Source organism: Lissotriton helveticus, chromosome 5_1, assembly GCF_964261635.1.
Source record: "Lissotriton helveticus chromosome 5_1, aLisHel1.1, whole genome shotgun sequence".
In the NCBI taxonomy this organism is placed as follows: Eukaryota; Metazoa; Chordata; class Amphibia; order Caudata; family Salamandridae; genus Lissotriton; species Lissotriton helveticus.
In genome coordinates, this window is record NC_136065.1 from 2,027,329,008 (window position 1) to 2,027,401,096 (window position 72,089).

A 72,089-nucleotide genomic window follows, 5' to 3' on the forward strand; every position below is an offset into this window, starting at 1 on the left:
GATTCGTCGCCATCACGCTCTTCACCTTCGTTGTTTCTCTGGTCAGCTCTTGCACGACGCAGGCTTTTCAAAAAATCTTCTACTTGTTGTGGATTTGTAAAGAAGCGTTGCTTTGCTTGGTGGGTTACTCTTAGCTTAGCAGGGTATAATAACGCATAGTCACTCTGTAGGGCGCCTAGTTTTTTCTTTACATCCAGGAATTTCCGCCACTGCTCCTGCACCACAGGTGTAAAGTCAGGGTAAATGGAGAAATTGACTCCATCACAGGAGAGATTGTGGTTTGTGCGCGCTGCTCTCAGTGCAGTGTCGCGGTCACTGTAGTTTAGAAGACGTGCAATTATGGGCCTTGGTGGGGCACCTGGTTTTGGCTGCGGTCCTAGCGACCGGTGTGCCCGCTCAATGATGAATTGCTTGGAAAATGCCTCTGTTCCAACCGCAGTTAACAGTATCTTTTCCACGTAGTCTTCCATGCGTCCCGTGTTGGTGGATTCCGGCACACCTATCACCCGAACATTGTTTCTGCGGCTGCGGGCCTCCAACTCCTCATTCTTAGCCGCAATAACCCTGAGGACATTGTCCGTTCTCGAGAGGCGCGTGGAATGAGAGGCCGTCGTATCCTCGTCCTCAGATATGCGCCGTTCGGCTTCCGAGATGCGTTCCTCATGCACATCCATTTTCTGAGCTATGGCGTCCATTCTGGATGAGATACGATCCACTTTGTCCACTATCGTAGCAAATCCTTGCCTCATTTCTTGCATCAATTGTTGCACCGCGGACTCAGAGGAGGCGAGGTTCGCCTCAGCTGCCGAGGGGCTCTGGGAACAGGCCGCATCAGGAGGATGACGTAATCCTTTCTTGCTGCTTGTACTTTCAAATGTCAGCTTAGGTTGCTTATTATCTGGTTTCCCCATCGTAGGCTGTTGGTATGGGCTGATGAAGACAGGCGATGGTTGCGGGTCTCGTAGTAAACGGCCAGGGCAAGCGCTCGATCGCAGACGCCCGGATCAGTGCAATCTGCCTTCCCTATCCCCAGTGTTCAAGGCAGGCTGGAAAAACCACAGAAGGATACCACTGGAGGAGGACAATGGGGAACCAGTCCACCCTTACCAGGGCAGCGTTCACAGTATAGCGGAGGTTGAGGGTAAATGAGCAATAAGAGGGCCGCAAGATATGATGAAGTGGCAGATAGGTCTCTCGGTCTGGAATCGCAGAGGGAGCAGTGGTCGCGTCTCAGGCCGGGCAAGCAAAAAGTCCCCACCTCGTGTTGTCGCCGCACTCAAAAGCGGTACCTCAGAGGTTGAGTCTACCCAAGTAGGCTCACAGCCTTCACACCACAGTACCTGAAGCGTTGCAGGGTAATATGTACGAGCCGAGTCTCTTGTGCACGTTTGCCGAGTCTGTTGACAGTGCGTCGCCCTGGAGTGCCGATGGTCCCCCACGGTGTCAATGCACTACAAAGACGTTCCGCAACACCACAGCGCAGGGACAGAAGGGAGATCCCAATGGCGCATTACAGAGCACCGAGGCGTCCCAGGGTCGGGCTCCGCAGTCGTGGAAGCCACCCGAGGCCCGCAGCGGCCGTGGTTCTGCCTTGTTTGCGTGTATGGGCGCCAGCTAACCTCAGCACCAGCTCAGCCCCCACTTCGGTCTGGGTGGTAAGGTCCTTTTTCACCTGGCACTCGGGCCTGGGTAGCCACCTGGACGAATTACAGCAAGCAGAGTACGTCCCGGACCCCACCTCTGCAGGGGACGCACTGCTTCCAAAGTGCCCTCAGTCACTTTCTCAGCAAGGGGCAGCAAGAAGATATAAGCCTTCATATCTAGAGCGCCTCAAAGGTATTTCAGTCCGCCGCGAGCCCCCGCCGGTCGACGTGTCTAGTGAATGGCTGCTTTAGCGTCCCGTGCCCCAGCTCCTTACCGCAGTTCTGTGGTGTTTCTTGCTTTTCCCTACACCGGCAAACAGTTCTTTCAGAGGCGGTGCAATGGCCTCATTATGTGCCAAGCCGATGTCGCAATCTCCGAAAGGCACTGCAGTTCTCGGGAGGCAGCCACTCCGAAGGCGGGTGCCTCTTCCGCCGTCACTCCGTGTTAGGCCTGGTCGCCTCGTGTAGCGCCGCGGGCTGGCGTAGGTCACCGGTCCCCGCAGTCAGCTCCACCGCCCTCAAGTGCAGATCTCGGTAGTTAGATCGGCGATCCTAGTTTCGCCGTGCCAGGTCGTAGAGCCTCCAAAATTTCACCGCCGCTGCAAATACTGGTGTTCCACACTCGATCGTAATTTAGACAGATAAGGAGTTAGTTTCAGCGGATAAATAAAGGATTAATGATCCAGGCAGCAGGAGCCTCACGCAAGTGCGGCCATTCTGCTCGTGCGCCCTCTAGCGCCCAATACAGGTCAGTCTTGCACGAAGCGGAGATCGAGTCCGTTCTAATAGTTGAACTAACAATCAAGGTAGCAGGTTGGGAGTGGGAGGCGAAAAGCCTCTGGCAGTCCGCTGTGAGAGAGATGTATTGTCCTGAGTTATCAGTTTGCTTATCAGTTTCCTGTGGTCTGGAAGAAACCTGATGCAGTCTGCTCGGCATCCTGTTGGTGTCTAGGATGTTTCCATGTGGCACTGATGGTACTACTCCGTAAACAATAAAAAGTAACTAAGATTAAACAACACCAAGCACACAACAAATGTACATCAATATATCCATTGACCACCAGACAGCACACTAGCTATAGTCAAAATGGTCCGTCTATACATCTATCAGAAACAATGATGGATTATCTGCCATACAATGCAAGGCACTGTGATGAGGGCCACAAATGCACCCACAACTGCTATTCTTTTCTTGGACAAAGTGGAAAGGAGCTGGCACTGGGATGAAGAATATGCCACCTATGCCCCTAATGTCATATACTATGATTGCTGAGATTGATATATCAAAGATATTCTTCAAATCTAAGAGGCCGGCGCCTTTACCGTATGTGGTCCCACTCAAGTGTGATGCTGACACTAGGTTTCCTTTCCAGGCAGCTGCTGCAATGATGGATTACCTCATCCTTTGGGGCTGCTACCACAGTAGGTGGACTGGCGTCAGCATTTTTCCTAGAAGACTGTAAACAGCATGATACCTGTTGACTTCCATGGTGGTGGGGCAGATGTATGGTTGTCATTGGTGGGTTATTTTGCCAACACATGACTCTATTGCAGTTTAGACCAACACAGCAGAGACCACTCCATACATCCTTCCCATGATCCCAGGAAGTACAGAAAAGGTACCAGAAAATTCCCTTTCCAACACAGACCTGAATATAGACACTACACAGACCAGAGAGAAGGTTCTTAATGAAAGATTTTGAGTCCTTGGCGGGACCACACCATAAATCTTTCACACAAGCAAGCCAATCCAAGGGCAGAGGATGTCCACAATTTCATCCCAAGAGCAGGGCAGAGAAAGTCACAGCTTTTCCTATGTAATGTGGACAATAGAAGAAAGCCTGGGGGAGTTCTTGTGGACCAAGGAAGATCCTAACATCTGCATTCTGTTTTCACTAGAGAAGTGGCGGCTGCATTGGTAGGAAAGGGAATATATGTGGTATGAAACAATGATGGGACAAATTTCCAGCAGCCCCATCAAGTTTCTGACATCTTGCTTCTCTTTGGCCTTTTTGTATGTGGAGATATGAAGGACTCCAGGGATTGTGAGCAATAGCATTGGACATGTAGATGTGACTATAAAATATGAATATAACATAGCTATTGCATTACCCTTAAAACATACCTGTTCCGCCTAGCACTACCCTAGTTCCACCCCCTCACTCTTCTCATTTTTAGCAATTCAGCGCAGGGACATGCCGGTGAGCGTAACTAGCGCTTTATAAAATTCCTAAATACAAAATACACCCATGTAAGTGCCCTAAGAAGAGAATCATTGACAACCCTTTACATGGACAAAGCACACTTTATGTTTTTTCACAAAATCTCATGTGTAAATAAATGTTTTGGCGTAACAGGTAGAGAACAGAGCACTTCAGATAGTGATCAAGACAACAGGAACTATTGGAGTAATTTCCAAGTTTCTTAGCCATACGAATTTCTTGAGAGTAATTCTAGGGAAAGAAAATAGAAATTCCTCTGACCAGAGTATCAGTTAGAGAATTTTCCTTCACTCTCAGTCTGGAGACAAACTCAGATGATGAGTTGCTCTGCGTGATAAGGGGGTCTTTAGTAGGGAAGCCTGGATTCTATTTCCATGACTTTGAGCTTGAAATCCCATTCACGTAGTGCATTATAATGCCTTCTTAGAGCAGATAAGGCATGTGGAAGAAGGTACTCTAAGTCCAAAGCAACTGGAAGAATGTCGGAATGAAGGGGCAGTCCGAAAGATGGGTTATAAGCTTACGCAAATTATAAAGATGAACAGAACAATTTGTAATCGCCCCACGTTGCATTGTCTCCACACCTCGTAGAAGCTTTTGTTTGACCTGTCAGCTTTAGGGTGGTCTTCCCCAAAACATTTTGCCTACTTACCTCCATTTCGTGCTGGAATTTGTTTTTGTTGGCCTTAGGACTCTGTGTCCTTTACCACTGTTAGCCAGTGCTAAAGTGATTGTGCTCATTCCCTTAAACTTGGCTTGATTGGCTTACACCTGATTGGCATATTTAATTTACGTATAGGTCCCTTGTAGAGTGTTATACTATATACCCAGGGCCTGTAATTTTAATGCTACTTGTGGGCCTGAAACAGAAAAACAAATGTTAGAAGGAAGTCTTGACCCTGTTCCGCATGGGAACAGTCCAGCCTGAACTGGCAAGCCAGGTCCTCCCTGGATCAGAAGCAAGCATCCTGAGACCGATTTCAGGGTATCACCCCATATCAGCCAGCCTAGCTTGAATCCAGTGGTACAGTGAGCACAGGACCCACGTCTGGGCATACCCTTTCCTCTTACAGCGACAAAAGCAAAAAGAACAAATGATGGACTGAATGCTGAACAATGAAACCATTCATCCCCAGGCACAAATATCTGGGTTTAATCCATTGTTTTTTTGCTCACCATGTCACCCAAGTTTGGGCCCAGCCTTATGCAAATCAGTCTTGACCTTGCTCCTCATTGGAACAGCCCAACCCGAACTGCCAAGCCAGGTCCTCCCTGTACCGGAAACAAGCATCCTGGGACCGCTTTCGGGGTAACGTCCGTTATCAGCCAGGCTAGCTTGAATTCAGTGTCACAGTGAGCACGGAACACACGTTTGGTCATATCCTTCCCATTTAGGGCGATAAAAACAAAAAGAACCAATGATGGGCGGATGCTGGAGGATGTGGTTGTTGTTGCCATAGAGTTAGGTTTTGCTTAGATGTCAGTTGTGGTTTTTTTTGGCTGACATATTTTCATTGTAAATTGTTTTTTTCAGTTAACTCCAGTGGCATTTATTCAAAGTAAACCTGTATAAAAGTCAGTGGGGAGGTGGAACTTTATTGAGAAAAATAACGAAACAAAAAAATGTAATTGTTATAAAACGCTCAGTGGGGAGAGTAGGGGGTCTGCACAGCCACCATTGGACACATTTCTTGTCCCGTCTCACTGGGGAGTTAGGACTGTGTACAACCACTACAGGAATCATTACATGGACACTTTCACTGGGGGAGAGTAGAGAGTGTGCACATCCCCCATCAGACACATTACTTGTCCAGTGTCACTGCTCACCCACGGGACAGTTGGATCCGATTCGGATTCTACCTCCTGCACACCGTAGAGACTCCCTCACCCCTTCTCTACCTGGATTCAACTGTACGAGCCCCCTGAGGTGTTTCGCTCTCATGTTTAATATGTGTCTTAAAGCATTGTAGGTGCCTGTTGTATCCCTTTACGTCCCCTGTGTTCTGTATCCCAAATGCACTGCTCCTGATGTAATGCAATGCTGTGGCATCTGCGGTTTTGTTTTTATTTGATTTGTTGTTATTGGTACAGCTAGTCAAGGAATGTGGGCTGTGGAAATCAATTATCAAACATCATGGTGCTGCTGTGGTCTTTCCAGTACGTGGCCGCTGTAGTGCTTCTGCAGTATCCAGTCTCCATGATCAAAGTGGTTTGAAACGCCACATAGGCAAAATCATACAGGAACAGCATGTAGAAAGTATTAGAAGGTATAGAAATCGTATGCAAAATCTGCTACTTTTATGCAGGTCAGATGTACCTCTAACTGTGAATTACTTTTTTTAAAGTTTGTTCTCGCCAGAAAGTCTTCATTCAATGGAACTCTGATCCATTCTCCTCAAGGCCAGAGGTTCCTTTAATAGGCTCAGTCAGTAATTGGCTGGATACTAGAGTCAACTATGCCAACTATACTATTCTAGGTGACTTTCACTTTCACTTAGAAAATCAGCTTGATAAAGACTCTGAAACCCTTATAGACCTAATTAAGAGTGTATGGCTAGAGGAGGAGCTTAGCGGGCATCCGTGATGGCCGCGTGAGCACAGAGCTCTCCGGACCCCCGCCACTCCCGGCATAATATCCTGAAAATATCCTGGATTCTTAAATGGATTATTGAAGAGGAACCTGGGCTGAACTCGATACTGGTTTCGGATTTAGAATTGGACCAGGGGCACCGAAGATACGTCGAATCGAACTTCCGAGGCCCGCCTTGGGGCACACCCGGGACTTGGCGAGGCTCTGATGCCGTGTCTGAGTTGAACAACAACGGCAGTGGGATTCGATTCATGAGTCCCCCCCTTAACTTTCGGTTTCGATTCTGACTCTGACTACGTCTTTCCACGGATGTGTCTGGCTGGTGGCTGTCCCAGCAACGGAGAAGTGTAAGGGAGCCTTTCGCTCGATTTGGATCTGTCCGGGCCGTCTCCCACCTTGACTGGCCCCAGCTGGTGATTTTTGGATGGTGGCGCCCTGTTTTCCAGCGGCCATTTTCACCAGGTCGCAAGGGTCCCTCGGGGGCTCATTCTCCACTATGTCTGGCAGAGGGGACCAAGAGAGACGGAAGACCAAGACGCCCCTTCGTGGGGGCCCGGTCCAGTCTAACATCATGGACCGGTATACCCAGTCTAAATTGTCCCCGGGTGCCGTCATACCTACCCCGAGTGCAATGGGGGACCCGATGGCTGCATCGCCGGAGTTGTCCCTACAGGACGTCATGGGCGCCATCTCTAACATGAAGGAGACTATCGGCCAACAATATGAAGCTCTGGCTCACAAAATCGACACTGTGGCCATTGATGTGAACTTGATTCGAGCCGATCTGTCTAAGGCCAATGAGAAGGTGAAGTCATTGGACCTCAAGACCGCTAGTCTCACGACCGACGTCTCGGAGCTTCAGACGGAGATTGGCAATCTTAGAACGGCGAACGATTTTATGTCCCATCGTCTGGAGGATTTTGAGAACAGGGCACGACGCTGTAACGTGCGTGTAATTGGCGTTCCGGAAAATCCTAAAGCTCACTCCGTTGATCTCCTTGTTGAAGACCTGGTCCAGAACTACCTTGCTCCGTCTGGGTTGAGCAAATTCTTTGCGGTGGAACGTGCCCATCGTGTTCCGGGTGGAAAGGGCAAGCCTGGCGCCCCGCCGAGGCCCATCGTTGCTAAGCTTTTTCACTACAGGGACCGAGACGCTATCCTGCAGGCCTTGAGAGTGAAGGGCCCAGTGGGCTTTGAGAATGCCACTGTGAATTTCTACCCAGACTTTTCTCAGCTTGTACAGAGACAGCGAATGGGCTTCCGTGGAGTCAAGAAGCGTCTTCGAGACTTGGGACTGAAGTACGCCATGCTTTTTCCTACCAGGCTGCGAGTTGAGTACAATGATCGAACATTTTTCTTTGATCGACCTGAGACCGTAAGTGATTGGCTGGATTCCCTACCGGACCGGACTATCCTGACTGATCCCGCCGAACACCCGGGTGGAGCCGAGGGTGGTGTGGAGAGTTGACAGTAATATATCGGCCCCTGCCTCCGTAACAAGACACTTTCTGCTGGGGTTCCGTAATTGTGTGGCGTGTGTTTTCTGTGTATTCTCCCCCCCCCTTTTTTCCTCTTTCGGGGTGGTGGGTGGGACGGGGACCTTTCCTCCTCCGGGGTCTTTCTGTAGAATGGGGTTGTTTGGTCGACAGGCACACTGCATGTTGGGGTGGCTTTTTGGTCTACTGCAGGGGTGCAGGGCGGGGGGTGTTGCGTTGGGTGTTGGGGGGTGGGTAGATGGGGTGTTCGTGGTTGTGTTTTGTTCTTTTCAAGGCGATGTAATGTTTGCAATTTTGTTTTCAGTGTCTAGCTCATTATGGGGTGGCTCCTGCGTCACATGTTGGGATGGGGGGTAATGGGTTGAGGTTCGTTTCGTGGAATGTCAATGGTTTGGGGGATCGTATAAAACGGGGGGTGGTGTTGCGATATCTGCGACGACTGTCTCCTGATATTGTGTTTTTGCAAGAGACACACCTAGTGGGTAATACTTGTCATGCGATGAATAGGTGGGGCTATCGTCTTGTTGCACACTCTGGGTTTACTACGGGTTCCAGAGGTGTGGGCATCCTTGTCCGGTCTTCCCTTCCCCTTGAGATAGATGAGTTACTCCTGGATGATAGGGGGCGCTATGCCGCCCTCGTGGGAAGGTACGAGGGCAAGACCCTTTCCCTGTTTACCGTTTATGTACCCCCGGGCCTGCAGACCTCCACCTTTTCAGATGTTGGCCGAGTGCTGTTGGGACTTCCTGATGGTGCTCTTTTCATGGCTGGTGATTTCAACTCTGTTCTCTCGGGTTTGATTGATCGTCACCCCCCCCCAGGGATACTCCTTTGGCCCAAGCGTGGCTGGGTGGTTTCCTGGATACCTTTGGCTTGGTGCACTGCTGGAGACTTATGCATCCCACCCAGCTCCAATATACTTTCCACTCCGGGGCTCATGGGAGTTTGTCCCGACTTGATTACTTCCTTATGCCAGCTGCGCAGTCTTCCTCGGTCCGGGAGATTAGACACCTCGCCCGGGGCATCTCTGACCACTCTCCGCTCTGGCTTTGTTTTGAAATGGGTATAGAAGCAGTGGGGCGGGTGGCACCTATCAATCCTTGGTACTTGAGCTCTCCTGGGACACGTGATCAACTAATCAAGTCCTTAGACCACTACTTTCTGGACAATGAAGGGTCCGTCTCCTCTGCGGTGTCCCTATGGGAGGCCTTTAAGACTGTGATTCGTAGGCAGGCCCTATCTCTTATCGCTGAAACTAAGAAGGCAAGGACTAGGGAGGTGGTGGATCTGGAGACGGAGATACTTGGGTTGGAGGCTGACCTGGAGTCGGGTGTTACTCGTGACAAACTCCATGCCCTTGGTCTGAAGCAATTTGACTACAAGTCCCTGGTCACGGACGCTGCCAAGATGATGTACAGGGAGCAACAGGGCAGACTTTACGATGTTGGGGATAAGGCGAGTAAATTGCTTGCCTGGTTGGACAGGAAGGAAAGAGCGCTTCGTGTTGTACCTGTGATTCAGACTGCGGATGGTGTGAGAGTGACTGACCCGGTTGAGATAGTGGAATGTTTTGCGGATTATTTCCGTACGGTTTACTCCCCGGTGTCGGAAAGGGACGAGGAAGACTCCCACTTCTTGTTGCGTGACATAAATCTGCCCTGCCTTTCCTAAGTGGAGCGGGTATCTATGGAGGCCCCGTTCTCTACGGACGAAATAGCGGCGGCAATTCGATCTCTCCGTTCGGGCAAGGCTATGGGCCCGAACGGCCTGCCGATTGAGCTATACAAACTGCGGCCTGATAAGATTGCGCCCTATCTTCGAGCGATGTTTCAGGAATCCCGTGATCTAGGCACACTCCCTTATGACCAGCGCCTGGCCACGATAGTGGTTATTCCTAAAGAGGGTAAACCCTGAGACCTTTGTGCGTCATATAGGCCCATCTCCCTGTTAAACGCTGAGCCTAAGGTTCTGGCCAAGGTTCTTGCCACTCGTCTACTAGTGGTCATCGGTGACTTGATTAATCCGGACCAATCCGGATTTATCCCGCACCGGAACACGGCCCTTAACCTGCGGCGCCTTCATGGAGTCCTCGCGAGGGCGGGGTCTCTGACGGATCCGGCCATTCTGGCTTCATTGGACGCTTCGATGGCCTTCGACACGATTGAGTGGCCCTACCTTTGGGCCACTCAATCGTGAAGTTTGGTTTCGGCCCGGAGTTTATCGGGTGGGTGAAACTGTTGTATACCAACCCTCTGGCGCAGGTTGTTGTTAACGGTCGAGTGTCTGTACCCTTCTCCCTTGGTAGGGGGACCCGACAGGGATGTCCCTTGTCTCCGCTGCTTTTTGCTCTCGCATTGGAGCTGCTAGCTGCGTGGCTCCGATGGGAGCCGTCTATCAAAGGTATACGATGGTCCCCCGACTTTGAGGATCGTGTTTCGCTTTACGCCGATGACATTCTTCTCTATCTTACCTCCCCGCGTAAATCTCTAAATGTCCTCTTTGACGTCCTTACCTCGTTCGGCAGGAACTCTGGCTCGATTATAAACTGGGCTAAATCCTGTGTGTACGTTATTTCTGGCGGCTTGCCTCCGCTGCCACGTAGATTTCCCATCCAGGTTAAATATTTGGGGATTTTTGTTACACTGGACTCGTCGCTCCGCTTTGAACGTAATCTCCTTCCCCCACTTCGTAGATTGAGGCTGGACGTGGCCCGGTGGCGTAAATTACCTTTGTCGCCGCTGGGCAGGGCCGCTCTTTTCAAGATGATGTCCCTACCGCGATTTCTTTATGCACTCCAGAATTCTTTTGATGACATCCCTACTAGTTACTTCCGGGAGATAGAGGGTTTACAGAGACAGCTGATTTGGGACGGGCGTCCACGCATTGCCCTCGCGAAGCTCATCATCCCTTGGTATGATGGGGGCATGGCACTTCCTGACATCAGAAGATATTATTGGGCCTCCCAGTTGTCCGCCATCAACCATTCGGTATATTCGCCCGGCCCGAATCCGGCTTTTGAAATGGACAAATTCCAATTGCCCGGTGGAGACTTCAATAGAGTGCTTTATTCCAGGGCAGCTGGGCTTCACCTTACGGGACCGACTAGGATTGCTGTTAGTGTGTGGCGGGCTGCGAATGTGAGCATGGGCTGGGATGATCGCGTCACGCTGGCGACTCCGCTTTATGCTTCTGAACGTTTGGGATGTCTCTGGACGTCGAGGGGTTTGAACGCTGGGACATGATTGGTATCTGTAGAGTGGGTGACTTATGGGTGAAAGGAGCAGTGAAGTCCTTCGAGGCCCTTCGGAATGAATATGAATTGAGTGACAGAGAGTTTTTCAGATATTTGCAGGTCCGTCATGCTCTGACTTCGGTTCTGGTCTCCGGTGCCGCCATCCCTGAATCCTCCCCCCTTGAGGACCGTATACTTGACGGTCATCTCCCTGATAGCACTATCTCTTTGATCTATAAGAAGTTGATCAACGCTCGAGCTGATCTACTCATCCGGCTTAGAGAAGTGTGGACGGGCTGGAATTGGACGACAAAGACTGGCAGTCGGCTCTGTCTTCCCCGAAAGAGGTCGCCATTCCCGCCCGTCTCCGTCTCGTCCAGCTTAAGATATTACACCGGGTGTACGTTACTGGTCCTCGTTTGGTTGCAATGGGTTTCTCCCCGGATGGGCTGTGCAAGCGTGGGTGCGGGATGAGTGCTACGTTTCTCCATATTATTTGGGAATGTTCAGAGGTGGCTGCTTATTGGTCTGAAGTGCTTGCGGTGATGGCTGATGTTACTGGGGTTGCCCTGATGCCTGAGGCCCGGAGGTGTTTGCTGAACGTGTGGGAACCCAACGATTACACAGTTGCCCAGACGAGATGGGTGACCCTGGGGTATATGGTTACAAAACGAGATATAGCGCAGCTCTGGGGCTCGCACAGACCCCCCACCGTGTCTGTGTGGGAAGAAAATATGGACTGGTCCATGTTCAGGGAGAAGACGGTATACACAGCTAGGGGCAGACCAAGGGCATGGACGAAGATCTGGTGTCAGTGGAACGCCTATCGCGGGAACATCTGTACTCCTCCCCTGGTAGAGACCCCTGATGTCCCCTTGTCCCCCTGAATTGGCATTCCCGCAAGTTTGTTCGTTAATCATATGGCTGGCTTGACCTCCCCTTTGTCCCCACACCCTGACTCGTCCTATTGATTGCAATTTTGTTTTTCTCATTACTGAGCTTTCCCCCCTCAGGGGCTGACTCTGTCCGTTACGCTATTCGCCTTAGTTTTCGTGTTTGTTTCCTTTTGGTTTTTTCTAAAATAAGAAAAGTTTTCGATCCTGCTTAACACTGTGTGCGGCATTTTGTATTCTGTTCTTGCCTGACCACTGGGGTTTTGACCACTGATTTTCCTGTACTGCACCATGCCTTGACTATTAGCGGCCGGCCCGTGTGGTTGTAGGCCCTTGTTTGTAAATATATTTTTGCTGCGCAATAAAAGTTTTTAACCAAAAAAAAAAAAAAAAGTGTATGGCTAAAAGACCTGGTTAGCACTCACTCAGCTGCACATAGGTGGATTCGATTTTTTTCTGAAGACGCCTCGCTGTTGTTCAGACTCATTGACATTTAAGTGGTCGGACCATCATGTGGTGCTGTTTGAAATTGCGACCTCAGTCTCCCTTTCTAAGCCCACAGCCTAGTCATCATTTAGAAGATCTCGTCCCCAGCATAACTTAGATCCATTTAAATTAGCAGAATATTTGAAGGTCTCCATTCCTACCTCCGCCTCAAGTCTCGATCATGCTACCTCTAATTGTCACCAATAGCTAGACCCTACACTAAAACAGCAAGCTCCAGAAAAATCCTCACTAACAAGAGCTGCTTGCCATCACAGCCCTGGTTCTTGAACAAATTGCGAGAGTGCAAGTAAGCTTGTAGGCATCAGGAGTGTATATGAAGGCTTAAGTATGACAGCACCGAAAAGACCTTTATTAATTAAAAATCAATTAATACAAATCCCTGATAATGGTAGAAAAATCGGCATGCTATACAAATCAGATCAAAACATCACAAAACTCTACAAAGGAGCTTTTTAGTACTGTGAGTTAATTATCGAATTTGAATGAGACAAAAATCATGAGCGGCCAAGCATTGCACGATTCTATTGCATCATTCTTTGTATCTAAGGTCGAAGACATCTATGATGGCCTCACAGTAACAAGTACTTTGACCTCCTCTATCTCTGACCACACAAAAAAGGAGGAAGACTTAGCAGGCTCATCTGGCTCCCTCAGTAGGAACAATGAGACTGGCTTTGCTCCTACCCTTCTATCATGGTTCTCCTCCTTATCGTCTGATCAAGTCTGGGACCTCCTATCAAAAATCAGGTTCTCCACTGAACTCCTGCCCCCTAGGATTGTGCATTTCCTCCTAAGGTACTTGCTAATCGACTTTCAATCATATTTAATTAAAAGAACCACCAAAGATAGTTCTGTAAAGCCTGGAAAATAGTGTCCATTTTTCCTTTATTGAAGAAACCAAATCTGGCCCCTTCAAACCCTTGCAGCTTTCGGCCAATCTCTCACCTTCCTTTTTCATCTAAGATCATTGAAAAGGCTCTTAAGAAAGAATTGGTCAAAATTCTTGAGACCGACGGCCTGCTGGACCGTGCTCAGTTCGGCTTCAGGTCTGAACACAGCACTGAGTCGGCTTTAATAGTGGCTTCAGAAGAACTGAGAACCATCCTTGATGTGAGATCGAATACAGCCTTTATCCTTTCAGATCTCTCGGCTGAATTCGATACGGTCGACCATATGATTCTGGTAGACAGACTTCACTAATTGGGCATAGGGATGCTGCTCTGGCCCAATTAAAATCCTTTCTATCAGATCACGTGCAATTTTTGACTCTGGACGACTATTCATCTAACTCTTATGCACTACCATGTGGAGTCCCACAGGGTTCTTCTTTAGGCCCTATGCTGTTAAATCTTTGTATTACTCCTCTGATTATAACTATTAAACAGCTAGGTTTCCCTGTCGTCAAATATGCAGATGACTCCCAGACAATTGTCTCAGTGTCCAGTAACCCAGAAGTTTCAGCCAACAGAGTCTTTAGATGCATGCGGGTTAACAACAATAGGATTTCCAATAATTGCCTAAAGCTCAATTCAGGGAAAACAGAAGTGCTATTGCTGGGAACAATACTTCATTCTGGCCCTCCTCTTGGTGACCACAAGAATTAGGCACCTTACCCACCCCAGTGTCCAAAGCCAACAATCTTGGTGTTATCTTTGATGATAAACTGTTCTTCGAGAAAAACATCAATGCGTTGACCTCCTCTTCCTTTTCCATCCTACAGAGGCTGAGGAAGATTTTTCCTTCATTCCTCAGGATCTACAAAAACAGGTGGTTACCGCCCTTGTGCTCTCGAAGTTAGATTATTGCTATATATACTTGTTTTGCAAACTGCTGTTGCTCTCTTGGTTCTCACAATTCCCAAATATCATTCAGGCTTGAGTGCCCTAGCCCAGCTTCACTGGTTGCCGATATGCATGTGGATCAATTTTAAATCCCTTTGTATCCCTTTAAAGCTCTGAACGGTATTGACCCTGAATACCTGAAACAAAATTTACTAGGTACCATCCATCCAGAACCTCTTTTCAGCAGCATGCAATGCCATTGTTCCCAAAATCAAAAAAAGTTAACTAGGGTGGCAGAAGTTTTGTCAACTGTACAGCAAAAAGATGGAACTCTATGCCTCTTTTCCTTAAGGCCAGTTCAAACCTTTATGCTTTCAGAAAAAGGCCTGACAACATGGCTTTTTAATCAATTACCTCTTCATGACCGGACCTCTGCTTGGCACTGTTGGCTCTTTACTTTTCCACTACAGCAAGCAGTGCCTAGACGCCCTCAGGCAGTAGTTAATACATTAAATTTATTCAAGAAGTAAAACGAAATCTATGGGACGTCCCCAAGAAAACTGATCAAAGTAATGAAGGTTTAATCAGGGAACAACATTTATGTAGTGGGCACTGGGGGAGGTCCTTCACACCATGTCGCTCTCGTACAGGGTGCCTGAAAAAGGGAGATAGGTAAGTGCAAGAATCCAAAGAACGAAGATGGGTGCTGGCAGGGTCCCTACGTGTCCATGAGGACTCCCGTTGTTGCGGGTTCATGTCCATCTGTTTAACACCCATATCCCAAAAAAGTTGATCAAGTTCTCCAGGCTCAGTGAATGCACGGATCACTCCATCCATTGTGATGATCATAACAGCGGGTTCTAGGAGGCTGTATCAAATAATCATCTTTCATAGTTGAGGGAGAATGGGCCTAGACTTTTTCCCTGAGAATATTAGTATCATATGAGTAATCCTCAGCCAAGGAGATAATGCTACCCTTATACTTAAGTGGGCCAGAGCGCTTAGAGCCTGCAATAACACCCTTATGCATTGGTAGCGTAACAGAAAGGCTATGGCCGGCGCGGTGTGAGCCTGTGGGCTGGGATTTAGAAAATAGTCTATATACCAATTGAAATTCGAGTGATAGATAAAATGTCAGGCCCATTAATGCAGGCAGGAGCTCCAAAAGAAAGGTGATTGAATTCACTCCTCCATCTAATCCTAGCCCAAGGTGATTGAATTCACTCCTCCATCTAATCCTAGCCCAAGGAACCAGATGTTATTCCCTCTGCTCCTATCTTCCTAGTCAGGGTCCTATCACCTTCAGTTCCAAAGTTCATTGTCCCAGTCTGGTGTATTATACCTGGCCTCCAAGGCCATAAGGCGTTGCTCTGCACTGTATGTTTATGATTCGAAATGGGCAAGTTCCGCGTGTAAACTTTTAATTACATGATTCTTGGAGGAGGTGGAGGCTTCCACCGAGCTTACACTAACTTTTAAGCCTTTCAATTCTGCCAACAAAGGGTCCAATGAAACCTATTCACATCGTTTGTGTGACAGGTGTAGGCAAAGGTCCTTTATGACCTGTGGCGACTAGCTCTAAAAAGAGAAGTTGCTTATGTTATTTATTTTTCGACATTCAGTGACACTAGTAAGCTTATGGGACCGAGATCTCACTGATGTAATAACGTAATGAGACTGTCTGCCACCAGCTGTTGTATCAATAGGCCAAGAGGGTTTTGACAACCAAACTGCCCCAATATCATCAGGAATAGGAATCCAACAGGGATCTGAGGGGGGTAAAAACGGCCAGTGGCAGTAGGTAAAGAGAGAGCAGGGGAAGATGGCCTAGCACAATCCAAGATGTCGCTCATTTGGGCTAAGCATCTGCTCCCATTAGATGGGTGGGAAGGATCCCGAGCCCAGTGTCCGCCAACATGCTAGGTGACGGCTCACCCACTCCTGCCTTACTTATGGCCCAATGCCATTCGTGGCAATCGGTGAGTGTGGGTTACGGGTACCGGAGGTGGCTTACTGTGCCGGAGGAAATAAGTTAGGAGACAAGTCCATCCCTTAATTTCTCTATCCAGGTACTAAGCCACATTTTGTGCAGGAGAGACAGGGGTCAAAACGCTCTGCAGATGAGTAAGCCCTCTTCAACTCTGGAACTCTGGGATATCCCCTGGATGGCAATATTCACTTGATACCCTGAACATTATGGCAAAATAGGCAGCAAAGCATAGGAGCCATTTATAAGTCAGCCAACTCACTTGTGGCCAAGCTGGGCGTGCTGTTATTCTTTAGTAAATCAATATTGGGAATAGCTAGTTTGGAGAAGGAACTAGTTTTTATAGGGGGAAGATCCTGAAGCCAAGTTTTCTGCAATGGAATTTTTGACTTCTGATAGTAGTTTGGTCACCCAATATCCTTGACAGGTACCAGCCAATCCTAAATCGCCTGAACTTTGTAATACCTGCTCTAAATACTTGACTGATGACTGATCTAAAAGACACTTTTCAGATTTACCCAAAAGTTTTTGTTGCACATGCCAAAAGGCATAACTGTATTCAAAGAGGCCAAGGGGACTTTGGAACTCTGTGTTCCACTCATCGCCTTGCTTTATGTTCATTAAGAGATAAGCTTCCATTGTATCCAGCTTGGAAAAGACTTTTGCAAGGATATCAGAGATCAAGGGCACTGGTTACTGATCTTTAATTGCTATTTTATTTAGCCTACTGCAGCATATGCATGGGCATAGTTGAATTGAATTTCTCTTTGGAACCAAAACATGATGATGCTCCAGCAGGACGGTCAATCCATTCTTTGTGTTTGTGTCAAGATACTGCTTTTCTGTTTTTTTAGTTTTTTAAACAAATGTTATTGCAATTTCCACGCTGTATACATAAATTCTGCAAAATAATCACAGTAGGTTACACAGCAGAGCTAATTAATAACACCACGGTGGTGTCACAATTAAAGTAACTAACCCCTATGAGAATTACCCTCTACCTCCCACCCTGCAAAAAAAAGAATTCTACATTAGCTTAAGATTAAACAGTGCAATTTTAACACTTACCATAAATCAAAACTGTCCCCCCAACTATCCCCCTCCCATCCCTCCCACCAGGCATATCACAAATTAATTGACGTTTTGGGTGCAGTTTGGGTCTATTAGCAGTTTAGACGTGCAAATGTATCCAAGATCATGTTGTATGAGCTAAGCTACGGGGACGGCGGGTTGCACTAAGAATTGTATCTTGGGTCTCCACAGCATACTTAGCAGGGTGTTAAACTGACTAAGCTACTGCCTCAGGTGTTGCAGCCAGGGTAGTGTCGTCACCGACGTCTACTGGGGCCTTTAGGAGCGCTACCAGTGCCTCCCATGTCCTTGCTGTCTTCAGGGCCCTCTCACTGCCCGCTCTTCTTGCTAACTGCAGACTAACTAGTCCATCACACTCCACTCACTTAATAAATTCCTTCTTCCATCTGTTTACATCAGGGCTCTTCTGTGCTTTCCAATTCATAGTGATTTCTCGCTTAGCCAATAGGAGGCCCAAACCTACAAATGTACTTGTGATTTTATTTTTGGCTGTGTGGGGGAACTAATGCAAGAGACATAGCCCTATAGTCGGATCTAGCTAACTGTCAGTGATCTCGGTCAGTAAAGCAACCACTTTTCGGTTTCTGGCTTTCAGCCCTCATCAGCCAGGATAGCTTGATTCCAGTGGCATGGAGAGCACGGGACCCACGTCTGGGCATACCCGTCCCACTAAGGGTGACAAATGCAAAAAGAACAGTTGATGGACAGAATGCAGAACAATGTCAGACATTCGCCCCAGTACAGAGATCTGGGCCAAAATCCATCGTTCATTGCTCCACATGCCATTCCAGTTTGAACCCAGCCATATGCAAATCAGTCTTGATCCTGTGCCCAATTGGAACAGTCCAGCCCAAACTGCCAGGCCAGGTCCTCCCTGGCCTGGAAACAAGCATCCTAGCACCGGTTTCGGGTTTTCAACCCTCATCCGCCAGGATAGCTTGACTTCCAGTGGCATGGAGAGCACGGGACCCACTTCTGGGCATACCCGTCCCACTTTTCACCCTAAGTGGGATGGGTATGCGCAGACATGGGCCCCTTGCTCACTGTGCCACTGGATTCAAGCTAGCCTGGCTGAAGAAGGGTGACATACCCTGAAACCGGTCACAGGATGCTTGTTTCCGGTCCAGGGAGGACCTGGCCTGGCAGTTCGGTCTGGACTGTTTCCATGGGGCACAGAGTCAAGACTGATTTGCATATGGCTGGGTCCAAACTGGGGTGGCGTAGTGGGAAAAAGAACTAAGGATTTAACCCAGGTCTTTTGACTGGGGGAGAATGTTTGCATTGTCAGCATTCTGTCCATCATTTGTTTTCTGTACCACTAAATATTGACACCCCATTGATGTCTGCGGCTCAGTGAGTCCCTCCTTCCAGTGTTTACGGGTAACTGCATTGAGTGCAGAGTGTAGTAGAAAGTCCCCCCTTCTCAAGTCATAGCGGTCCTGTAAGTCCTCAAAGAGGAGCAAATTACCATCTTCGTAAAAATCTCCTATAGTGGTCAGGCCCTTCTCTCCCCAACTCGCCAGTCCCCTCCAGGTACCCCCAAGCAGTAGTGCCTCGCATATGGACAACGGGATGTCAGGTGCATAAGGGATTGCAATACTAGCCCGTTTCAGACTCCTATTCCAACATTGCCTCGCTACTTTAAGGTCTCCTGGAAGAACATGAGTTCGGAGAGACAGCCTCAGGACAATTTGGGACAATATTCACATCGATGGAGCTCTATTCCGCACCTCCTCCTCTCCTCTCCTGGCCACTCCATCGAGCCGCAACTGCCCGCATGACCCATTGTAACTGGGATTCTAAGTAATAGGTCTCAAAATTAGGGACTGACAACCCCCCCTCCGACTGTGGTCTCATTAGAACATCCAGTGCTACCCTCCTTCTACCAGTGCCCCATAGGAAGCCCGTGATCATGGACTTAAGTTGAGTAAAATATCTTGCTTTTATCCAGGTCGGCAATGTCCTAAAAGAGTACAGCAATCTCGGCAGGGTCACCATTTTAAGTACGGCAACTCTCCCCACTGCGGACAGAGGGAGCGTCCCCAAAAACTCAGTTGCCTTTCATACCTCTTATTGCCCTACCTATGTTACCTTCTAACAGTTCCCCATGCTCATGATCTATGTGCGTCCCGAAGTATGGTAGAGATCGATACTCCCAGTTCACTCCGGCAGTCTTGAGGATCATTTTTATCACAGGAATAGGCAGGACTTTTCCCAGTTTATCCTAAGCCCTGCCACTGTGCCAAGGCCACGGAGAAGATCCTTCGCTCCACACAGCGCCTCACCTGAGTTTGCCAGGAACATGAGTAGGTCGTCTGCATAGAGTGCAATATGGTGTAACTGCCCCTGGATGCGAAGGCCTTGATAGTGTTGCCCTGTCCTAGCTGCTAGTGGTTCAACAGCTCACGCAAAGAGGAGAGGGGATAGTGGACAACCATGTCTCGTTCCCCGGCCAATTGTACAGTATCGGAAATTAATCCACCCGTTTTAACCCTTGCTGTGGAGCGTTTGTACAACAAGGTTGTCCATTCTATGAACCTGTCCCCAAATCCAAATTCATGCATCACTTAGAACAGGTAGGGCCACTCAAGACTATCGAAAGCTTTTTCGATGTCCACAGCAAAGACAGCTACCTCGCCCTTTGGATAAGAATCTGCCTCCAGGATCTGCAAGAGCTGACGTATGTTAATAGCTGTATTCCTAATTGGTATAAACCCAGACTGGTCACTGTGCACTAGGGTCATCATATTTGGAAGGAGACGAGTGGCTAAGATATGGCTCAGGATCTTGTAATCCGTATTAAGCATGGACAGCGGGCGTTATGCAGCACTGTCCCCGAGTGGCTTCCCAGGCTTTAGCAGTGGAATAATAACAGCCTCCCTAGTTGTTACAGGGAGCTGCCCCATCTGTTTCGCATCATTATAGAGAGTTACCAATCTAGGGGCCAACTGCTCAATGTATGTCAAATAAAATTCAACCGGCAACCCATCTGTCCCTGGCGTCTTGTTCCTAGCCGTGTGTGTAATAGCCCCCCTCACTTCTCCTAGTTCAATGTCCCGGCCTAGTGTTTCCTCCTGCTTCCCATCTAACCATGGTAGTTCTACTGCTTGTACGAACCGGTTCATGTCACCCTCTGCTAGGGTCGCCTTGCTTGCATACAGGTCTGCGTAATACTCCAGGAACAGCGTGTTAATACCCTGTTGAGTACAGCAAGCCACCCCGTTTTGGTCTCTAATTTCTAAGATCATTGTTCCCCTCCGATCCGGGTTGGCTAGCCATGCCAAGAGGGCCCTATATTTGTCTCTCACAGCATGAGCTCGCGTGATATACTTTTTGTAATGAAAGCAGCGTAATCGCTCTATTTGTGCTTCTACAGCCTCCTTTGCTTCCATGAGTTCCCCCCTGTTTATCGGGCTTATCAGGGTGTTCTCGCTCTATTTCACGAAGGCGTTGGTCTGCCTTCTGTACTTCTCACAAAAGTACTGTGTGCACTCCTACCATCTCTGAGATACAGTGTCCCCTAATGGCTGCTTTAAAAGCCTCCCATTCCCCTGAAAAAGATGCCGCTGTTCCAGGGTTGTCTTGGAAGTAGTGAGCGATGCCCACGGAAGACTTCATCTTCCAGCGCTGCAGGCGCCATGTGGGTATGCTGGGCCTCGAACGAGATCTTTGCATCCGCAGTAGCAGGGGGTTGTGGTCCTATATGGTCCTAGTGAGGTATTCACTAGTCTGTACCCCCGCATGCACTTCTGGGGTACATAGGATCACGTCTAATCTTACATGGAGGTCATGTAAAGCAGAAAAAAGAGTAGTCACGAATCCCAGGGTGCTGTTCCCCCCCAAGAGTCCACAAACCCCCATCGACCCTGCCAGCTACACTGCGTTTCTGGTACTTTATGACTGGGTGCGTCAGGGAGCAGAGGGTGGGAGGGATCCAGAGCTATATCGGAGATGCAATTAAAATACCCCCAAGCAGAACTGAGCCTGTAAGAAAAGGGGCCAACTTCCCAGAGAGCTGCGACAAGAATGCAGGTCGTGCAGTATTAGGAGCATAAATACTTGCCAAGACTACATCCTTGCCATCTAATTTCCCAGCAACCACAACGTATCTGCCTTCTGGGTCGAACAGTTGATGTGTGCACTGAAAAGGGACACTCGCTCGCACCCAACCCAGCACTCCCCTAGTGAACGCTGAGTAATTAGTACAGAACACATGCCCTCGCCAACAACGCTGCAATGCCGCTCCCTCCTGTGCATGTATGCGAGTCACCTGAAGCAGCGCAACCTGTACCCCCTAAGGACTAAGTACTTGTGTATTTTATGGCGGCGCAACATTGAGTGCATCCCCGCACATTCCATGACATGCGTTTTTAAATCATCCAAGATGCCCATTTTAGCAATTCAAACAGTGTTCCATTTCGATTCTCCCTAGTGACATGCCAGTTCCTAACTAACCCCTTTATTAAAAGACCCCCCAACTCACCCTCCCCAGGACAGCTCCTGGAAAACTGGTACCCATCCAAACAATAGAAAAACACTCCAAATCCAGTTACAGGGGTACAAGGGGGCGCTGCTGCCTCAAGGTGTGAACTTGCAGTGGTTTTGATAGTCGAAAGTGCACCAGCCCTGATTGGACAAGGGCATCCTCACCCAGGGGCGCACCTATTCGCCTCATTGAGTAGCTCAAGCACCCAGCAGTTAAAAACAGAAAAGAAGGAACGTTGTAATGCATGGTGACACATAGAGGGAAATAAAGTGGGGAGTGGAAAGAAAGGGAGCTAGGAAGCCAAAAGAGCAAGAAGAGTTCAATCCCACAATCTCATCAGCAGAGTCTGGGGGTCACGTGTTTCAATTTAATACTGCCGCTGTGGGACGTGTCCGAGCCCGATCAACCAGATCACTTCTCCGAGCCAGTGACCTCCTCCGATGGCGTTTTGTGCCCCTGTAGCATTGTCGTCACCACCTGCATGACCGCCGCTCTCTCCCTCTCTGTGTGTGAGGAACTTGGCTTTCATGTAAGGCTACGCCGCCGTCTCCACTAGTGAGTCTTCTCCAATTCTTGCCCTCCAGGAAGAGTTGGCTGAGTTGGCAGACTACCAGTCTTATAGTTGTCTATCCAATCCCATGCTTCTTTAGGGTCCTCACAGAAGTGCGTCCGCCCATGGAGTATTATCCGGAGGCGGGCAGGGAACATCAAGGAATAACAAATTACTTCATTCTGCAATGCCTTTTTGACCGCAAGGAATGAGGTGCCATGCTGCTGAACATCCAAGGTATAGTCGGGGAACAGCAGCACATTACTGTAGTTTACCTTGAAGGGTACATCCGTACGTGCTTTGTTCAACAGCCTGTTCCTGTTTTTGAGATGGAGTAGTCTACCCACCACAGGGCGCAGGGGCCGGGGAGGAACTCGGTTGGCTCTTTCCAAAGTGTAGAATTTGGACAGTCCCTCTGGAGCTACCACGTCCCGGAGCCAGCCCTCCAGGTATGTAATCATATTGGCACATTCTACTCCTTCCGGCAGGCCCAGCACTCTAATATTGTTCCTGAGGTTTCGCCCTTCAGCATTCTTGGCTCTCTTCTCCAGTTCATGGACTCTGTGATATATCCCCCATCTGTAGTCAAAGTCGAGTGCGCCGGTGCCAGGTCCGCTAATGTCTTCTCAGTTTGTGACACCCTTTCTGCCTACTTCGTATGCTCTGCTCTCAAAAGACCCTGCCCCACTGCCTCATTACTTATGTCCTAGTGAGGCATTTGTTTAGTGTCAGCAAAAGCCTCTAGGATTTGAGCTAATGGTTGGTGGACTGGATTGTCCAGTGCCGCCTGGCTAGGTTCAAACTGCTTTTGGTCCGAAACTGTCTCTTCTTGTTCCGGAGGTACTCCTGGCCGTTTCCCTCTGGGTTTCCCTATCATCGTATGGGAGTAACGTCTCCTTCCAAGTGCAGAGCCCCCTCCTAGCAAGTCACAAGAGTCAAGAAAGAGGGTGTGATCCACCCAAACACTTCTCACTCCTTCAATTTGGGCCTAGGATACTGTTTTTCTAGAGCTGACAAAGAAAAAAAGATTCGACCAAAGGGCACAACAGCATCTGGAATCCGATCTATTTTGCAATCGAAAGGACAATGCTGAGGAAACTATTTTTCTTGTGGTTCAGAGAAAACATCAGAAAATTCTTGGTAGGGCTACTACAAAGAATTTTGCAACAGAAGCTTTCGGATCTAAAGTTCCCTGATGTATTTCTAAAATCGCCTCTTGAGCAGAGTATTTTTGAAGCTGCTGATCTAACATCTTTTTGAACTCCACCAAATGACCCAGAAAGTTATCCAGGAGAGAAGTAGCTTAAGAGATTAGAGAACTGGCCCAAGCGAGGGCATTCCAATGGTGTCACCAATAATCAAACCTATCCTGATGTTATCTGAGGTATGGATATGGGGTTGAACATTTAGTGAATCTGGCAAATATTCAAAAACTCTAAATTTGTGATAATTCCTACATCATTTTTGTTCAGTTTATCTAACTAACGAAGGGGCCAACAATTATTTTAGAGTACTGCCAAGGACTGCCTAAAGGCAGTATTTTCATTAGTTAACATTTGTACTTCAAGAGTCAATCAGTCAATAATGAAAGCCTATAACAGTTAATTCCAAAATATGCAATCAGAAAACCCTCATAAATTCATGTATGAGTTTTTATACATCAAATACCAGTACTTTATAGCTTAATGCATAGAACTTTAAAAACCAACCTCAAAAACAGATTGTTATATTAAAAATATGACATAAATACAATAGTTACTCATATATTTACATTATTATTATTATTATTGCATTTATTATGCGCATCAGCTACCCACAAAGGGTTTCCCGGCGCAATTGGTAAGATGTTAAGATAATGCTAAGGTCAGAGGGAGTGTTTAGATGTTGAAAAGCCAGGTCTTTAAAGCTTTCCTGAAGCTCATGTAGTTGGTTTCACTGCGTGCTGAGAGAGGCAGGGAATTTCGCAGCACTGGCACTAGGTAAGAAAAGGAAAAAGATTTGCCGCCCATGCGAGATAGTTTAATTTTCGGGATGGCGAATCTCTTCGCTGTGGAGAGCGGGAAGGGCAGTATGGGCGCACGATCGCCTGAAGATATTTTGGGGCTTTTTCCGCATTGATTTTATGCATAAAGCAGAGTGCTTTAAACTTAATGCGACTTTCGATTTGAAGCCAGTGAAGGTCACGGATGTAATGGGTGGTCGGAGTGGTGCTCAGGATTTTGCATAACAATCTTGCTGCCGAATTTTGGACTGTCTGTAGTCTGCGAATAGTAGTTTTCCTTGACCCCAGGTAAAGCACATTGCCATAATCAAGCCTAAAAGTAATTAAGGCATTGATTACAGTTTTCTTTGTTGACTCAGGCAGCATCCAGCAGATCTTTTTTAGCCACTTTAGAATGGCACAACATGTGGCTGAGATTTTTACAGCTTGCTGGTGCATATTAAGGGAGTCCTCAATAATGATGCCCAAATTTCGTGCCTGTAAGACTGGAACGGGAAGCATGCCCATCTCCTGCGGCCAATGGTGCAGGCCCCACAAGCTTTTGTTTTTACCGTGAATCATGACTTCTGTTTTCTCCCCGTTCAATTTGAGGAAGTTATCCTGCATCCACCCCGCGATTTTGATGAGACAGCTTCTGAGTGTGGAGGGCGTGTCAATGTTTTCGGCAGCGAGGCAAAAATAATCTGAGAATCGTCTGCATATCAGTACATCAGTAGGCCAGAATCTTCCACCACCTTTGCTAGCGGGCTCATATACAGATTAAATATTAACGGACTAAGTATGGAGCCCTGTGGTACACCATGTTCAAAGAAATAAGTGTCCGAACAGGCGGAATGAGAAAAAACTTGAAAAGTGCGCTCGTTCTGAAAGGATTTAAGCCAATTTAGTGCCGGACCACGAATACCCAGAGAGTGAAGTGTGTTGATTAATACCGTGTGTGATACTGTATCGAATGCGGCACTTAAGTCGAAAAGTACAAGTACAACTCCCTTGTCCAGCTGGCGACAAATATTCTCTAGGACTCCCAGTAAGGTGGTTTCTGTTGAAAATCCAGCTCTAAAACCTGATTGACAAGGGGGCAGCAAGTCTTGGGCAGTGACAAATTCAGTTAGGGCGTGATGCACATGTTTTCCAAAATTTTGGAAAATACCGGTAGTAGAGAAATAGGCCGGAAATTAGAAGGTTGGTTTGGGTCGATTCCAACCTTCTTTAGTAGGGGATGAATCATGGCATGCTTCCAGTCTTCTGGCACAGTCTCCTCCTGAAGGGAATTGTTAAGAAGGTCTGTAATAATGTCCAGTGCCGGAGTGTCAAGTTTCTTTAGTACAGAGCAGGGTAGGGGGTCTTTTGGGGAGCCAGATTTGATGGTGTTAAGTAATTTCGTTAAAGTGACGGTGTTAAGTCTGGGCCAACAATCCAAAGTGCTACTGGGATGCTGAGGGGCAGGTATGTCTATATTGCAGGGATAGTTGTGGGTAAAGGAGCCTAGTGAGGTAGATGCTAATGGGAGGCAGCTGTTCTGTGCCATTGCTACTCCTTGGTAGATTTTGTCCACTTTGTTAACAAAAAAAGTGGCCAGTAAGTCACATTGCTGTTTATTTAAGTCTGGTGGAGTAGGTAAGGTTTTTGAACCCGCAAGTTCCTTTACCATCTTAAATAGCGTTTTAGATCGATTTAAAGCCTCCGAGATAGTAGAGCTAACAAAATCAGCTCGTGCCTTGTTACAGAGCATATGATATTTATGTACTTTGCTTTTGTACAATTTTTTTGTTTCAGGTGAATAGGTTTTTCTCCATTTACGTTCAAAGGTTTTGCATTTAGATTTTTCTAGTTTCAATAATTCTGTGAACCATGGGGCACGGGTCGCTGGCCTTTGCACTTTAATTTTGTCAGAGGTAGGCAGGTGTTCATTGCTTCCATAAGCCAGCTCTGTACTGCTGTGGATAGATAATCAACAGATTGCTTTGAACAGGGAGTGTGCAGGTTTAAAAAGGTGTTCAAAGCATTGACGTCTAGCTTTTTCCAATGCCTAATTAGCTTGGATTGATCCGGGAGGTTACTAAACATCTGTGTGGCTATTTGAAGTGAAAACCTAATCAAGTAGTGATCCGACCAACAGATTAGTAGAGCAGGGAAAACCGTGATTTCCTTGAGATTAGTGAAAACTGGGTCAAGTAAGTGACCTGCAATGTGAGTGGGTCCAAAATTTAACCGGTTTAAGTTAAGGGCGGCTAGGTCGGAGATTAGTTCAGAAGCTGATGTGTAAATTGGATTTTCTAAGTGTAAGTAATATCTCCGATTAGGGAGAAGTTGGCTGCCTTCCTAACTAGAGGACCAATGAATTCTGGAAGAGCCGCTGTCCATGCTGTCGCAGGGCCCGGTGGACGATAAATAAGTATGCCAGAGAACGTAAAATTGGGGGTGAGGGCAAGCTTGAATATAGCTGCTTCGCAGTTGGGACACGGCAAATGGGTGAGGTCAGAACTGTATTCTTTTTTAAAGAGAATAGCAATTCCGCCTCCTGTTTTGTTAGTACGGTCAATCCTTACTATTGCGTAATGGTCAGGTACCGCTACTACAATTTCCAGGCTCTCTTGGAGCCAGGTTTCCGTAAGGAAACGGCGTCAGGCTTATCATCCATTAGTAGATTAAAGATCTCGAATTTATGTTTAGGTAAGGATCTACAGTTTAAGCAGATAAGAGAAAAAGTTTTGAATTTGGATTGGCTGAGATCACTCTTGTCATTTTCTCTGTTCCCAGTAAGCATGCACTCTGGAGCAGCTGAGATGCTACAGTTGGGGCAAGGTGCGATATCACCCTCCAAGTCTAGTATACAACATTGTGCTGATTGCGGGATTTTTAGAGCCTGTAGCTGCTCAAAGTTATACCTGATTAAGGGCTGGTCGCTATTGTAGGTGTGTGCAGCTGGGGTCTCTCTATCTGCCTGGTTAACTACTGGGTTGGCGTTTGAGGGAGCTGGAGCAGGGTCTTCAGCCCTGAGCCCGGTCCAGGCGCGGACGGGCTTACCTTTGGTGCGCCTTCGGCACGCCATCAGTGCGCCATCGGTGAGCCCGCTGCGCGCGTCCGCTGCGCGTACTTTCAAAGGAATCCATTTATCCTGACGCAGCAACTAGCCCGCTGCCGGCTGCGAAATTCCTCTAAGATGGCGGCGGTTTTCGGCGGCAGTCCCCGGTGTTGCCTAGCGTCCCTGATCTGTTTTAAGTCAACAGATTCAGGTGAGTGGAAAGTACTGTGCAAATGTGCAACTGTGCAAAGTAACGCGTGGGATTTTGGCAAGGGGAACAACAATTAAAACTTTAAAACACAAACCTCCCGGCTTCCGCATCAGGAGTTACTGACTAGTAGCAAATTAAACAGGGCAATGAAAGTGGGCGTCTTTTATGCTGACGCTGCGCCCAGCAACTAGCCCGCTGCCCGCTCCGAAATTCCTCTAAGATGGCGGTTTTCGGCGGCAGTCCCCGGTGTTACCTAGCGTCCCTGATCTGTTCCAAGTCAACAGATTCAGGTGAGTGGAAAGTACTGTGCAAATGAGCAACTGTGCAAAGTAACACGTGGGATTTTGGCAAGGGGAACAACACTTAAAACTTTAAAACACAAACCTCCCAGCTTCCGCCTCAGGAGTTACTGACTAGTAGCAAATCCTATCATAAAGCCTCTAACACCTCATACTGTTTCATAATTATGAAAGTACTTCTAATAAAATGTATAATTGCATAGCAGGTGTCCGGGGAGCCTAATTGAGATCCGTGGAGCAGAGTAATAAGTTTAAAATAGCATAAAATACTTTGATTAGGGACACTATGGCAAAGGCAAGGTGCAAATTCCCAAGCCAAGTTTTCTGCAATAGAAAAACAAACCTAAAAATTGCCTCAGTTGCTCTGCTGAATTGTTGTAATCTCAGATAAGAGAGGCCATGCTTAATGAAGACTTAAATGGAATTCCCAGGTAATTGAAGGACTTCATCTTTTCCAGGTGGACCCTTCATTTGAAATGACTGAGTCTTAGTATTGAAGGGCCCACAAGTTCTAACAAATGGTTTAGAGAAATGTATCTTTAAATCCACATCCTCCATAAAAGATTTTTTTAAATTAGTCGAGCACAGGTTGGAGGCCATTTGCTGTTCTGGCAAAAAGGACTGCATCATCCGCATACAGCAAAATAGGAATGTGATGGTTCTCCATCTGGGGTGCGTATTTTCACTTCCGTGATAAACAAAGACTAACCTTATTTAAATAAAGTAGAAACATAAATAGATCCAGGATACACCGGTGTAGCACACCAAGGTTTAATCTCATTAGGAGGGTGAATTCTTTTAACCGGCCATAGAGGACCTTAACAGATGTTCCCCAATGTAGACGTCTAATTAGGGAGAACAATTCTTTTCCCACCCCCCGTCTGCTCCATTAAGGCCCAAAATTTGGAGCCATATTCCAAATTGGAGGAACTGGAGAGGCCAAAAGTGCTCAGTGGAGAGCACCTCCCCGTACCAAAGCATATTGTCCTGCTAAAAGATTAAAACACTGTTCAACAGTGCCAATTCCAGGTCGAAAACCAAACTGCATTCCTGATAAAATATTTTCTCCAGCCTAAGTCTCCAAATGAGACAGAAGTACTTGTCTCAAAACCGTAGCACTATAATCAATAAATAAAAATGGGACAACAACTAGGTGAACTACCTGAAGAGCCACATTTTTACTGCTGTCAACAAATCCAGTACTTGATCCATGGTTCTAGTCTTTAGGCTTTGCATCCTGTATAGAGCAGCATTATAGGCTATTAAATCAAACACGTAAAAGGTTTTTGCACAGCGCACATTCTGAACACACATATTTGAATGTGCTCTTGTGTGTGATAATGAGCAAAATGTTGGTTCAGGAAATATATTTGCCTATGACCACACAGTTTGGTCAAGTAGGGAAGCCAGAATAAATCCCAGATATTCCAATTTCACACTGTGCAATTCAGCCACTAGATGGCTATTTCTTTCTGATATATATTAAGGGTTAATAATTTAATTCTTGGAAGATGAGATTAGAGGGTTGGTGAAAGACAGAATCCACATTTTAATTTAGGGAGTTATAAATAAATAGTGCGAACCTTGCCCAACAGTATAAGAGCGCTGCACAACAGACACCTTTTTTCAGATTTGCCAGGATTCACATGATGCTGAGCAGCAGCCAGGATTCAAACCTGGTTCCTCATGTTACACAGTCGGCAGCGGTAGCTGCTAGGCCTCATCGTCTCCTGTAAGAGCTCAGCTCGCTGTGGCTTCAGGATCCAAGGTGACCTCAAGCTGAACAGAGTCAGGCCTCTGGCTCGACCCTGACTTGGGCTTTCAGTGGCTCGCCCACCTGTAGGAAGCTCATGCCTGCTATGTGCTTTGTGGCTTCTTTACAACACAGCTCTGGATGCCATTAATTTGCACTCCATAAAATGTTGGCGCCAAGTTGCTTCAATTTGATTATATAAATATTTACTCTATATTTACTATTTCTGAGCCCAATCTTCGATTGTACATCATCTGCATTTGTGTATAATATGCATAATTGAGAGGCAAGCCTTTGTGAATTCAGGATGAGCTGTGTGCTGGTATGATCACAAGCAGAGTGCTGCACCATGTGAATGCATGATAAAGGGGTGTCTCTGTGATTGCAGGGTGAGCTGTGCACCCGTGGGTACAAGGTGAGCAGCGTTCTGTCAGAATGCAGTTTGAGGGGTGGGCCTTTGTGAATGCATGGTTGTAGAAAGCTGGCTCTGTATATACTATACCAAAGTGAGGTACAGTGTGCACAGAGCCCAGTGGAACCCCAAAAGTAGGCAGAGGTGAAGTTAGATAGAACCTTACTCTCTATTTGTGGTAGTGTTAAGCATTTGTTGTACACACTCAGTCAGCACATGAATTCACACACTCAAAGACTGAACTTCAGACCAATTGTTTTTGTTTACAAATATTCTGTTAGTTATTTTATTTTATAGAACCAAGCAAGCCTGGCATAGGTAAGCAAAAAGGACTTTACAGTAGTAATGCATTTGCAATACAGTTTGAATGATAATTGTATATGCACTTTGATTTGATTTACAGTACGGATGCAGAGAAATGCAATACTTAGTAAAGGAAGTACATAGACTTAAATAGGCGTTTTAGTAAAATAGCAGGTAAGTAACCTTTGAGATTACTAGGCTTACACAGAGTAGTATACCTAGATACTATTCTGAGAAATTTCCTGAAAACCGGTACGTAAAATCGTTTTTGTTAGATTATGCCATTTTAAAGAATTTCTTTAGTTACTCAAACTCCACACTTAGAAAAGTTTCACAGAAAAACAGTCAATGTTATCCTATGGAGGAAAATAGGGTTATTGGTTTGGAGGTAAGTAATCGGTCTTTGAAGTTGAGGGTCTGGGGTTAGAATAAGGGTTCCCCCAGGGTCAAGCATGCACTCTCGTTACACCCTCAGCGGCACTAGGGCGGGCGGGTGCAGAGTGCTGAAACCCAATCTTATCTAATGGGGGACAGGGAGCAGATTCGAGGGGTAGACAGGCCGGTAGGGCTGGTGCCAAGTCAGTGGGTGTCTTCCTCGTGTTAGCTGCTGCACGGCTGTTTGGTCCTTCTTCTATTCTTGTTCCTAGGCTGGATCTGAGGAAGCAAGGTTCAAGGGCGCCCCTAAATACTAGTTTTAGGGGTGTTACAGGTAGGTGAAAGGCAGGGACCAATGGGTCCCTTACCTGGGATGGGTATACCCCCTATTATGCCACTCTTCAGTAAGAGAGGGGCATGTGCCTGTCCCTGGGTGGCTGAGTCCCCCCCATCTTCAAGATAGCGTGGACTTAGACTTGTGCTTCACCTCGCCTCCCCCACCTGAGGGGTGGAGTTGGCAGGGGTGGGCACACCTCTCTTCCTCACTTGTTTTTCCCGCCGGTTCTCCCGCCCAAGGTGGGGGTCAGAACCAGTGGGGACCAGTTGCTGAAAGCAACAATTGGCCTGGGGAAGCTCACAAAGACGGCAAGCCTTTGAAGCTTTTCCTTCGTGAACCCTGCCCATCCTGGGGGAGGAGGCTTGGCACCTCGTCCCAGGATGTGCATTGTTTCAGGCCCCAGACAGCAGCTGCTCTCGACCCAGGGGTCCAGAAACATGTCTGGTGGTGGCAGCTGAAAGCAGCCTCTCAGCCTGGACAATAGTGGTGGGTTAGTTTTCAGGGGGCATCTCTAATATTCCTCTGTGTGAATTTTACATTAAATCTCACACTGGCATCAGTCCGGGTTTAATGTGCTGAGAAGTTTGATACCAAACTTCTCAGTTTTCAGTGTAGCCATTATGGTGCTGTGGAGTTCGTAATGACAAACTCCCAGCACCATATACTCTTAATGGAAGCACTGCACTTACAATATCTAATAATGTACTTAGACACTTTAGGGGTACAGGGCTCATGCACCTGTATCCTCACCACTGGTGTATTGCACCCAGCTAGAGGGGTGACTGACCTATGCCAGGGCAGTGGGTTGTAGGCATGGTACACAAAGATGTGTGCCATGTCGACTCTTCACTTTGTTCTGCACCAAAACGCGCAGCCTGCAAAGGCAGTGTGTGAATGTAGTGGTACAGGACCTCTAAGGGTGCCACAATAAGTGCCGCAGCCCTTAGAGGCCTTCTCTGGTCACAATCTGGTCACTCTACCACACTCCCTGCTGCTCACCCGACTCGCTGGGTTAGGTGTCTCAGGTGCTGCCGGGGGCTGGCTGAGGTCCTTTCTTGAAGGGCGGACCCAACAGGTCTGGTTGCCACTGGCGGCCTCAACACCACAGCTGATCACCACTGGGGTCCCACAGGGGTCTTCCCTTAGCCCCCTTCTTTTTAACATCTACATCACTCCTCTGGTCTATCTATCAGAGGGGTTGAGGGCTAAGGTGATAGCCTACGCCGATGATACCCAGCTTCTTTTTACATGGGGAAAGGATGAGGATGCTGTATCCTCCGTTCAGCATTGCTTGTCTTCAGTCTTCAAATGGCTGGCGTCGGCCCAACTCAAAGGTAGCGAAGACAAGTCATAGATCCAACTCTACGTCAAATTCCCCCCTGGCTTCAGAGACTCGATCTGGCCTCTTGGGTTCCCCCTACCTACCTCGAAGGGAATATCCGCGAAAAACCTAGGAGTGTTGTTTGAGGATAACCTCTCCTTTTCAGTCCAGGTAAAAAAGCTGTCTGGCAGCTGCTTCAGCCTTCTTAAAACACTAAGGAGCTTTTTACCTCTCCTCCCTAGGCCGGCCAAAGAGACGGTCATCCGCTCCTTGATCCTCTCCCATTTGGACTACGCTAACGCATGTTACAAAGGCATCCCTGGATATTCTTTGAATAGACTCCAGGTCATTCAGAATGGGGCTGCCAGGCTTCTCTTGGGAATTGCTAAGACGTGCATCTGGAGGACATCTCCGCACTCTCCACTGGCTTCCTGTGGTGGACCGGGTGAAATTCAAATCACGGGTGAAATTCAAATCCCTGGTTATTGCGCATCGTGCCCTCTATGGTCGCGGGCCAGCCTAGTTACAGAAGCGGCTCTCCTTCTATGTCCCGCTGAGACAACTGCGCTCTTCAGCCCTCCTTCAAGCTAGTGTGCCCTGCTTCATCCGGCATAAGACAGGCGTTTGCTCGTTGGCTGTTAAGGCTGCCCAGACTTGGAATGCCCTACTGTTTTCTCCTATCTGTTTCCGTAATTGAGGGTGGTGTAGTTCAGGGACTCCTCTTGGATTCGCGCCGGGGCACTCCTTTTAGTAGCTGTTGCATGCCTTAAGAGCACATAACATAACTTAACATAACAGTGCCCTGGGTACCTGTGGTACCATTTACCAGGGACTGACCTGTGGCCAGAGATGCCAATTGGGTTTAAGCTTCAATGCAGTTTTAGGGAAAGAACATAGGCCCTGGGTACCTGATTAGCAGGAGCCCAGGTCACACCCAGTCAAAGTACATCAGTAATTCAACAAAAAGTGGGGGCAACCATGCAGAAAAAGGGCACTTTCTCACACACCCCTTCCCCCCACCCCCCTCCAAACGAAAGAGGATGAGACTAACCTTTCCCTAGAGAGTCTTCATTTTCTAAGTGGAAGAACCTGGAAAGTCCATCTGCATTGGCATTGGCAGTCCCAGGTCTGAGTACACTACAAAGTCCATTCACTGTAGGGAGATGGACCACCTCAACAGTTTAGGATTTAAACTTTTCAAATGCATTAGCCATCTGAGAGGTCTGTGATCAGTTTGAACTAGGAAGTGAGTACCAAACAAGTATGGTCTCAACTTCTTCAGGGACCACACCACAGCAAAGGCCTCCCTCTCAATGTCATTCCAATGCCGCTCCATGGGGAGAAGCCTTCTGCTTACAAAAGCAAGAGGTTAGTCTTGGCCTTCATCATTGGTGTGGGATATAACCGCTCCTATCCCTAGGTCAGAGGCATCAGTCTACACAATGAACTGCTTGGCAAAGTCTGGAGCTTTGAGAATTGGTGCTGAGCACATAGCCTCTTTCAGGGTGTCAAACACTATTTGACAACTAACTGTCCAGTTTACCTTTTTGGGCTTCTTCTTGGAGATGAGTACTGTGAGGGGAGCCACAATGGACCCATATCCCTTCACAAACCTCTTGTAGTACCCAGTAAAGTCAAGGAATGCCCTGACTTGGGTTTGGGTTGTTGGAGCTGCCCCGTCCAGGATGGCCTGGCTCATGGGCTGTAAGGGCTGTACCTGGCCTCCACAAACAACGTGGCCCAAGTACACCACAGTTCCCTGCCCCATCTGGCATGTGGATGCCTTGATAGTTAGGCCTGCAGTTGGCAGGGCATATACACCCTTCCCAAGGTGGATCAGGTGATCTTGCCAGGTGGAGCTAAAGACCGCAATATCCTCAAGATAGGCTGCACAAAACGACTCCAATCCAGCAAGGACTTGGTTCACCAACCTCTGGAAGGTGGCTGGGGCATTCTTTAAACTAAAAGGCATAACAGTACACTGATAATGCCCATCGGGTGTGGAGAATGCGGTATTTTCTTTTGCTTCTGGGGCCATGCCAATTTGCCAGTACCCTGCAGTTAAGTCAAAGGTACTTAGAAATTTGGCTGCACCTAATTTGTCTATCAACTCATCTGCTCTTGAGATAGGGTAAGCATCTGTCTTGGTGACAGAGTTGAGCCCTCTATAGTCCACACAGAACTTAATTTCTCTCTTTCCACCCTGTGGATGAGGTTTGGGGACTAGAGCCACTGGACTGTTCCAGGGGCTCTCAGAGGGTTCAATAACCCCTAACTCCAGCATCTTGCTGATTTCAGCTCTGATGATTTCCTTGACTTGATCAGACTGTCGATAGATTTTGTTTTTGACAGGTGAACTGTCACCAGTTTCCACATCATGGGTACACCAGTTTGTCTGACCAGAGGTCAAGGAAAAGAGCTTAGCATACTGCTGCAAGACTTGTTTGCAATCAGTCTGCTGTTTGGTAGAGAGGGTGTCTGAAAAGACAACTACATCCACTGACCCATCTTTTGGGCTGTGTAAGAGGAGGTCTGGGAGAGCTTCACTCCATCTCCTGATCCTCATCAGTCACCATCAGCATGGTGATGTCAGCCCTGTCATGGTAGAACTTCAGGTGGCTCACAGGGAAAACCCTTTTGGGTGTCCTGCTTGTGCCCATGTCAACTAATTAGGTGACCTCACTCTTTTTTTTTTTCGAGGCATATGAGCTGCAGATCGTATACTGTGGATTAGATCGCCACCTGGTGTTGGGCTCGGATGATTGCAGGTTGTTGTCTTCTTGGAAGAAGTCTTTGTAGTCACGAGATAGGTGACTCCTCCCTTGGACAATACTGCGCATGGGCATGGGCTCCATCCAAAGATTGTTTTTTTACGCCACTGGGTTAGGATGAAAGTTTTCCACTCTGGCTAGAAAAGACTTTTCAGCAACTTCGAAGCGCAAAAACTTTATATAAACACCATCGACATCGAAGAAATTACTTTCAACATCAAATACTCTCCGGTGCGTCGACGCGGGCCGTTGGGCCTACCGGCGCCATACGGCCTACGCCTCATGGAAAGAACTCCATTCAAGAGATGCCAGTCATGTCGAGCAAAGTTCCCTCATAGTGACCATCACGAGGTTTGTAACCTCTGTCTGTCACCTGAACACAACGAGTCGACCTGCACAGCTTGTGCATCCTTCCGATCGAAGAAGACCATTAGGGATTGGAGGGCACATTGACACGAAATGAGGAGATCAGCGCCAGCACCGGAGGCCATCTTTGAGGAGGAGATCGTCGAAGAAGACGTCTCCGAGGACGAAGATCCACTCGTCACCAAGGAAGACTCGCCTGATCTTCAGATCATGTCGGGGGCAGAGGATTCGGACGACTCTATTCCATCTCGACAACCCGTGAGTAACCTTGCCCCTGCACCACAGACACTACCCAAACAAAAGGCGACGGTCAGCACTCCGCCAATGGGGCCCAGTCGAGACCGAAATATCCCTTCGGACTCGGCTCCGAGGAAAACGGCTACGCCTTCCGGTGCCTCGGCAACGACAAAACCACACGTGCCAATTCCACCTCCTCCATTGGCACCGAAGCACACACATCCTTCGACGCCGAAGGATTCTTCGATGCCGAAACGTCCCTTGATGCCTAAAGACAAAGACCCTTCGGCACCGAAACAAAAAGAGGCATCGGTACCAAAGTCAAAGACTGTACCGGACCCGAGAAGAGCTTCCACTCCAAAGCCTTCCGGTCCCAAACATAAAGATGGAAAGCCAGAGACTTGAAGCTCTCCATCCTCTGTACCAAAGACGTCTACCAAGCCGAAACCACCTTCGGCACCGAAAACTTTGCCAGGGGACTCAATAACTCCTCCTACAGCAAAAAACGTCAAACAACCCCTATCGGCACCGACAAAATCGACTCCGAAGAAGGTTGTAGAAGAGGAAGAACTGTTTACACCAGATCCTAAACAGAAAAAAGTCCATATCAATCCAAAGACTGGACATGTGGAAGCTATTCCTTACAAGAAGAGGCCGGCAGACACACCACTAAGGCCTGTGGTTCCTGCCAAAAAGGACTGTGCAACTTCTCCAATGCACCCTTCCTCTCCTTCACCTTCTTCCTCTCCTATCCCTCCTTACATTGCACCTACACATTCTCCTGCTCAATCTCCTGCATCATCACACCACACTGATGAAGAGTATGATTTAGGTGGAGCGAATGACATACCAGAACCACAGGAATACCCTTTAGATGAAGATGTAGTTCCAGATTATGTGCCAGACAATCCTGATCCCCGTTCTTACCCAACTAAACCTTCACCTCCAGAGGATAGTATTGGGTTTAATCATCTATTAAATAGAGCAGCCCTTTACCACGGGGTTTCAATGCACTCTGATGCTATTGATGAGGATTTTTTATTGGATACATTTGAGCAGTCACAAAGGTCTACACAAATACTGCCCATGATCAAGGGAGTCATTAAACATGCTCCAGAAATATTTAAAGACCCAGTACGATGTAGGGTATTAAATCCAGGAATAGAGAAGAAATCTAGACCAGCACCATCTGATCCAGTCTATATTAAAGGACACCTACCACTAGACTCTTTAGTAGTGTCTAATGCAAGGAAAAGAGCCAAATCCCAGACTTCTGGCGATACGCCCCCACCTGACAAGGAATCTAAGATTATAGATGCGTCGGGGAAACGGATTGCTGCACAGGCCACAAACCTATGGCGCATAGCAAACACACAAGCCCTGCTCTCACGCTATGACAGGGCTCACTACGACCAATTAGGAAAGCTTATGGAGCACCTCCCAGATCAGTACAAGGATCAGGCAGCAGTGCTTATTCAAGAAGGCAAATTCATTTCCAATGCCTCAATTAAATGTGCACTAGATGTAGCTGACACAGCATCCAGAGCAGTCAACTCTAGTGTAATACTCAGACGACATGCGTGGTTACGTATTTCAGGTTTTAAAGCAGAGGTACAAACTACCATCTTAAACCAGCCCTTCAATCAGAACCAATTGTTTGGGCCAGAAGTAGATAACACGCTAGAAAAGATGAAAAAAGACATGGACACCGCTAAGTCTATGGGAGCGTTACAATCCACACAGACTAGAAGTTCTTTTCGCCGCTCCTTTTATAGAGGAGGCTCTAAGCAAACCGGCGCACATACAACATCATCTTTTAAAACACAATCACAAACCTCCTCTAACAAGGGCTATTTTAGAGGAGGATACAGAGGCAATAATAACAAGGGAAGAGGTAGAGGTAATAACAGCAACTGCTCCTCTTCCACTCCCAAACAATGACTTCCCTCTGCTTCCCCTACAGCATTCCACTCCTGTGGGGGGCAGATTATCACAGTTCCTACCTGTCTGGAATTCCATCACAACAGACAGGTGGGTAAGGCAAATTATCCAACATGGCTACTGCCTAGAACTCACTGCGACCCCCCCCAAACATACCACCCAAGCAGCGTCCAATGTCCACAGACCATATAGCTCTGCTTCAACAGGAAGTTCTAGCACTTCTACAAACGGATGCTATTCAAATAGTTTCTATAGAGGAACAAGGAACAGGAGTATACTCCCTGTACTTCCTAATTCCCAAGAAAGACGGGACACTAAGACCGATTCTCGACCTCAGACCACTGAACCATTACATACAGTCAGATCATTTTCACATGATCACTCTACCTACAAGTACTCCCACTACTACAACAAGGTGATTTCCTATCAACACTAGACCTAAAGGACGCCTGCAAGAACAGGGACCGCCAGTTCTCCGGGGGGTAGCATGGCTCGAGCAGGAAGGCGGCCAGGGGCTTATGTGTAAAGCAGCCACTTAACACACACATCCAATAAAACATACAGTGGCGCAATAATGGAGACCACACTAGGTGTTGTATTTGAAAAATCAAGATCTTTTATACACGCTTTCAATCAGAGCAAGGCATTGAAGAGTAAACATTTCAGTAAGGCTTTGCGTTAAAATTGCAGCAAGTTTATCTATGCAATGAAACGTTAACTGACCCCGCCTGTCACATCAAACTCTTTGACAGGCAAAGGGGTAATGGTATAAACCTGGAGGATCTTACAAGAGCGACAATTATAAGGCATTTAAATAGCACATCAAACCTCTCACGGTCGCTTTTCCTAGAAAGGCATAAAACATATCAGCAAGTACTTTTCAGGTTATCAAAGAACTTCAAAGAACACAGCCTTTAGTCATTTGTGACAAGCCTTTCTTCTTGTGAATGCGGGTCGGCTGCGACCCAGGTCAGATCATCAGAATACTAAGGAAGCCCACCTCTGCAAGAAAATTCAGTACAGTGAAGTGAATCTCCCTTCCATTTCCGGCTTGTACATATGGTGCACTAGGACCAAATCAGGCTTGTAAATACAGTGCACGGTAAACACTTCAGGCTTGTAAATACAGTGCACGTTAAACACTTCAGGCTTGTAAATACGATTCATGAAGAATAATTCAGGCTGGTAATTATGCAGCATGTTGAATAATGCAGGCTGGTAAAGTTTGTAGGCAAAACGATTAAATGAGGCACATTCAGAACAGGGGGGCCAACAGGACCCAGTCACAGTTAACCCCGGGGGAGGGGCGACCTCTGGCTTCTCTTGGCCTACCGCCCTCCTCCCCAGGGGGTTACCTCACTTCTTCGGCCCTACGGGGCCCTTGCGCAGACTCAGGGGACCCTCTCCTGGCATACGGGGGCCGCCAAGGGGGGAATACACGCTCCCTCAGAGGAGATTCCTGAGGTGAGTTGGCCGGGCAATTGGCGCTTCAGTGCACAGCGCGGTGACGGCGGGTAGCGCTTGGGAGCTCTTCTCAGCGCTAGGTGCCGGCAGGGCACGGAGGCAATTTCGATGATCCCTGACAGGGCAGACAGCCTCAAACACAGCGCTGGGCAGGAGGGCAAATTACAGCGCTCCACAAAAAGTCAGTCAGAACTGTGGCAGGATGGGGCAAATTATAGCGCTTATCACACAGTTCAATCAGGGGGAAACAGATAGGCCGAGCTGAAGGCAGGTGATGCGCAGGGCAGCTCAGTCCAGTACCTTGTCTCATGAAGTAAGTCTCTTGACGCTTGGATGATTCTGCGCCCTTGGTTACTTGTTGCTTGAAGTTGCAGAAGAGGGGGGGGGATGAGTTGAGGGCCTGAAGAATTTCCCCTCAGTCACTGCAGATGGGCCCTGGGGTTCCCTACCACTGGGCCAGATCAGGGGGATAGCTTTGGACACCTCACTGAGCTTAAGAGGCAGCACCTAAATCCTGTCACTCCCAGTAGCATAGGTTCCTCACTAGGCCCTCCCGCCTAAAACCCCTGCGTGGGTTCCCCAGGCAGGTGATGCCCCAACTGACTAGAAAGTTTCCCTCCTTTTCCTTATATAGTGTCAGTTGGCAGTTGCAGTTGCAGTTGGTGCCTCCCCTATTCTGGAAGGTTCCAGGAGCTTCCCTCATTCTAACTATGGACAGGGCTGGGTGGCTGGTGTTGCAACAATGTATGGGGACCCAGCCTCCTCCTGGCAACTAGGGTGCTACACTAAAAAAAACACGCTGCAGTAGCAGGGGCCAGTGGCAGCCATGTTGAAAGTAGAGAGCACCTGCACCCTAACACAGGTTAGCTGTAAAAAGGTGCCCGAAGACCTAAGGACCAACAACAAAATAGGTGGAAAAAATGAGGCCAGGGCAAAAAGTCACGGGAAAAGGTCACCCTAAGGCTGACAGGTCTAACAACGCCTATTTCCACATTCCTATACATCCTGCTCACAGGAAGTATATACGGTTTATCATACAAGGACAGCACTATCAATTCAAAGTCATTCCATTCGGGGTGACAACAGCACCACGAGTGTTTACAAAGTGCTTAGCGGTAGTAGCGGCACATCTAAGAAGACAACAGATACATGTCTTCCCTTACCTCGACGATTGGCTCATAAAAGCAAAATCGTTCAACCAATGTGTACAACACACAAAGCAGACAATCCAGACATTGCACGACTTAGGGTTTACAATAAACTACACCAAGTCGCACCTAGAGCCTTCGCACGTTCATCAGTATCTAGGAGCTACCATAGATACATCTACAGCTCTAGCGTATCCCAGTCCAGCCAGGATACAGAGTATTCTGACCTTAGTCTCCATTTTTCAACACCAGCAATCTCTGCAAGCCAAGGTGTTCATGAGACTAATAGGCATGATGGCGTCATGCATCTTCATAGTCCCACATGCAAGACTGCAAATGCGCCCATTACAAGAATGTCTAGCACAACAGTGGAATCAGGCTCAAGGTCAGCTCACAGACCAGGTGTTGGTAGACAGCCGTACATATCGCTCTCTGCAATGGTGGAACACCAAAAACTTGACAAAGGGACGGCCGTTCCTAGAACCTGTTCCCCAGATAGTGCTCACGACAGACGCATCCCTCACAGGATGGGGAACCCATCTCTTACATTATACCACACAGGGCCAATGGAACAACCAACAAAGACTGTTCCATATCAACCATCTAGAACTACTAGCAATATTCTTGGCACTCAAAACATTCCAATTACAAGTACGAAACAAAGCTGTCCTGCTCCGCACAGACATGACAGCCATGTACTATGTACAAAAACAGGGGGGACACACTCTCTGCAACTGTCCCAGCTCGCACAGAACATCTGGAGATGGGCCATATCTCAAAACATACATCTGGCAGCAGAACACCTTCCAGGAGTTCACAATCAGATAGCGAATCTGTTAAGTCGACAGTCACAACAGATTCAAGAATGGGAAATACATCCACAAGTTCTCCAACCATTCTTCCAAATGTGTGGGCACCCACAGATAGATCTGTTTGCCACCCATGAGAATGCAAAATGCCCAACCTTCGCCGCCAGGTTTCCACACCCCCGGTCCGAAGGCAATGCGATATGGATGAAATGGTCAGGCAGATTTGCGTACGCTTTTCCACCTGTCCCACTCATTCCACTAGTAGTGCGCAAACTCAGACAACAGTCTCTAAAGCTAATACTAGTAGCTCCCACATGGGCACGCCAACCGTGGTTCACCACACTACTAGATCTCTCTCTGGTTCCACATCAAAAGTTACAGCTCACACCCTCTCTGTTAACACAGAACTATGGAGAAATACTTAAACCTACCACCAGACTGTATGAACATCATTAAAGAAGCTAGAAAACCCACTACCAGAGCATGTTATGCTGCTAAGTGGAAAAGATTTGCATTATATTGTAACAATAATGACATTGATCCATTGGATGCTTCCATCCAAAACATCATTTGTTACCATTTGCATCTACAAAGGTCCAATTTGGCTTATTCTTCCATACGCCTGCACCTAGCCGCAATTGCTGCCTATTTACAAAATAGACAACACCTACCTCTCTTCAGAGTACCTGCAATTAAAGCATTTATTGAAGGATTAAAACGAATAATCCCACCTAGGTTACCACCTGCTCCAGTGTGGAACCTAAACGTAGTCCTTACAAGACTGATGGGTCCCCCTTTCGAACCTTTACACTGGTGCGAATTACAATTCTTAACATGGAAAACAGCTTTCCTTATTGCTATCACCTCTCTCAGAAGAGTTAGTAAAATACAAGCATTCACAATACAAGAACCATTTTTTCAAATACATCCTAACAAAGTGGTTCTTAGACCCAATCCAACATTTCTGCCAAAGGTTATCACTTCTTTTGACCTTAACCAATCAGTAGAGCTACCTGTGTTTTTCCAAAACCCAGACTCTGTTGCAGAAAGGGCTTTGCACTCCTTAGATGTAAGGAGAGCCCTGTTATACTACACAGGTAGGACTAAATCCTTTAGAAAAACAAAACAATTATTTGTATATTTCTGTCCCCCACACAAAGGCAACCCCATCTCCAAGGGGGAATTGCCAGGTGGATTGTAAAGTGTATACAAATATGCTATCAAAAAGCTAAACGTACACTAACAGTTCCTCCTAGAGCACACTCCACTCGCAAACTAGGAGCCTCTATAGCTTTCCTGGGAAATATACCACTGGAGGACATATGCAAGGCAGCAACATGGTCTACAATACACGCCTTCACTAAACACTATTGTGTTGATGTGCAAGCCAAGCAGCAAGCTGCAGTAGGCCAAGCTGTCCTTAGAACGCTATTTCAAAATACTGCAACGGATACAGGCGACCACCGCTAGGGGAGACACTGCTGCAAAATCGATGCACAGTATACGATCTGCAGCTCAAATGCCTCGAACGGAAAATGCTACTTACCAGTATGCATCTGTTCTTGGCATGTAGAGCTGCAGAGTCGTATACGCCCTCCCGCCTCCCCGGGACTTGTATCCGTTCCAGTTCTCATCTTAATTAGATGCACACGCATGGACATCCTTTCTTTATCTGTACTTCTACTACTCCATCATTTCCCTTCATGGCGAAAAACAATCTAAGGATGGAGCCGATGCCCAATCGCAGTATTGTCCAAGGGAGGAATCACCTATCTCGTGACTACAAAGACTTCTTCCAAGAAGACAACAACCTGCAATCATCCGAGTCCAACACCAGGTGGCGATCTAATGCACAGTATACGACTCTGCAGCTCTACATGCCAAGAACAGAGGCATACTGGTAAGTAGAATTTTCCTTCTAGGATAGGGTAAGGGCCACTCCATCTGTCCTGGAGTACCCTTGGTGCCACTGGCTCCAAAACCAACACATTTTGCTCACGGTGAAATTCAACCAGTGCAGCTTTTTGATCATACCAGTGCTTCTGAAGCTCCTGGCTGGCCTCAGGATATTTGGATGCTTTTTCCATGTACTCAGCCATTCTGGACCTTAGGCCAAGCACTTAGTCCACAATATCTTGTTTGGGTTCTTGGAGAGGCTTCCCAACCCTCTTTTACAGGACAGTGGTCCACTCACAGGATGGCCAAACAGAATTTCAAAGGGAAAAACCCTTCTTCCTTCTGTGGCACTTCTCTGTAAGCGAAAGGCAGACAGGGAAAGAGGACATCCCATCTCCTTTTGGATTTTTCATGGAGCCCCATAATCATGCCTTTCAATGTCCCGTTGAATCTCTCAACAAGGCCATTGGTGTGTGGGTGGTAGGGTGTAGTAAACTTGTACTGTACTCCACACTCTTTCCACATGTGTTTTAGGTCAGCAGACATGAAGTTGGAACCTCTGTCTGAAACCACCTGCTTAGGAAACCCGACTCAGGTGAAGACACCAATGACTGCCTTGGCTACTGCAGGAGCTGTAGTAGGCCTAAGGGGAATTGCTTCAGGGTACCTAGTGGCATGATCCACTACAATAAAGTTGTTCCCTGATGGTGTGGGAGATTGAAGTGGACCCACTATGTCCACAACTACCCTTTCAAAGGGAACCCCCACCACAGGCAGTGGAATCAGGGGGGCCTTTGAGGGGGTCTCCTGTCTTGCCATAGGCCTGACAGGTGACACTAGGACAGCCGGGTGCAGGGTGCTGTTTCGACTTCAGACGCCCTGTTGGGTTCAGTGGGGAACCTCCGGTTTGTAAAAGCGCTGCAGACAGGGAGATAAAGGTCTTCTGGGTGCGACCACCATTTCGAGAGGTAAGTTGGGAAGTTAGGGGTTGGTTAGGCACCGTTGGTTTGGGCACCCAAGGCTGTGGGGTGTTGGGTGCAGGGGTGCCTTTTGGGGTCGGATCTTCTTACCAGCTCCTGGTCGCGGTTAGATGGGCCTTCTGGATTCAGACTGCAGCCGTCGGCTGGAGGCTTGAGGCAGGTCAAGGGTCACCGGATCTTGGTTCAGGATCGCCGGGGTGACCTCCTCGTGGTGTTTGCCCACTCGCGCTCGGGCCATGGACAGCGGGTGCAGAGTGGGGCGGATTCTCGGTTTCCGACTGCTGCCAGAGGTTGCAGTTGAACAAATCCGGCGTTCAGAGGAGAAGCAGGACCTCCAGGGTTTGAGGTTGCTGGCTGCAGGACACACCGAGATTTCGCAGTAGCAGGTTCGAGTGGTGGACGCGCAGGTAGGGCTGGTTCCAAGTCAGTGGGCGTCTTCCTCTTTTCAGCTGCTGCACGGCTGTTTGGTCCTTCTTCTTTTCTTCTTGTTTTTATCTGTCTCTGAGGAAGCAAGGTTCAGGGGTGCCCCTAAATACTAGATTTAGGGGTGTTACAGGTAGATGAAAGCCAGGGACCTATTAGTCCGTTCCCTGGGGTGGGTACACCCCCTATTATGCTACACTCCAGTGGGAGGGGGGGGGGGCATGTGGCTGCCCCTGATTGGCTGAGTCCTCCCATCTTCAAGATGGCATGGACTGAGAGTTGTGCTTCACCTCACCCCTTCCACCTGAGTGGTGGAGTTGGCAGAGGTGAGCACACCTCTCTTCCTCACTTTTATTTCCCGCCGGTTCTCCCACCCAAGGTGGGTGTCGGAACCAGTGGGGACCAGTTGCTGAAAGCAACAATTGGCCTGGAGAAGCTCACAATGGCGGCAAGCCTTTGAAGCTTCCCTTCGTAAACCCTGCCCATCCTGGGGAGGAGGCTTGGCACCTTGTCCCAGGATAGGCATTGTTTCAAGCACTAGAGAGCAGTCTGCTCTCGACCCAGGTGTACAGAAACATGTCTGGTGGTGGCAGCTGAAAGCAGCCACTCAGCCTAGACACTAGTGGTGGGTATAATTTTCAGAGGGCATCTCTAATATGCCCTCTGTGTGCCTTTTACAATAAATCCCACACTCCTTTCAGTGTGTGTTTAATGTGCTGAGAAGTTTGATACCAAACTTCTCAGTTTTCAGTGTAGCTATTATGGTGCTGTGGAGTTCGTAATGACAAACTCCCTGCACCATATACTCTTAATGGCAGCACTGCACGTACACCGCCTAAGAATGCACTTAGACACTGTAGGGGTACAGGGCTCATGCACCTGGACGTAGACACTGTAGGGGTACAGGCCTCATGTACCTGTACCCTCACCACTGGTATAGTGCACCCGGCTAGAGGGGTGACTAACCTATGCCAGGGCAGTGGGTTGTAGGCATGGCACCCAGATGCTGCATCCCTGGGCTGCCCTTCTCCTTCTCGCCGTCTCTCTCCTGCAAACCCCCTATGTTGGATGTACATCTTGCGAGAACTACGCATGCGCATTTCTCGCAAAACGTCTTGCATCAAATGCGTGCACGCATGCACATTTTACACAAGACGTCTCGCAAGATGTACTTCCTACGTAGGGGGTTTGCAGGAGAGGCGACGTGGAGGAGGAGGGCAGCCTGGGGACACCATAGTACAGGTAAGTGTGTTTATTTCTTTTTAATTTCATTGTTAAATATGTTTTTATTAGGGGTGTTGGAGGTGGGGATCCTATTTTAGCAGTGGGGGTCTGGCTAACTCTGCTCCGGACTTGGAGTTTTGCCTAAACTCCTCGCTTTCAGTGCAGCGCGGAGTAGACAAATCTGGGGGAGCGGAGTGCTCTGCCCACCCTTACTTTTCTACACATGTTGCTTTCTTTCGCTATAGGCGATTGAGTTTTGGTGTATTCTCTGCTGCGGAACTGTTCCAATATGTCATCCAATGTATCACACAGCATGTAGTTAATGAATTTAATAATAGCAATGACATATTGGGTTTCGGAGCCATACAGAAAGAGCACAACAAAGCTCTCATGCCAGTGTGTCATCGGCTGAATGATGCAGTCTTAACCCTGAATGCTAACAAATGTGAATTCCACAAGAACAGCTTAAAGTTCTTTCGCCATGTATTTTCTGATGGGGTATGAAGCCTGATCCAGCAAAAGAGCAAGCATTGTCTAGTGCAACTCCTCTACAAGATATTTCTATATTGCGATGCTTTTTTGGACTGGCCAGCTACTGTTTGAGGTATATAAAATACTTTACTATGGTCAATGCACCGTTATGAGAATTGACAAAGAAAATGTCCAAGCAAGCCATTGAGAGTGCCACTGAAATGGCCTACTTCAATCCCAAACTTCACACAGAGGTTGTAGTTGATGCTAGCTCTGTTGGGTTAGGTGTCATACTTGCACAGCACAATGGGCAGCCAAATGCCTGATGACATATAGTAGCATATACTAGTAAAAGCCTGTTACAAAGGAATGTGCTTACTGGCAACTAGAAGAAAAAAAAGTTTGCCAGTGGTCTGGGCCTGTGAATATTTCCATGTGTTTTTGTACTGAAAGGCTCTAACAGTAGTAACTGATCATTAAGCACTGCTCACAATATTCCACAATCCCAAAGCTAGGATTCCTTCTGGAATTGAATGTTTGGGTTTGAGGTTACAGGAGTACAACTATACGATTCGTCATCGTCCAGAGAAAGATCAAAATCCTGCAGATTTTTTTCAAGAGTGCCATTGCGGTGCCCTAGTACCCCATGTGAGACAGCCGAGGCCTACATTAATTTTATTGTGAAATCAAGCACACCAGCTGTCATGTCCTTGTAACAGTTTTCTCTGCCATGAGCCAAGAAGTTAAAGGACATCATTGCTCATTAATCGTAGAATCAGCTCTTCAGACCTCTCACTAGTGACAGACTACTTGAAGTTCAAGAATGTGAAAGACGAAATATCAGTAACACAAGAAGGCTTCATTTTTTGAGGTACCTGAATTATCATTCTGGAGAGACTACAACAAGTGATCGATGTTGCCCATGAGGTACATTGAGGAATAGTTGCCACTAAGAGCTCTCGGTGGCCTCGTCTCTATCCTATATCTCAACAAAAGGGTTGAAAAAGAGTAAAAGACTTGTCACATACCCAGTGAACACGTCAGAATTGCCATGTAATGCTTAAGAGAGAATTGTCATTGATTTCTTCGATCCTCTTGAAAACAGACATCCTCTTCTTGTCATTGTTGACACATACTTCTGTTTTCCATTTGTTGAAGACCTTTCATCCACTAAACATGACAAGGGCACAGAGTTTTGACCAAGGATGGTTGGCCAACCCACAATTCCCTCCAATCTTCCCGTGTTTTAACCTGTTTGATTGTTTGGAAGCGGTGGATTGACTCCCAACGAGAAAAAATGAGGCCTTAAGGTCATCTAAATCTGTGCATCTGGGGCCTATAACATCTCTGGGGCATGATGAGACTCAGGAATTATATGTTGAGCCACAAGAAACACATGGGGTGGATGAGACTATACTAGGGAGTCTCATCAGCGTCACTGGAGCTATTCTCGAAGAGCCACTTACAGAAGAACACTGTAAGGTGGTTTTTTGGAATGTGGCAGGACTAAAGCAGAAAATTTTAAACCCGTCCTGGTGTAATGTTATTGCTGAAGTGGGTATATTAGCTTTACAAGAAACCTGGACCACCACAGCAATACACCTTAATGGTTACAGAACTTATTTTACACCTGCAGTGGGGGGAGCACACGGAAGACCAAAGGGGGGACTGTCCGTGTATATATCGAACCTCCTAGTTACCGATAAAATTACTTTCTTTCCTGGTTCCAGTTATTACCAGAAAATTGTCATTGATACAAGGAAGGGTCCTACGATTGTCCTTTTTAATTTTTACAATAACTGTCTAAGTAGCGTAATTAAGGATGTTTTTGCCAATATAAGTACAGATATACAGAATGTTTTTGAGGAAAAAAAGGGTGAAGTCATGGTATTATGGGGGGGTGATTTTAATTGTTCTTTGTGCAAAAAGGGTCAGAAGGGTATTTGCGGTCTGATGTTGGAGCAGGACATCAGCTTGACGCATTTTGAACATACCCTTCTAGGTGATTCACTAAATGAGATGATTTTTAATTTTGATCTTGGTTTTACGAATGAGCTAGCCCACCACACAATGCCATTTGTTCCAACATTTGTGGGGCGGGGGGCTTCGACTACCATTGATTTTAGCCTCTGTACAAGTAGCTCGGCGGGCAGACTGATTAGCTCTAGTATCATGAACTTACCCTTAAGTGACCACTACCCACAGGTACTAAAAATGGAGAATCTTTTTTCCGTTGTGGATCATGTTGTAGGTCCCAATATTAAGGCGCCGGACGTGAATCTAGGTACCCAAAATGGATATAGCCTTAAATGGAGTAGAGTGGTCCCGGCTGATTTTCTTTTCAAATTAGTGAATAAGTGTAGGAGTAATTTTTTGACCTGCCTGAACGAGCATCCTGACAGTGATGAAATTTTAAATAATTTTTATATTATTTCTATTGCAATCAAGGAGGCGCTGTGGGTTGCAAAGAAAAACTCCCTAAAGCACAATAGAAAATGGTTCGATAATAAATGTACCACTGCCCTATCAAAGCTTAGACAAGCGATCCATAAAACACCGCGGGATGTAACTCGAATTAGAATCCTGAGGAGGGACTATAACACAGCACTGAAGGATAGGAAGGCGGCTATAAGAAACGAGGCTTGGGATGATTTATGCGAGGCGTCACAATTAAAGGACCCGGCAGGTTTTTGGAGGGTAATTAATACCCCGCTCCTCTATGAAAATAAGGCACGGATGGAAATTGCCATCCCTGAAGATGAGTGGGTGGCGCATTTTTCCTCGCTCTATAAGGCTGTGGAACCAGTCTGTGACATAAGTCAGGACTTTATGTGCCCAAACATAGATCCAACCAAAGTACTGGTCGTAACCCTGCTCGAAGTTCTGGCGAGCTTGAAGGCAACCAAAGGGGGTAAGGCTGCTGGACCAGATGGCATACCAGCAGACCTCTATAAGGCCAATACTGAATTATGGGGGCCTTTGCTTGTCCAGCTTTTTAATGTTGCTCTGGCTAAGGGCTTAGTTCCTACCTGGCTTACATCGATTATAGTCCCAATATTTAAGAAAGGGGACAGGCAGAATTGCATGTGTTATAGGCCAATTTCCTTACTGGACTCATCTATCAAAATTTTAGGGAGAGTTGTTTTAGATAAATTGCGAATCTGGTCAGAAGAGAATGGGGTGCTATGTGATTTTCAATTTGGGTTCCAAAGAGGCTTAGGGACTATAGAACAAGGATTGAATTTGTTAATCCTGCAGCAGAAGTATGTAAAGGTTAAAAAACAACGTCTATATCTCACCTTTGTTGACTTATCGTCAGCTTTTGACTGTGTTTCACACAATAAATTGTGGTCAATTATGACTGAGTTGGGGGTAGACAATGCCATTATCTGCTTCTTGCGAGATCTATATTCCGGGGCCAATGCAAGTGTCCGTTTTGGGAATGATGGTGAATGCACTAGACAATTTGGGATTGGTCGGGGTGTACGTCAAGGATGTGTTTTAGCCCCATTTTTATTTTTGCTCTACATAAATGGCCTGGAGAAACGACTGGTGCAGGAGGGTAGGGACATGCCTATGGTGGGTGGAAGGCCTGTCCCCGCCTTGATGTACGCGGACGATGCCGTTTTGATGGCACGAACTCCAATGGCGTTACAAACCTTGGTCACCTCTTTTACCAGTTTCATGCTTGGCTTAGACTTAAAGATTAACTGCTCAAAAACACTGTCCATGTTTTGTGGGCCAAGATCAAACAAGCATTTGAAACCCATTTTTATAAATTCCAATCCCCTGGAAAAGACCTCCACTTTTCCCTATTTGGGAATTCTGTTTCATGAAAGTGGTTCATGGACTAGTGCAATCCAGGCTAGATCTCTGCTGTTCTCCAAAACTATTATGGCCTTAAAATGCTTTATGAGAAAATTAGGGAAAAAACCCATAAAAGAGATTTTAACTATTTATAGGGCAACCTGCTTAGCAGTAGCCACCTATGGATCAGGGCTGTGGGGTTACTCAAATATTAACTCAATTCAAACTATGGAAAATAAATTTTTACGCCACATCCTGTCTGTACCTGAGAGTACTGCAACTATGATATGCCATGCTGAATTGGGAGTAATTTATGTTACTGATACGATTAAGATTCAGCCAATCCTTCTTTGGCACAGGGTGTGGACAAATGATGAATGTCTGGTTAATCGGGCTATTTTAAAGGACGTTTTAGTATTGGACAATATCAATGATTCCAAATGGATATGCTATGTCAAGAACTTTCTCAGTGAAATAAATTGTGTTCAATACTTCGAGGACCCACCAACTATGGCATACATATCGAGAAGAGACTTGAAAAATTTGTGTATTGCCCATCTTAGGGACAAAAGACACTTAGAGGAGGCAAGAAAAAAGACTGTCTCTGCTCACCAGGACATTTTATGTGGAGATAAATTACAGCCATATTTGTCCTTATATATGTCTAATCATGAACGTTTCCTTTTAACCCGGTTTAGACTCAATATTGTTTTTAGAGTCTTGTCCTTTCCTGTGATGAATTGTTGGCTGAAAGAATTACCCTTTTGCCCATGTGATGATGTCTCCCCACAGTCTGATATTCATATTTTATTCTTTTGTAAATGTTATACTTTCTCTCGGAAGAAACTTATCATCCCGATTCTCAAAGACTTAAATATACGAAGATGTCGCTTAGCGTTCTTAGAATGCCAGAAAATGGAAACTGTTTTTATGGTAGCCTCTTTGGGCGAATTTTTTAAATCTACTTTTAAATGTCGTAAATCGATCTCAATGAATTAACCTCCTTATTGTACATATGCATTTTAAACAACGAATATATGACTCCCGTGTAAAACTGTATTTTCTTCATGCTACTTTTATGGTTATTCTGTTTTTTTAACCGAATAAAGTATTTTGAACTGAACTGACAAGGGCATTCAAAAATTAGATGGCATCTTTGCGACATGGGGTGTACCTGCGATCCTGAAGTCCGATATTAGCCCTGCTTTTAATAGATGGGAATTTAAAGACTTTCTGAATCACCTCAATATAAGGCATAAAAAACACTCCTCTTTGGCCCTAGGCATAGGGTTTGGTAGAAGGATTATTGAGTACTCTTAAGAAAGCTGTGCAGCGTGCTGCACTGGAGAAGCGCGATCCCAAAGCGGTTTTAAACACTACTCTTCTACCTTATTGTTTGCCCCTTATTCAACATCAGGGGAAAACCCTGTTGCTCTCATGTTTGGTAAAGCCATGTACACCTAGCTGAACCAGAATACAAGTAACCTAGGACCAGTTTTGCACTAATAAGGGCTCAACAACCAGGTGTAGCTTGATTCCAGTGGCACAGTGACTGCGGAACCCACGTCTGGGCATACCAGTCACATTTAGGGTGTCAACTGCAACAACACGTTGATGGATGGAATGCTTGAATTAATCTCAGGCACTGGTAATCGCTCGGACTTGGTAGATGTATACATAGGTGTAGAGGTATGGGCTGGCTTCGGGCCTCAGTTCTTGAGTACCTGGACTGGTTTAGAGACATGACCTATGTGAATGAAGTAGAAAAAGCATATTGTATGCTGATTATTTATGTTGCAAGGTACCTCTGAAGAACAGTTCAGATCACAATACTGATCCCATCTGAGCGGCTCAAGGTGTATGATGTACCAGTTATCCCCCTAGTTATGATATCTACGACTAATGAATTAAGAGCGGTGTTCTTCTTTTTAGGTTCTTGCATAATGGTGTGATTAATGTAATGGGACCCTCTTTATGGCACTGTTTTTCGAATTCAAAGTTTGAAAAAAAAAGATATACATTCCTTAACTTTGCGCTCCTTTGGGAGAATGGTTTAACCCCTCTATAAGACAAGCAATGGTAAATGCATTAGGTTTTGTCTATGTGATTAATAATAAACTGTTTGTGCAGGCAAAACCTAAAAACAAAGATATCCGAGTTGACCAGTACTTTCAGTACACAAGCAACATAAAATCTGTAGAGAAAATGTATGTAGAACAATTTTATATTCAATTAAAAAAATAACCAGTTGATAGCGGGGTTGTAGAGTTCTTCCAATATGGGGAGAGGGTGACGTGAGAGCCTCACACGGGCTAGTGCAGCCACACTAATAAAATTGCCCAAACAAAGTTATAAAATCCTAAGCCCACATAAAATGTAGTGTGAGCTCAAATTAATACTCCTCGGTGGCATAACGATGCAAAGATCAGGAATGTAACACAGCTGGTTCAATGTGTGCAGCCAGGTAAAGTAAACAAAAACAAAACAGTTCCAGACAACAGCAGATGGTCAAAGTAATTCGCGAACGGGAACTGAGAAGAGCCCCCTTTTAAGATATATTAAATATAAGAGATTTCACAAGCACAGCACAAGCGCTGTGCATTCAAAACCTAAAAATAGGGCGAATGGCATATTTCAGCGCATTTGATCACGGTTGATTTGAATATAGAAAGAAAAACACTTGGAGCTACTGAAAGGAAATGAAAACGCACATCAGAGTTTAGACTGCAAAATGTATGTCTTACCATATGCTGTTTTATCAAGTTTCACATTATTTAAAACCTACCAATCATCCTCCTTCTATAAGAATCAAAAGTGAAAGGAAAGAATGTGCTCCATCTTTACACTAGAAACGTGTCAGTCCCACTCATCTTCTTTCGCTGCTACACAGAACATTACCATCCAACTGGTTATCTTTAAAATGGATAACACCATCTCAAATTCAAGCCATCAGCTGATCCCTGTCCGGGTATACTTGTAAAATACATAAGTATACATCTGGGCCATTTATGGACAACTCCAGACCGAACCTCAATTAAAAAATAATTCTGAAGACACAGAGTATCTAAATAATGTTGTCCATTGTTGAGACTTCACTTTTTGCCTAAGCCTGGGAGGGTTGCATAGCCACCCTACAAAGTTATTTCACAGTTGAAATGAACCTGCTGGATGAGTGGCCCTCCGACCTCTGACCAGATGACAGTAATGGAACTCCTGCTTTAACTAGCTGATAAAGCCTTCTGTAAACTTTAATGGTTGTTCATGTTTATTGGTCCTCTTAAATCTAGCTGCGGTTTTGGTATGATCATTCATAAGGCTCTACTTAGACACTAAAGAAATGTAAAGGTCTAGATAGTACTGTTTTCAGTTTCTCTGCGCTTGGTAGGGGAGTTCACAGCGCATATGTTGGGTGACTTTTTTTGGCCCATGTTTCTCTCACGAGGTGTTTCTCAAGGTTTCATGTTTGGCATTACCCTGCTTATCATACCATTAATGTGCCAATGAAAGAATTATATTCAAACATCTCCTCACTCTCTTCAGCATTTCATAAAATTCAGCTCTGGATGGCTCTCAATCATCTCTAACTAAACCTACAAACAAATGTATACTTACTCTTCTCTTACTCATCTCACAGTGAAGCTTCCTTTTCAAAGATGGCTTGACTACCTCTCCAACTTGGATTGTAAACCCCACATCATTTAATTTATAAAGTGCCTTGGCTCATTCCTGACAACTGTTTAAGATCCATATGTCTAGATGGGTGATAATGGGACATCCACCAGACACTGTTGGACAGCCTTTCACACTCCATGCATCATTTACAGGTCAAGAGATAGTTTTCCTGACGTCTCTTCGCTGGGTGCCTGTGTGTGAGATGCTGACACATGGTGGGCCCTATGTAAGTTGGTAGATCTGGAGTCAATGATGTCAGTGGGGGGGCTGTCCTTACATGCACACATATTGTGGCACCTGATAGCAGATAAAAATGTTTGGATGACATTAGGGCTATTCTGCATTGCGGCAGAATATTATCTGTGAGGGTTTTCTGATTCAAGGCCATATTCACTAGTTTAGTTGCGCAGTCACCGTGCTGCGCTCCCATGCATTACAGGGAAAGGGCAGGAATGAGCCATATTTATCCTGTATGGCTCATTCCTGTCCTTTTCCCTTGCACTGGCACTGTTTTGCCAACCTAGCACCAACGCAGGGACCTTTGCACCATGATGCCTGTGTTGTAGGCATGCTTTTTCTGTGCAGGAAAGGGCACCTTCCTGCACAAAGACAATCCTAGGAGGTGTTTTCCTCTTTCTATGTGTGCTGCAGAATACCGCACGCATAGAAAGGGGAATACACTACGAGAAATAAAGATATTTCTTCTTATCCCTCACCTGGGGAGGTGTAGCTTTCTGGCGCGTTCCCAGGTTTACAAGTTCTTGTAAGTCAGGGAATGCGTCCAAATCCATGTGAGTTGCGTGGTAACAACCCACTCAACGCCCATGGAAGGCCTAAACAAGGCAAGTAAGGCAACGTTGCAATTTTCGCTACGTTGCATTACTACATATTTTTTGAGCCACGCAAAGTAGCGTCAAACATATAACTTCAGGTTGCGTCGCTCCTGCACCACGTTGCGTGGTGCAAGACCAATGCAAACCGGGTCATAAATATGGCCCTCGGTTTTTAAACATTTGGTGAAAGCTAGTAACTCTGTTCTCTATTTCCAGACACTTGTGCTCAGGGTGCTGCTCCCTTGCCCCCTCCTCATAGCTTTAAGTGAGAAGAAACAACAGGGAGGGGGGTCTTTCTCAAAGGGAGGTGGCCCAATGTAATTAAGGGAGCAGTTTAAACAAGTAAGTTAAAATCTGTGCTTACCATAGCAGCCGCCCAACTATTTTATTTTACTGCCTCTTTCTCTTATTCCATTCAGATACATAAAACAACACCTAAAACAAGCCAGGACTATTGGCGTTGCCAACGGTTGTAAGCTGTATAAGATTAATGAGTAACAACAATGCTCCAGTTTTGGATTTGAGACTGAAATGAATGCTCTATTGTATTGTATTTCAACATTTATGTAGCACTTACTACCCTTGAGGAGGTATTGTGGCACTTTCCGTTGGACAGCATACTTATTTCCACAAAGCCCTTTACCATCAAAATCAAGGCATGTGACTGGCTGTGCCCCAACCCATTAAATCCCCTAGAGACACCAACCTGGACCGTGCACCAAAGCGATGCCAGTAATTCTTTTAAATTAACTTTATTGGCATTTAAGCGTATCACACAGACAGTACATATCAGAAGGAGTCCATCCATAAACATCCAGCATCCCCCCACCTAGTCCCCGGAAGTATAAATGAACCACATCGCATTGCACAGTCAGTATTTATGGTTCCTCAAAAATGGGGCTAAAACCCAGAACAGTATTCGGACCAGACATAAGTCAGACCCCATTCACAATTTACCTAATCAGGAGAAAAAGTTCTATGCATCATCTAATTAGCATCAATGTCGAGATAGCAATGTCAATCATATAACTACCTGTTTGCCTGAGTGCCCGACTAGACTGCAACCCTCATGCACAACAGACAGAAGGACCCCTCTTGCACCCATGAACAAAACTTCACACGCCCATGTGAAACCCCAGGGGCCCCTGCAAGGATTAAGGGGTCCACTTTATCTTTCAGAAAAACATTCATCCCATTCCCAGCTGTACTTAGATTGTACAATTGTTTGTTGTAATGGTCTAGTCTACACTTTCCTTATCGCCGTGGCTAGGGTAACATCAATTATAAACAGAAAGTTCATGCGGGGGGGCGGCTCGTGCTTGGGGCGACGGATGAGGGTGGGATTTGTTTCTTGGGTGGTGTCTGGGCACAGAGAGCGCGAGCAGCCTGGGGCTTTGTTTCAAGCACCATACGAGAAGATCCCTTCAAATACATACAAACCCACCAGATAAAAAGAAAAATTAATGTTCAGTACAATGACAGCAGATAGAGGGAAAAATGTGGGGAGCAAGCTTGTTTGAAATTAGAAAAACACACACATTAATCCACGCAACGGCATTAAAACCCTTCTGTGAGACAGTAAAAAAGACTCAGGTTTGGCGACGTACAAGGTTCAGGGGTGGGCTGCTGGTGTGCTCGTGGTCACCTGGGGCAGATACAGTCCCCAGCACTGTCTGGAGTTAAGGGAAAGGCACGTGTAGTCACCAAAGCACAACCCGCCTGCTTGTCTTCCCTTCCACCTCTGCATTTCCATCAGTGTCAGCCAAGCCCTCATTTCCTCACTCAGCAGTCAGTGCTGCAGAGTACAATCACTTGCATTTACAAACCAACAATGGACTGCCCCTGAATACTGAGTCGTGTCCAGTGGTATCCACCTAGAAAGGATGAAAGGCTGAGACAGCTCAATGTGGGGTTCCTATCAATGATTCACGTGTTAAATGGGTGTTCACCCCACTGAGTTACCCTTTCCATCCTACGTCAGACCGCGCGCCTCACTGCCCCCTCTCTCTCCACTGCCCAGTGACCTTGGACCGCACCCATTGGTCTGCATGATTGTGGACAGGAAATGACTGTATAGGTGTTACATTTAGAGGTTGACCTCTGACCTCCCCCGATTCTGCCCCCTGCGGATTTGAGATCATTCTCAATAAACAAACAAGAGTCACTTGTGAGGGCTGGGGCTGCCTGCGAGGTAAGGTTTATTTTCATTGAGGGTGAGGCCTGATAGGAACCTGTCAGGGCACCTGGTTTTCAGCACCAGCAGGACCCGGCCTACTTAAAGCCCTGCCCCTCCTGATTCAGTTGTGAGCTCTCGCACCTGTCAGCTATAATAACCTGATACTAACAGCACTTACAGACCGCAATACTTCACCACTAAGGGCGTTTTGAAAAGAAGCTGTGATGATTATACACTGAATTACTACAATTAAACAGGGGTGCTGGTGAAATGAGGATGAGGTCAGTCGGGGTGGGGCTGCAACAGTATGAGTGACGTGTTTATTGCGGACGAGTGATCTCTGACCTCTGGTCTCTGCTTCTCTCTCCTGCAGCTGCGGTGCCCCTGGATCCTGACACTGCTCATCGGTGGCTCATCCTGTCCTCGGGCGGAAGAAGCGTGAGGATGGGAGACAGAGCACAGGATCTGCCCGACACGCCCCAGAGATTCGACCCCACCGGAGCTGTCCTGGGGACCGAGAGGCTGAGCTCCGGGAGGCATTACTGGGAGGTGGAGGTGGGGGACACGACGTGGTGGACCCTGGGGGTGTGTGACGAGGCTGTGAGGAGGAAGGGCCGGTCGATCACAGCATCACCTAGGAATGGATTCTGGATAGTGATGCTCAGAGATGGTAAATACAAAGCTCTCGCTGGCCCCTCCGCCGTCCTGACCCCCCGTGTGTCCCCCAGGGCTGTGGGTCTCTTCCTGGACTATGAGGCGGGCAGGTTCTTGGTGTACAATGTGGATGACCGGTCTCTGCTCTTCACCTTCTCCGGGGCCTCCTTCCCCCCCACCCTGCGGCCCTTCTTCAGTCCCCATCTCAACGAGGGAGGGGGGAATGCGGGGGCGCTGCGGGTCCTGCCGGTGATACAAGAGTGAGAGCAGCTCTCGGCAGCGCTGGGTGAACATGTATTCGGGCCCTCACCACATACAGCCATTTGTTTCTAAGCATTGTTTAGGATGAAGAAATTCACATTGGAACAGCGGTGTTGTTTCTATATTAATTTCTGTTTGCTTTTCAGTCCTGATGATGAAGGAATTTGTTTCTGAAGGCGTGGGGGTGCAGGGCCGGTGCTGCACCTTGTACTTGAGTGCTGCTGAGCACTGGCCAGTAAGTGCAGAGTTTGGCTTCCACCTGCCCGTCTGCTACCCGTGGAATACAGCTCCCTCCTTTGGCAGGGTCACTGCTGGGGGCGAGGATGCGGACCACACTTTTCAGGCGCCTTCTTCAGTGAAGCCCTCCGTCCATATCCCTCTCCAGTATCGGGGAGCACTGAAAAATAAAATGTTAACTCGATCACGTCTGTCGTTTTGATTTGTAAATTGTCTTGATCCGGACCAGAACATCTCAGTCGAATGGACTCCGTTGTGCGTTTGTTTCCTTTATCACTTCTAATAAAGACCGACAGCCACCGCACTTGTTTACAAAAACAGGACTTTATTGAACACTTTCTATCAATGGGCGGTGCAGGGTTTGTAAAGCTGCACTGTGGGGCGTATGCAGCAAAGTGCTGGGGTTAGTGAGAGACTCATGCAGGGGTCTGAGAAGGACAGAAGGGGAGAATTATACACAAAGACTCCACATTAACACAAATATGATTCCACCGCTGTTGTTTCACATGTAGATATGAATTTACCACTTTCGCCGCCCCTCATCTCTCCGGTATGTGCAGATTGTAACCAAATATGTTTCTTGTGCAATCACCGCAAATGTTATAAAAATGCTCCCCCTGGGTGAACCTGGGCCTGAGAAGAGTTAATTAGTTACCTTCTAGCTGTTGATTGCTCTATTCTAGCATTGAAAGAGGGGACACTTTTCACCAGATAGTCTAAGCATCCCCACTTGATGGACTGGGAGCTTTTTATCAGTCAGCAAACAAGAACCATAACAAAGTCACATACATTCAAATGAAGGGGAGAATGTTCCCTTTGCTGTCATGAGAACATTTTGTTTACCATCTTGGACACTGTTATCAATCTAAAAGTTATCTCCAGAGCAGAAACGCGTAAGAAGGCTGGGACGACAACACCAACCTCTCTGTTCTCTGAAATACCCTCTGGGGCAGTGTGCCCCGTGACAAGGATGCCTGCTCTGCCCCGCTTCAAAGAACACGTGCTTTGTCAAAGATACTGTGGCAATGAAGTCTGACACAAGGTGGAGAGCTGAGAAAACTCCCTATTATACCCCAGAGATTCCTCACCTACAGCGTATTGGGCCATGGTACAGTTACCATCAGTGCTTTAAATGGGCCGGCACTGAGTACCAGCACTTCTTATTTTTTATCCCTTCAAGTACCGGCACTTCTTCCCCCCACCCCCCTGCCAAGGAGAGTACCGGTACTCATGTCTAATGTACTGTTAATTGCTAATTCTGCGGAGCCCTGTGCTGAGCCCCTGCCGAACCGCCCAACAGCGTGTGGGTGTTGAAAATGTCACCTTCACGCTGTGCTTGACAGAGTAGTGTCCGTACCATTCAGACACTGCTCTGTCAATCACATTTACACTATGGTGTGCCGGAATCCAGGCGACCCACTGAGAGCGGCAATGAAGGAAGCCACGGGAGGTAAGGAGTTGAAAGTGTCCTTTATCCTGCGTGAGCATTTTGTGTGAGTGTTTGACTAATTGTAAGTGTTTAACGACTTGTTTGCGGGTTTACGTGTAAAGGAAAGAGGAAGAGAGAACGTGGATACTCTACAAAGGTGTTTTAAAGAAAGTATGCGGACTGCTTTGTATGTGTGCTCAGGTCTGTGTGAGTGACTTGAGCCCGATGCAAATCAATGATGAAAAACAGGGCCATTGTAATTATGCGGCAGGTTTGATAAAATTATACAGCAACAAAAGGCAAAGTATGTGGTGTAATGCAGAACATTTGCTGATTGTTTTAATTATTTTGTCATTTTTATACTTGTTAATACTGTCCGGGCATAAGTTGCATTTCAGTTTAACACCAAAACATAGCAATAAGCAACAGAAAGGTGAGCAGTGAACCTTTGGAAAAGACCTTCACTACACAGTAGCATGTGTTGCTACTATTTTACTAATTGATTTACTGTTTGGGGTAGAAACAATTTGTTTTTGTTAAGATCTTCAGATTATGCAGCAGATGTTGTGGCAAATGTGGCAGATCCATTATTTATGTGAAATGGAATCACATAATTCCACTTCCCTGACAATAATAGTGTGGCATCAAGAAGCTGCACTAGATAAACTAGTATTGGCAAAGCCATTAGGTGTAGCCTTGGTAACGCTGTTGCAATCATTAATTCAAAAAAGAATATTGCACTAATATGTCACAAAAAATACCTCCTATATGTGGAGAGCCTAAGCATGCAAAAATTAATTTAAATAAAAAAGGATTCACCATTGCATATAATTTAACAGTATCGCTGGGGGTGGAGACCCAAAGGTATCATAGTGCTTTACATGAGCACCAGTTGCATTACAGACAGACACATTATATTTTTCGTGAGGCACAGGGAGATTACGTGATTTGCCCAGAATCACAGGATGTTGAGCATCAAGACTTAAACCCGGTACACCAGCTTCGAGGTCGACAGCTCTAGCCATTCCGCTACATCCTCTCCCCAATTGGTTTTGAACCCCTATTTAGTTTTAATACACATGAGTTTGAGTTTGAGTTTAAAATATTTATAAAAGCGCACTTTCACCAGCGGTTTCATGGCGCTGCAACAGACAAATCCCCAGAGGAGGAATAACAGAAAATAAGAAGAAGAGAACGAAAGCAACAGCGACCTAGTTGAAAGATTTAGCAAATAGATGGGCTTTGAGTTTTTTCCGGAATTGAGGGTAAAGAGTTAGAGATCTAAGCTCTAGAGGCAAGGAATTCCACAGGACTGGGGCAAGGGTCGCGAACTTCGATCCTCCCCATTTCTTCCTCCGGAAACGGGAGACTGACAGCAGGGATTGGGTAGATGATCGTAGTTCCCTAGTTGGAGCATAGGGAACGATCTCAGATGTGATGAAAGCCGGAGCCGCGCCCAGTCGTGCTTGAAAGGTGATAGAAGCAAGCTTAAACTGGACGCGTTCACGGACAGGGAGCCAGTGTAAAGATTTAAGAAGGGGTGTTACGTGGTGGGATTTAGGAAGATTGAACACCAACCGTGCCGCCTGGTTCTGGATCAGCTGCAAGCGCTTTAAACAGTATGCAGGAATACCTGCATATAAGGCGTTGCCATAATCCAGGCGGGAGATAACCATCGCCAAGATGATCAGTTTCAAGGCATCAAAAGAAAAAAAACGAGATACCTTGCGGATGGTGCGTAGTGACAAAAAAGAAGAGGACACCACAGAACTAACCTGGGAGTGAAGAGTGAGCTGGGAAATAAGTTTGATACCTAAAGTTTTAACTGAGGTAGCAGGGACCGGGGGAGGACCTAGGGAAGGGGGCCAAAAAAGAGGAGACCAGGGACTGGAGCAACCACCCGTCAGCACCAACTCGGTCTTATCCGGGTTAAGTTTCAGGTGGTTGTAGTTCATCCAGTCCCGGATAAAAATCATAATAGACTGAAAGTTTGAAATGGAAGCAGAGGAAGAAGACAGATTGAAAACAAGTTGGAGGTCATCCGCATAATTGTACACGCTGACCTCCATTTGCTGCAACGAAAAAATAAGGGGGGCAATATAGAGGTTAAACAAAAGAGGTGAAAGGGAAGAACCTTGGGGGACCCCGCACTGAACTTTCCGGAAGTCCGCAGAAAAGTCACCCAGGCAAACAGCCTGGGTGCGGTCCCTCAGGAAGGAGGATAACCATACCAGGGCGGTGCCCCCGATCCCCGCCGCCCCGACACGGGAGAGTAAGATGGTATGGTCAACCGTGTCAAAGGCGGCTGAGAGATCGAGGAGGACCAAAGCCTGGGACTGGTTGGTATCCATTCCCTCCCTGAGGTTGTCAAGGACCGAAAGTACTACGGACTCCGTAGAGTGTGCGGGGCGGAAGCCGGCCTGGCGGGGAGCCAGAACCCCATACTCCTCCACAAACGTGCTCAAAGACTTGGTAACATGACGTTCGAGCACCTTAGCCAAAAATGGTAGGAGGGAGATGGGGCGATAATTGGCGGGGACCGAGGGGTCTGCGCCAGGCTTCTTTAAGATGGGAACAATAACAGCTGTTTTCAGTGAATTGGCTACAACCCCCTGGGAAAGAGAACTGTTAAGGAAATGAAGAGGGGGATCTGGACAAGTTGTATAAATATGGCGAAGAATGTGCGCGGGGCAAGTATCCAGTGGGGAGCCAGATTTGACCAAGGGGATTATCGAGGTCAAGGATTCCTTGGTCAGGGGGGGAAAGGCATCGAGTTGTCCCTTAGGTGGAGGACACTGAGGATCAACAAAAGTCGGGGAGGGTGAGGGAATGTTGGCTTTAATAATAGCAATCTTCTCAATAAAGAAATTATTTAGGGAGTGACAGAGGTCCTGGGAAGGGGAGGGCTTAAGAGATGTCCTATCGGAGAATGCCAAATTGTGGACAATTGAGAAAATTTCCCTCGGCCGATTCTCAGCTGTAAGAATCTTGGAGGAGAAGTAGGCCGTTTTTGCCACCAGAATGGCCTTCTTGTATTGAGCCAGAAGAGTGGTAAACTCAGATCTGAGTAAGGGACAATAATTCCTCCTCCAGGCACGCTCGGCTCGGCGTACCGCTAGTTTGGTTGTCTTAAGATCCTCACTGAACCACAAGTTGGCATCCTTCTCCCGCTTTGATGTCACCCGCTTCAGCGGGGCAATGGAATCACAGCCTGAGAGGAGCCAGTGTTCAATAGCAGCGGCCTGAGAAAGAGTGGATAGGCCTTGTAGGGTAGGATAGGAAGAAATTAACAAAGCGGATAGATTCTCCAGATCCACTCGGCTCCATGAGCGGACCCAAACATTCTTTGGGAGCGGGGGCCTAACGGTAGGGTTAATGGGAAGGGTAAACGAAATCAAATGATGGTCAGACCAGGTGCAGGGTAGAATGGACAGGGAGTCTACCGGACAGTTCAGGGACCAAATCTGATCCAAGATATGTCCTTTGACGTGAGTGGGAGAATGAACGTGTGACACAAAATTGAGGGATTGAAGTGTATCTGAAAACTGTTTAGAGGATGGACATTCCGCTGGATCTGAAGGCCAGAAGTTGAAGTCTCCCAATAATAAAATGGAAGAGTTATTGACCGTAAGTGTGGCCAGTACCTCTTGAAAATCAGAGAGAAAAAGTAAAGGTGACTGAGGGGGCCGGTAAGTAAGAAAACAGGTAAGAGGGGGGGTGGTAGATGTAGTGCGAATGGCAAGGTACTCTGTTGTGGCGATATCTGGCAAGGATAGAAGTTGGAAGGGGAGGTCGGCCCGGGTAATGACCGCTACGCCACCCCCAGTCCTACCAGCAGAACGGTCTGCTCGTAGAGCATAGTATGGAACAGGGAGAGTGGCCAATAGGGCAGGGAGAGAATCATCACTAAACCAAGTCTCAGTTAAGAAGAGAAGATCAGGTGCGTGGAGGTCCAGCAGCACCGACAGTTCGTGTGAGTAGGCCACTGCTGACCGGGTATTAATGTAATAGGCTGAGAGAGTCCTAAGAGAACCTGGGCTGGCATCCTTTCTGGGGAAATGAAGGGGAGTGGGGGGAACGAGAGGGCGGGGAAATAAAGAGACAGGGGACAGATCAAGTGAAGATATGCAAGAGCAAGTAGAGGCGGGCAGAGGCCACGGGCCATGAAGACTGCGGAGTTGGGAGGAAGTGTAAGTGATGATTTGGGCAGAGTAACGTGCCCCTAGCCCCGGTCGGCAGCGGACGGGCGCAGACGGGCTTGCCTTAGGCGCGCCTTCGGTGCGCAATCGTCGCGCCCGTCCGCTGCGCCTCCGGCTAATGCACATAGTTTTATAGGAGCGTTAGGGGCAGTGGGGACAAGGGAGGGGGGCGTGGCCAGCGAAGTGGGCGGGGCTAACTCACTCGCTGGAGATGGCGGCAGAGAGGAAGGATTCCCCGTGACCGCGTCGAAATCGGCTGTTCGGGGTGTTAGAAAATGTAAGCCTGGGTTCAGTGCAGGTAAATAAAAACACAAGAGTTTACAAGTTTAAAATACGATTCTACAATGCTCCCGGCTTTCCGCCTCAGGAGATTTCTTTGTCTGGCAGCGGTTGTACTCAGCGCGCCCTTTTTAACCTGAGGAAGGGGGACGTGGCCAGCGAAGTGGGCGGGGCTGACTCACTCGCTGGAGATGGCGGCAGAGAGGAAGGATTCCCCGTGACCACATCGAAATCGGCTGTTCGGGATGTTAGAAAATGAAAGCCTGGGTTCAGTGCAGGTAAATAAAAACACAAGAGTTTACAAGTTTAAAATACGATTCTACAATGCTCCCGGCTTTCCGCCTCAGGAGATTTCTTTGTCTGGCAGCGGTTGCACTCAGCGCGCCCTTTTTAACCTGGGGGAGGGGGGCGTGGCCAGCGAAGTGGGCGGGGCTAACTCACTCGCTGGAGATGGCGGCAGAGAGGAAGGATTCCCCGTGACAGCGTCGAAATCGGCTGTTCGGGATGTTAGAAAATGAAAGCCTGGGTTCAGTGCAGGTAAATAAAAACACAAGAGTTTACAAGTTTAAAATACGATTCTACAATGCTCCCGGCTTTCCGCCTCAGGAGATTTCTTTGTCTGGCAGCGGTTGTACTCAGCGCGCCCTTTTTAACCTGGGGGAGGGGGGGCGTGGCCAGCGAAGTGGGCGGGGCTAACTCACTCGCTGGAGATGGCGGCAGAGAGGAAGGATTCCCCGTGACAGCGTCGAAATCGGCTGTTCGGGATGTTAGAAAATGAAAGCCTGGGTTCAGTGCAGGTAAATAAAAACACAAGAGTTTACAAGTTTAAAATACGATTCTACAATGCTCCCGGCTTTCCGCCTCAGGAGATTTCTTTGGCAGCGGTTGTACTCTGCGCGCCCTTTTTAACCTGGGGGAGGGGGGCGTGGCCAGGGAAGTGGGCGGGGCTAACTCACTCGCTGGAGATGGCGGCAGAGAGGAAGGATTCCCCGTGACAGCGTCGAAATCGGCTGTTCGGGATGTTAGAAAATGAAAGCCTGGGTTCAGTGCAGGTAAATAAAAACACAAGAGTTTACAAGTTTAAAATACGATTCTACAATGCTCCCGGCTTTCCGCCTCAGGAGATTTCTTTGTCTGGCAGCGGTTGTACTCAGCGCGCTCTTTTTAACCTGGGGGAGGGGGGCGTGGCCAGCGAAGTGGGCGGGGCTAACTCACTCGCTGGAGATGGCGGCAGAGAGGAAGGATTCCCCGTGACAGCGTCGAAATCGGCTGTTCGGGATGTTAGAAAATGAAAGCCTGGGTTCAGTGCAGGTAAATAAAAACACAAGAGTTTACAAGTTTAAAATACGATTCTACAATGCTCCCGGCTTTCCGCCTCAGGAGATTTCTTTGTCTGGATCATCACATGGAAGTATGATCTTTATTGGTGCAAGGAAAGGCTACTATTGGCCCTTAATTACTGTAACATGGAGACCTATTTTAAACAAACACAATGACAAAAAAATTGATAAAGTGAAAATAAAAAACGAATTTCCAAACTAAAGTACTGGCCCACCAGCCTGGCCCTGAAGTGCACATTTTAAGGCAAATTTGCCCATGTGATCAGGAAAAATGTTGTCACTCAAAGTGAAAGATGGTTAGTTGCCTCCATGATGCTTTACCCCATGCTATTTGTTGTGGAGCGTGGAAGCAGAATGTGAATGGTAGCTGAACAGGCCCATGGATGAAGAGGGTTGAGTAAATTCCCCTCTACATGTATGCATTTTTTTATTTATGGATGCATTTTAATTTCATAAGGCTGATGAGACAGCTAAAGAGGTCTTTGACCAAGCCCAAATATCAAAAGGGGTTAGCTGGCTTAATTTTCATGTAGAAGCTGAAGGACAGATCTGTGATTTTTTTTTTTGTGCTCAATTATTGTTTTCTAATGTCTCGAGTTAAGACAAGAGAGGACAGGGGCATGTGTGGGGGTTGTGAGCGGAGATTCCTTTTGTGCCAGAAGACACCACAAGTCAGTCAGTCTTGATTATTTGAGGCCTCAAACATATTTCAAAGTGTTACGTAGGATAGCTAGAACCAGGACCCTAGAAATTCCTAGAAGGTCGGTGGCTTCAAGCAGAGGGTGGCAGATGGCAAGTATTTTATAGTGTGGTGGCAGTAATGCATGAATAATAATACTGTTCAAATAATGTGATGTCATCTTTAGGGATAAGTGGGCTAAGATAATGAGATGTGCATAGTGTTACAAAGAATGTACCCTAGAATATTTATCTACTCACCTTCTGATACCAATGAACGACGATGAAAGAAGATCAGGTGGGAGGGAGACATGATTACACATCAGCCTTCATGCTTTGATGTGCCACACCTTGGCTGATGGATTCATGACTCATAAAGAGGGATAGTTGAGATGTTTGACAACCCCCTTTCAGAACCTACAAATGTTTGTCATTGACTGGTTTCCATAGTGCTTAAAAACCATGAACCAACAAAGGTCCCACCCATCACTGCCTCTCCTCTGCTCCGCATCCCCAGTATGACACAGTGCTTGTCTGATGTACAGCAATGACCCAAATTAACATACTAAATTACCAACACCCACTACCCAACAGTGCTGAGATCTCATATTGCTGACCTACAACACCACGGTACAAAAGAGGGTGGTGATGGACGGAGCATCTGAACCAATCAAACACTCGCACCCAGTCAACAGATCTGGGTTTAATCCATCACCATTCTTTAGCCCACTCTGCCACCCCAGTTAAGACATGGCCATATGCAAATCAGTCTGACCCTGTGCCTCATGGGAACAGTCCAGCCCGAACTGCCAAGCCATGCCTTCCCTGGACCGGAATCAGGCTTCCTAGGACCGGTTTCTGGCATTCCAGCCGTCTTCAGCCAGGCTTGCTTGAATCCAGTGGCAAAGTGAGCAAGGGACTCACGTCTGAGCATACCCTGCCAACTTATGGCGACAAAGCGGTACAAAACGGGGTGGTGATGGACGGAGCATCTCAACCAATCAAATACTCACACCCAGTAAACAGATCTGGGTTTAATCCACCCCTCTCAGACGATTTCAGCTGCTGCTTGTTTTGCAAGTGAGGCGCGCGCGTCACGACACCCTGCCTTCAAGTGAGTGGGCTTCTGCGCCCGGACAGGCGATGTGCACGTATGGTATGTTACTTTGTGTGCAGTCTGTTTGATCGTTTCTGTGTACATTGTTTTGGTAAACACCTTTAAAAGAATATTTTAACAAAGACGGTGAAAAACCGGACTACTTATGTCGCATACACTTCAGAAAGAGATGCTACCATTGGAATGAAAATTAAACAGGTGGCGGGACTTGTATACTTGCTCCCTGTGGCACTGCCCCTTTAAGAAGGTAATGTCTAGCTCCAGAAAAACTATATACTCTATGGTTTTGAATCCTGCAGTTAGACAGAGAGGCTGTCTTCCATCAGTGGGAAGCACCGAAACAGAGGTACGTTTTTGAGAAAATGTGCACTTTCCTTTCTGAAGATTTAGAGGAAAATGATTTGGAGCCCAATCCGCCTGAGTTGTGCCATGTACGGTTTGAGTTTGGGAAAGGCGCAATTGTGGGTTCAGATGTTAAGAAAGCAGTTGCGACATTGTTGTCGCTTAGGACTGAAGGTGTTTCTCGTTCGTTGTTTGAGTCTGATTCTTCTGTTAAGAAGAAAGTGAGACAATATCCATGAGAGAAGTTCCTCCAGTAAGGAAGGAAGAAGTAGCAGCTGGTCATAATAATGTTCCACCAGCCATACCAGCACACTTTCAGCGTGTGTGGGTACATGTTCCATGGAAGCGAGCTGAAGTTTTGGCCCTGAAGCAGACATTGCCTGATCCCTGTAAAAATCCTGCAGGGTATTACAAGGAGTTATCACAGACTGCAGGTTCATGTATCATGAATCTAGCGGATATAGACATGTTGTTTGGGAACGTTGTTCCACAGCCTTTATGGGGAAAGATTCGTCGTGCAGATCATGATCAGGAGTTAGGTGACTCATGGGCTAATATTGCTGCTGCAGATGGCCGACAAGTTGGTGGTGCTAAACCTGAGCCTTTAGTAGCAAAACTCCCTGGTAGGATCATTGATTACATGAAAACGATAATGCCTGCGATGCGTATGAATTGGGATAAATTGTCTGCATGTAAGCAAAAGAAAGATGAAATGGTGTCCGATTTCTTCACCAGGTTTGAAGAGACGTTTGTCGACCACAGTGGTCAAGATATGAGTACAGAAGGTGGTCAACGGTTGTTCGTCGATAAGTTCGTGCACAATTTGCTTCCCGAGTTGTGTAAGAAATTAAAGGATTCAGAGAGTTCTTGGGCCGTTTCCTCGTCAGCACAGATATTGGCTACTGCACAATATTATGAAAATAGAGACAAAGACGAGAAAGAGCAGAGAAGAAAACTAAAGAATTAAAAACGAAGGTCCTGTTACAGCAAGCGTATCCGCCACGTGGTGGTGGTCAAAATAATGGTGGTCAGAATAATTATCAGCAACCTCAACAGTTTCAAAGGCAAAGAGTCGAGTATACTCAACCACGTGTCCCTGTAGGTCCCAATCAGTGTTCGTACTGTAAGGAAGAGGGTCATTTCAAGTATAGTTGCCCTGTTTTGTTACAGCGCGCGAATGGTGTCTCAGGTGCACGAGGTCGAGGTGTGCAGCAACCGCCTAGAGGTAGAGGACATGGAAACGTTCCTCAGAACGCACGTTCCCTTCCGCCTCAAAATTCAATGAATAGCTTTGATCAGCAGAATAACGCGTCTGGTAGGACGGCTCAGTACTATGCTGATGACTACTATGCAGAAGATGGGAATATGGGAAGTAATGAATGCTAGGACAGCCATAGACCAAGAGAGGGAGTTGTTTCAGTTCCAGTAGATCAGAATGGACCCTACGTTGAGGTGATTACATCAGGTGTGTCAGAGCCTTTTCTGTTGGATACTGGTGCTACAAAGAGTTCTATTATGCACTCAAAACTCCCTGGCGCACCTTTGTCTGGCGAAATGAATGTTTCAGTAGGTTTTTCTGGCGCCCCGGTTAGGAACCCGATCTCTAGTCCTATGTCCCTTTCTGTTGGTCCTTGTGAATTAGAAGCACCCCTTATTTTGACGACAGGTTGTGGTGAAAACTTGTTGGGATTGGATCTTCTAAAAAGATGGTATGCGACATTGTATTGTTCTCCTTCGGGAGTACAACTCGCACTGGGTAAGAAAGTGGTTTCCTCAATGTATTTGTCTAAGGACAAACTCCCAACTGAATTGTCGTTTCTTCCTGATATTCTTTGGGCTACTGGTCCTAACGATGTGGGTCTCTTTGGAAATACCGCCATATGTTGTGACATTGAAAGCCAATGTTAAAATACCGCGCATTCCCCAATACAAGATTTCTAGTGAAGGTGAGAAAGCGTTACTAGCGATCGTTTACGATCTGATTGAAAAAGATGTGATTGAAGAGACAAGAGGAAACGTTTGCAATAGTCCTGTCCTGCCTGTTTTGAAATGTACTGATCCTTCTCAGCCACCTGTTTACAGATTTGTGATCGATCTAAGAGAGGTCAATAAAATAGTTGTGCCACAATTTCCAGTTGTCCCTGATATCACTGCCCTATTGACTATGATTCCAGCTTCCGCGACTTGGTTTTCGGTGATTGACTTGAAGAATGCTTTCTTCAGCATCCCGATTGCCGAGGAGAGTAGGGATATTTTCGGCTTCAGTTTAGGAGGACGAAGTTTCCGCTTCAAACGCGCTCCCCAGGGCTACTGTGAAAGTCCATCGATATATAGTCAGGCTCTAAAGACACAGCTTGATATGATTGTTTTACCTGAGGGTGCTTCCCTTGTGCAGTACGTCGACAATTCGCTAGTCGCTGCAGATACTGAGAGAATATGTAAAGAAGCCACGGTGTCCCTTTCAAAATTGCAATATTGTCGACAAGAAGTGACCTACCTAGGTCATCTCTTATCGAAGGAGGGAAGGAAACTGACCCCAGAGAGAATTCAGGCAATAGCGAAATTGAGTGTGCCAAGGACACAGAGAGAAGTGCGTGCTTTCTTGGGTATTACATCATATTGCAGACAATGGATACCGAATTTTTCGTTGATCGCCAAACCTTTGGTGGCATTGACGTGTAAAGATACACCGAATCCCGTTCCGTGGTCTGAAGATTGTCAGAAAAGTTTTTCTGAATTGCGCGATGCATTATGTTCGGCTCCTGTGTTGGGTACCCCCGCCTACAGTAAGCCCTTTACATTGTATGTCCATGAGAAAGAGGGTTGCGCATTGTCAGTGTTGACACAGTTGTTTGGAGAAAAGCAGCGTCCATGTGCGTATTTTTCGTCGACTTTGGATCCGGTAGCTAGAGCATTGCCAGGTTGTTTAAGAGCAGCAGCAGCAGCTGTTTCTATTCGACAGTCTGCTGGCTTAGTGATGATTAGCACGTTGATTGTGTTGGTTCCGCATGCAGTAGACACGTTGTTAAACAGAACCAAGACACAGCACTTAACTAGTGCTCGATTGTCAGGTTACGAGTTGACCTTGTTAGCGAGTCATGTGCACATAAAAAGATGCAACACGCTCAACCCAGCTACGTTGTTGCCGATTGTAGAGGAGTTAGATGCTTCTGAACAGCATGATTGTTTTCTCAGAACAGAAGAAGAAACGAAAGGGAGAATAGACCTCCAAGATACTCCTCTTGCTGAATGTGATGGTACATTATGGGTGGATGGTTCATGTTTCAAGCTTCCGAATGGTGACACGACTGCAGCATATGCTGTCACGACTTTGCACACGATTGTTGAAACTGCACGTATTCCACATAATTCAGCTCAAGCAGCAGGGTTGATTGCACTTACACGAGCATGTGTGTTGTCGAAAAGAATGAAAGTGACCATTTATACCGACAGCCAATACGCATTTGGTGTGGCTCACAGTTTTGGACGATTGTGGAAGGAACGTGGGTTCCTGACTTCGCATGGAGCTAAGATACAGCATGGTCAGTTGATGAATGAGCTTCTCGAGTCACTGACTTTGCCGTTACAAGTTGCGATTGTGAAATGTAGTGCTCACAAAGTGACTGATGATGTTGGTCGTGGTAATGCATTTACTGACGAAATCGCAAAAGAAACAGCAAGGAATGTGATGAGTCGAATGTATGCTGCAGGCCCTGCAAGATGGATTGGTGATGTTGGAATGTGTGAAGACACGATAGAAAGTGTGAAGTCTATTCAAGCTGAAGCTACAGAGGAAGAATTGAGTGTGTGGAGAGAAAGTATGGGTAGAATGGATGCAAATGGTTGTTGGGTTGAATTGTCAGAGCATCGGAGATGGTTGTTGCCTGATGCGTACGTGCTTGCAGTGGTTACAATGGCACATGGAATGGCTCATATCAGCGTAAAAGGGATTTGCAAGTTGTTGGCTTCAGTATGGCAAAATGCTGGAATTCCTAAATGTGCAGAGAATGTTGTCAAGAATTGCATGGTGTGTCTGAAATACAATCCTGGTAGGGGAACCCCAACTCCAGCTGGTCATTTTGCACCTTCAACGTATCCGATCGAGGTCTTGCAGCTAGATTTCATCCACATGGAAAGGTGCAACAATTTAAAATACGTACTCGTTGTTGTTTGTGCCTTTTCAAGATGGGTAGAAGCATACCCCCTAAAGGACAATACTGCCTTGTCCACAGCTAAAGCCCTTGTGAAAGACTTCTTCCCTAGATTTGGAATGCCGGGAATCGTCTGGAGCGACAATGGGATTGAATTTGTGGGTCGAGTGATGAAGAAAGTATGTGAAGGGCTAGGCATCCAACAGAAGTTCCACGCTGCAAATCAACCCCTATCAGCTGGACTAGTAGAATGCTATAATGGCACACTAAAGTTAAAACTGGCCAAGATTCAAGCGAGCACTGGTCTAAAATGGCCTGATGCCCTACCCTTAGCACTCCTATCAACCAGAATGACTGTGCATTCGCGAGTGGGACTTAGTCCCTACGAGATAATATTCGGCCGCCCGGCCAACATATGGGGAGTGCCAAGGCCTACGAAATTCAGTGAAATCAAACACCCTGTACTGCTTGACTATTTGTACAAATTGACGGCTAAATTGCATGTTTTACACCAACAGGTTCATGCAGCTCTGCCTCAGGTCTCTGAAGCTCCAGGACACCCCATCGATCCTGGATCCTGTGTTCTGGTGAGAAACTTCCAACGAACAAAGAACGACCAGCCCCGGTGGACCGGCCCACACCTCGTCCTTCTTTCAACGAGATCAGC

The 72,089-nt window shown here is 46.9% G+C and overlaps 1 protein-coding gene across 1 annotated transcript; it reads left to right on the forward strand.

Annotated features, from left to right (window-relative positions):
* The first annotated feature begins 2,905 nt into the window (after positions 1 to 2,905).
* LOC144752851 (erythroid membrane-associated protein-like) lies at positions 2,906 to 58,071 on the forward strand. Its single transcript, XM_078640690.1, has 2 exons — positions 2,906 to 3,065; positions 57,109 to 58,071. The coding sequence occupies exons 1-2, from the start codon at positions 2,906 to 2,908 to the stop codon at positions 57,651 to 57,653; spliced, it is 705 nt and encodes a 234-aa protein (XP_078496816.1). The 3' UTR covers positions 57,654 to 58,071.
* The last annotated feature ends 14,018 nt before the right edge of the window (positions 58,072 to 72,089 follow it).

Bases quoted from the DNA above. Each gene is read 5' to 3' on its own strand.
- LOC144752851 (XM_078640690.1), top strand. From the start codon at position 2,906: ATGATTGCTGAGATTGATATATCAAAGATATTCTTCAAATCTAAGAGG. The intron at 3,066-57,108 runs GTAGGTGGACTG...TCTCTCCTGCAG, and splicing joins CCTTTGGGGCTGCTACCACA to CTGCGGTGCCCCTGGATCCT.